Genomic DNA, 72,089 nt, shown 5'->3' with positions numbered 1-72,089 from the left:
AAGTGACACATAAACCCCTCGGTACCTTGCACCGAAATCTCACCAAGGTCAAAGACACTGAAGAACATACACAACTGGCCAGTGTAGCTTACCGCATAGGCTGCACGGATTGTGACACGGAATACGTAGGAGAAACACAAAAGAAATTAGCCACAAGAGTACAAACACACTACGAAACACCAGCACAGGATTGATTGGGATGAAGTGACAACGCTACACAAAGAAAATAACAAAAAGAAAAGAATATTCATGGAAGCATGGGAAACTAACATGAACTGCATAAACATGTGCATTGATCTCAATCCTATTTATCTAAGAACGAGGAGTAACGCAGTCTAATTCCTTCTGTTTTTCCAGTTTCTGCCTACTTCTTTACGATCTGACATTTGTTCCCAAGTGGCTTTTGTCAGACCTCTTAATCGAAGGCGGTCTCCCAGTGCACCTTTTCAGCTCCCCTTCCCTGACTTTTGTCTTCCTTTTTCCAATTTCATTCTACTTCCTTTTTTCTCTTCTGTTCTTTCTTTTTATCTTCTTTGTATCTTTTTTACTTGTCTGTTTGTAATTTAGTCTTTTTGTCTTGAGACCTTTTCCTCCTGTTCCCACATCCTTCATTGTGGACACTTGTTCCACCTCCATTTGCATCTTTGGACTATATTCTGGTGTTTTTTTATGTTTGTATTACTTAATAATGCTTTTTTGCCACACATGTTTTATGTTCACAGCCATTTAACTTATTATTTTGTTTGGTTTTTATTTGTCTGATTTTAATTTAGTCCACCTCCATTTGCGTCTTTGTCCTATGTTCTGGTATTTATGCGTTTGTGTTACGTATTGATGTTTTTTGATACACATATTTTATGTTCACAGCCATATAACTTATTATATTCTATTTGTATATTTTATTCTATTTTATTCTAATTGGTACCAATATTTCATTTCAATTGTAGTGTACTTAATATTGTAAAGAGGTTTGGTTAGTACATGTGATTCAGAGTGTGAACCTTTCCCAGGTTTACCACTTTGACGATTTATATTTGAGTTCACAATCTTGTAACTATTATACCCCCTGAAGACGATTCCTGGACGGTATTCGAAACGTCGGGCAAATAAACCCTTCAATTGAGTCTGGTGTTTACAATTTTCCAATATATATATATATATATATATATATATATATATATATATACATATATATATATATATATATATATATATCACAACTAACACCACAGTCGGACGAAAGAAAAAGTGCCGTAAGCGGAACTATATATTTCGATTGCTACCTGCAATCCTCTTCAGTAGTACAAAGTGGCAGGGAGGAGGCTATCTTAAGTAGCAACCTCTTACAAAAGAAAGGGAACATGAGAAAATACAGAACATCACTGCCCCAACCCTAGTTGACCTGAGGCTGACACGAGGTCGGGTCAGGGGGAGGGGGAGGAAGCTTGTTGACAATATTTTTGGTGATGAATAGTCCTGAAATGATGTCTGGGGTCCATTGACCCTTGGAAATATTCATCGTGGGCAGATAATCAATTAATGTTGATTCCACCATTTTCCTTCTGAACCCACACCCTGATTTATAAATGAGATCAGATTTCTCCCAGTCCATCCGGTGATTAAATTTATCAACGTGTTGAAACACTGCTGAATTTATTTGGCCATATCTAATCGACCTTTTGTGTTCATTTAATCTTGTCGGTAGGTCTCTTCCCGTCTGGCCAATGTATGAAAGGTTACAATCTTTACATGGAAGGGAGTAAACACCTGGGATATGTTCTTCCTTCAACCTCTGGTGAACATTAACAACTTTTTTATTAATAGTATTAGGGTAGTTATGAATTAAATTTACTTTCTCTTTGGGAAGAAACTTGGACAATTGACTGATGGACTCTGAGAAGGGGATGACTAGGGGATTTTGTCTCTCTTTCTTTAACTTAGTGGAAGGGTGTTTGAAAAAACTTGCTCTGGCTTGACTAAGGGCTTTATCCAGAAACCAATGAGGGTAGGCTAATTTTGTTAATTGGGACTTGATGGAAGTTAATTCGTGTTCTAAAAATTGGGGGCTACAAATCCTAAAGGCTCGGAGAAAAAGTCCCGAAGCTACACTCCTTTTAATGTGATCTGGGTGATGACTGAAGAAATGGAGGTAACTACCTGAATGAGTGTTCTTTCTAAAAACAGTAGAGGCAAGCTTATTCCCATTCTTCATGATTAAGATGTCTAAAAAGGGGATTTTGTCATCTTTTTCCCATTCCACTTTGAACTTGATGTTGGTTGTTAAATTATTAAGTTTACCTAGAAAAATATCAAAGGGACCCCAACTCTCATCCCAAAGAGTGAAAATATCATCAACGTATCTTAACCAAATCATACCTGGGGGTTTAATTGTTGGAAGAAGAACACTCTCAAAGTATTCCATGTAAAGATTAGCCAGAACAGGAGAAAGATTCGAACCCATGCTACAACCAAACTTTTGCCTGAAAAACCGATTTTGAAAGGAAAAGACATTAGATGACACGCAGGTGCGTACAAGAGCAATGATTTTGGAAACCGGAAGGGGGAATTTGTCTTGGAATGGTTGTAGCTTAGTTTCTAGAAAGGACAAAACATCATAAACACAAAAGTTAGTAAATAAAGAGATAATATCAAGACTTAATAAGCGACGGCCTACTGTATTAATCTCCTTTATTTTCTGGATGAAATCTTCTGAATGTTTCAGATGGGAATTGGAAAATTTGCCCACAAATGGTGATAATAAACCCGCAAGCCATTTAGAGAGTTTGCTGGAACAAGAACCCCTGTTGGAAATAATGGGCCTTAATGGGGTACCCTCTTTATGTAACTTGGGGAGGCCATAAAAATAAGGGAGCTTGGGAGTAAAAACTTTAAGTTTGGACACTTGTTCACTAGTGGTGATCTTACGAACTTGCTTATTAAAAGGGGCAGCCATGTCTTTTAAGGGGTTTTTGGTGAGTTTCTCGTATGTATTTTGTTGGGGGGGAAGCTCCATAGCTTTTTCAACATACGAGTCTAGGTCTAAAACAACTACTTTACCCCCTTTATCTGCCTTGGTGATAATTATGTTACTTAGTTTTTTTAATTCTTCTATACCCATTTGGTAACGTTTGGGTAGACCATTGTTGTCCTTGAAACAATCTGAAATGCTGTTCAAGAGCACGCCTTTGAGACATAATAGGTCTTTATCATAATTATTATGGGACAAGAACTTATCAAAACCTACCAGGAAGTCCATAGCATTGTGTTTTTCCGGTTTTAAAGCAAAATTCAAACCAAGACCTAACACTTCTAATTGTGATTTTGAAAGTACTGTGCTAGAAAGATTGACGACATTATCAGAAGAAGCAAACTTAGTCCAAATGCTGTTATTACATAACCTAAAAAGTTTCTTATTGAGGATCACAATGTGTTTGTCACTTATATATGTATATATATATATATATATATATGCAGACAAACCACAGGGAAAATGAAAGAGATGAGACCGAGCGCTTTCGTCTATTCAGACATTTTCAAGGTGAATATATATATATATATATATATATATATATATATATATATATATATATATAGATATATATGCTAATAAGAACACGGGTACGTGTGTTCACTTATGCAAAGTAGACCACTTGGAAAAAAGAAACTAACGAAGCAGAGCGCTTTCGTATATTACATCTTCAGTCCAACAAGTACATAGTAATAGAAATGCATAGATAATATGTACATGAAAAAAAGGAACAAGGACAGTTTGAATAAGGGTAGCGGACAATTACCCCCTGGAGGGCGGAAGGTCAATGTCAATGATGGTGGGGCGACATCAGGTCGCAGTCGCCATGGTCAATGCTTCCACTAATGATTGTCGGGCGACATTAGGTCATAGTCGCTGGGTTACATTTTACCTGATATTACCTTACTAATTTCTTGACAAATAAAATTATCAAGTTTATATAACCCCTTGTGTAGGTTGGTATTTTGATCACTGGTGGTATGAATCAAACTACACTCTATTAAGTTTCTTGCTGTTATGTTGTTGGTATGATAGATTGCCTGGGCATTACCCCAATCAATTGGATGATTATTTAATTCGATATGCTTGAATATTCCACTAGAATTATTGCCATCCCTAACATTTTTCTTGTGTTGTTCAATTCTAATGTTTAAGGGTTTGGCAATTTGACCTATGTAAAATTGATTACACATTTTGCAAGGAATTTTATAAATGCATCCTTTTTTAATTTCAATACTATTGTTGATGAGTTCATGTTTTACTGTAAGTTCATATATCCATTATTATTATTCTCATCCAAAGAATATTAAACGTACAGTCTTTTCTTCAATGTTTCTAAGAGCTTTTCGAATTTGTGGTCCTGAATTTATTGATGACGAAATCAGAAATGTTTTTAACAGTGGGCCAGAATTAAGATACCCTAAGCAATTCCTTAAGTGGTTAGAGGTTCTTTTGTGCCCGAGGGTTTATTTTGGTGACAGGGATTTCCTTGGAGGTTCTCCTGAGTTCGAGGGTTTTTTTGGGGAGGGGCTACGGGTTCATTTTTTGTGGAACTGGGATTTCCTTTGTGGTCAGATTCTTTGGTGGGGCGGAGTTTCTTTCGGGTTCCTTTGCTTCCGGGGGGTTCGAGGGTCGGGGGTCTCATAGGGTTTGGTTTCTTTGTGAGAACCAGGGTTGATATTGGGGGTTCCTTTTGGTTCTTTGGGGTTTCTCCTGGGTTCTGGTGGGTTTCTCCTGTGTTCGGGTGGGTTCCTTTGGGTCCTTTAGGGTTTCTCCTGTGTTCAGAAGGGGTTTTTCCTGGGTTCGGGTGAGTTCCTTTGAGTCCTTTGGGTTTTTCTCCTGGGTTCGGGTGGGTTTCTACTGGGTTCAGGTGGGTTCCTTTGGGTCCTTTTGGGTTTCTCCTGGGTTTGGGTGGGTTCCTTCCTGGTCATCCTCACGGCAAGGGTGGGGGTAGGGGGCCTCGGTCCGCTGTCGTTCTGCCCCAATTGAACTCCTCCGGCCAGCGGAGGTCATGGCACCCGATGGACAAGAACGATTTGGGCAGATTGCGTTGTGTAATTACGCACTCGTATACATGCATGTATGTGTGCGTGTGTACATATTTATATAGAGACATATGTGTGTATGAATATTTGTATATACATATATACATGTATGTGTATGTCTCCAGAATAGATTCACACAAGCCAAAGAGATCATCTGTCAGCTAGCCAAACAGGGGTTAGCATACTACGACATGACCCGACCTACCATCGCCATCACGGACTGGTGCAAGGACGGCATCGGGTTCGTGGTGATGCAGCAGTACTGCTCATGCCCGCCAGCCACTGCTCCACACTGCTGCAAGGGAGGCTGGCGCCTGGCATTATGCGGAAGCCGGCACCTTACCCCGGCCGAGTCGGGATATGCACCGGTGGAGGGGGAAGCTTTGGCGGTAGCGTGGTGCCTGCGTAAAGCCCGGCTTTTCCTCCTGGGGTGCCCCAACCTGGTTATCGCCACAGACCACCGGCCCCTAGTTAGGCTCTTTGGCGACAAGGCCCTCAAGGACATCACCAACCCACGGCTGTTTCGTTTGAAGAAGCAGACCCTGCAGTACAGGTTCACCATGCGCTTTCTGCCGGGGAAACACAACGTGGCAGCCAACTTCTTATCCAGGTATCCCGTGGCCAAGTTTAATCCGGACGATATGGATGAAGAACAAGACGTCGCTATCGCCGCAGCCATGTCAGCAGCTACTGTAGCCGCCCTTGACCTGAGTGGGTGCGCCACCATCGACGAAGAGATGGTGCTGCAAACGGCCCTTGAGGACCACACCTACCAGTCACTGGTGTTAAGAGTGAGCAGCGGCGACTGGGAGCCCCACAGATCACGGGAGCCCGCCTGCCTGCGGCCCTTCTACGGTGTACGAGACAGACTGGCAGTGTCCCGTGGCCTAGTCACCTATACCTATGATCAGGGATGTGTGCGGCTCGTCATCCCTGAGGCTCTGTGACAACGAGTGGCAGCTAGCCTTCACGCCAGCCATCAGGGCCTCGACTCCATGCTAAGAAGAGCCAGACAGACGGTGTACTGGCCTGGAATGGAGGGTGACCTGCAGCATTACAGGGCCACATGTAACTCCAGCAATGCTAACGCGCCGTCACAACCACCTGAGCCCCTCATTCTCACCCCACCCCCCGATTACCCCTTTCAGCAGACGGTGGCAGACCTATTCCAGCTGGCAGGTCAAACATACCTAGTCTACGCCGACCGACTCGCTGGCTGGCTAGAAGTTGCGCACCTACCCTTGGGTGCCACGTCCAGCGAAATCATGAAGCACCTAAGGCACTACTTCACCAGATGGGGGGCCCCAGAACAACTCTCTACTGACGGAGGTACGAACCTAGTGAGTGGGGAAATGACCCCTTTCCTCAGGAGATGGGGCGTCACGACCCGCCTCTCCTCCGCTCAGTACCCTCAGTCCAACGGCCGAGCCGAGGCCGCCGTGAAGACAGCCAAGAGGATTCTGCGAGACAACAGGGACCAGCGGCAGCCTGGACAACAAGGTGTCGCTTGCCCTCCTCCAATACCTCAACACCCCGCCACGAGAAGGAAACGCATCCCCCGCACAATTGACAACTGGCAGACAGCTACGTGATGGAGTCCCACGGCCAAACAGAACTACAAAGTCAATTGTGAGTGGCAGCGGACCCTGGAGGAGAGGGAGACTCATATGGCGCAACATCATGCAGAGATAAGACAGAATAGCACGGGCCAGCGACGTCGACGGCGCCGCCTGCAGCCGGGAGCCCGTGTGTGGGTTCAAGACCAGACTTCTAAGGCATGGAGCAAGTCTGGTACCGTAGTCGAAGTCCACCCACACCGCCAGTATGCAGTGAGAATGGACGGAAGCGGTCGCATCTCACTGCGCACCCGCGGCCATTTGAGAATGGCCGCACCACCACGGGGGCCATTATCACCCGGGGGTTCACCCGAGCCGCAACCACCGACCCAGGGGACGCCTCCGCCTGCTTCCCAGAGAAGGGAACGTCCTCAAAGGCACAGGTCTCGGCCGAAATGGCTGGACGACTACATAATCTAGCTGTTCAATTATGTTCATATTGTATGTCATTGGAATTGCCATTTATATTGTCTTGTTCAATGTAATCAGATTGTCAAGGTATTTGTTTTGTTTTTCCCTCACAATCTTGAGGGGGAGATGTAGGAGTTTTTATTGTGAGAGCTGGCAACTGCGAGTCACGCTCGTAGAGACTACCCCAAGCGCGGGTAGTCAGTCACCCGCCAAGAGCCCTATTGTAAGCAAGCTTAAATAAAAACCTAACAGTGGTGTGTGCAAAAACAATACACGAATTTAAAAATAGTTTAGATAAAATGAGATATGAAGACGGGACACCACAAGCTTAGCTCCCCTTCCCGTAAAATACAACTAGGTAAATACACACACACGTCGGTCGAAGTGACAGTGAAGTTTGGAACTCCAGGAAAACTTCATGTTTCATCGATCTCAACAAGGAGGGAGTACTTTTGTTGTTTTAATGGGGAAGGGGAAAGCTCATGGTGTAGTGGGAAGGTGAAGAAAAAGGAGAAAGGGGGATTACCGAGGAAAATGGAAGGAAACGAGGAAGGGGACGAACGGGCCCCGGGTGTTAGATGGGGTGTAAACAAGAGGGGTGCAGAATACACAGACAAGAACAAAGAAGCAGAAGTGTCAAAAGCAGAAATGTAGATAATAGCAACTCAATGGAAAGAACTGTTTTTATGGATTTAATGAGGTGACAACCTCCCCCAACTAGTAAATCTAGAGGAGAAACTAAAAAAAAATGAATGAAGCATGGGAGGTAGGGTTTAACCAATTAACACTAGTTACCCAAAGAATTGATAAACTGGAAGAACTAAAGGAGAATCAAAATCTAATTAAAGAAATAGAATTAAAAACGGTTAAAAGTAAAAGATGAGAATGAGGAATTAAAGAATAATTAAAGAGAAAGAGTCCATAGCAAAAGAAGCACAGGGTTGGAGAAAAGTCCAAGAGAACAAGAAAATTATATTTAGAGATATAGTGACAACAGATGAAAGAAACTAAGGACACAGTTATTAAAGTGACGAAATTAAAGGAGAATATAGTAAGACTTAGTGGACAAAAAAATGTGCAATTATATTAGGGGTGGAAGAGAAGCATAATTCAAATAGGACCACAAGAGTAAAAGACTGGGTAAGAATACACAAGGAGGAAACAACAGAAGAGAAATAAAATATTGACAAAAATTTATAAAGGAGAGGAAGAGCATGTTCCAAGACAAAACCAAGAAAAAGGATATGTAAAGTGTTGGCACAAAAGATTTTAGGGAGTTGTTAATGTGAAGGAGGATAGGGAGGGAAGGGTGGTTGCAGTGGGAAACACTGGGAAAGTGAGAGTGACGAGTGAGGAGAGGTAGGGAAGGATGAAGTGAGGGCGGCTGTTAAGATGGCGAGAGCAGGTAAGGCACCTGGGTTGGATACCATGCAGAATGTCTGAAGAAAGGAGGTACAGTTATGGTGGACTGGCTGGTGAGGTTATTTAATGTTTAAGAGAGGGTAGAGTGCCGGAGGACTGGAGGAGTGCCTGTATAGTTCCGCTTTACAAAGGAAAGGGGGACAAGTGTGAGTAGTGGTTACAGAGGGATCAGCTTGTTGAGTAGTTGGGAAGGCTTATGGGAGGGTCTCGATTGAGAGGATTAGGAGAGGAATGAAGTAATTGGTGAGGAACAGTGTGGTTTTAGGACAGGTAGGGGATGTGTAGATCAGATTTTTGTGGCAAGAGATGTTTGAGCTTTTATGGATCTGGAAAAGGCTTACAACAGGGTAGACAGGAAGGCACTGTGGGAGGTACTGCAGATATATGGGATGGGAGGAAAGCTGTTGGGAGCAGTCAAGAATTTTTATGATAGTAGAGCTTGCATTAAGATTAGAAATGGAGAGTGAATGGTTTGAGGTAAAGGTGGGACTTCGTCAGGGGTGTTATGTCACCCTGGCTGTTCCATCTTTACATGGATGGGGTGGTGCAAGAGGTGAATGCAAGGGTAGTGGGTCAGGGGTTGGAGATGATTGAAGAAAATGGAGAAAAAGTGGGAGGTGAGCCAGCTTTTGTTTGCAGACAAAACTGCTTGTAGCACAAACAGAGGAGAGATTGAAGAAGTTAGTGGCAGAGTTTGAGGTGTGTGAAAGAAGGAAGCTTAAGATAAATGTGGGCAAAAGCAAGGTGATGAGATGTACAAGGGGAGAGAGTGACAGCAAGCTGGAGGTGAACATTAAGGGTGAGAAACTGGAGGAAGTGGATAGTTTCAGATACTTGGGTGTGAATGTGACAGGAAAGGGAGGAGTGGGGGTGGAGGTAAAATGTAGATTGAGAGAAGCAAGTGGATCCCTTGGTGGATTAAAAAGTAACGAGAAATAGACATCTGGGAATGGATGCTAAGAGGAGGTTATATGAAGGAGTGATTGTGCCAACAGCAATATACGGGGCAGAAACAGAGAGGAAGAGAGGAGTCTGAATGTGTTCGAGATGAAATGTCTGAGAAGTATGATAGGGGTTACTAGGCTAGATAGAGTGAGAAATGAGGTGAAGAGTAGAACAGGGGTGGAAAGGGAACTGGGAGATAGAGTTGATGAGAGAGTATTAGGATGGTTTGAACATGTGAAAAGAATGAGAAGAAAGATTAGTAAAAGAAGTGTGGAAGGCGGAGGTGGAAGGAGTGAATACGAGATGGATGGATGGGATGAAAGGGGCTTTACAAAAGAGGAATGTCTGTTGTGGAAGGACGGGAGAGGACAGAAGATAGGGGTGAATGGAGAAGGGTTGTGTATAGACAAGACTGATTCATGAGGGGGAGTGGGTGGGTGAGGAAGTATGTACGAGAAAAACAATTTGACTCGGCCCAAAGGGATTTCTCCTCGTCTTCTTTTCTGCTTGAGGGGACAGAGGGGGGGTCGCCAAATTTATGAAGCGGCCTTGCTGTGAATGTGTTGTGTCTTGCAACACTGCTGACCCAGGGCAGTGGACAGGATGCAGGGATGACCCGTCATCCAGGAGGTGCCAAGATGGGAGGGAAGAGGGTGGAGGGGAGTGGAATATGGGAAATGAAATGGGTGGTAGTGGTTTTTGCCTTTTTCTTTTTGGCTACCCCCTGTGTAACGGGGAAAAAACCTTTGATATATGAATGTACAACAAAAGATGTAGGGATTTAAAGACGAAATGGATAAAGCTTGGATAAAATGGAAAGAAGACAAGACCTGAAAAATGGAAAATATATACTGGTTATAGAAATGAATATGTACAAGTGTGCAGAGCATAAAAGAGAAAATACGAAAAAGACTTCAGAAAAATGTAAAGATCAACCAAAACTATTTTACAGATTTGTAAAAGACTGAAAAACAAAATTAGAAACTACGACGAGGAGTTGAATACACAGGAAATAGGAATGGAAGAAATTATGAACAAGCATTTTAAACGTGTTTATGAGGGAGAACACGAATTATGAAAGGAATGGAAATCTTACAAGAATGATTTATTGAAACGGGACATTGGAAAAACAAGACACGAAAAGAAACTCAAAAGAATTCAGAAGAGATTTGGAAAAAAAAGCTTCCCAGTGTGATACCTAGAACAAATTAGACAAAAACTGTGTGCAAAGATATTAAGAAAAAACTAGATGCTGAAAGATACAAAGACAGGCCACTACGAGCATAGCTCCCTACCTGTATAATACTAGGTAAATAGGTAAATAGACAGGGATTTCTCCCCGTCCTCTCCTTTATATGGGGGGACAGAGGGGGAGGGGCCGGTTTAATGAAGCAGCCTTGCTGTGGATGTGCCGTGTCCTGCGACACTGCTTCTGACCCAGGGCAGTGGACAGGGTGCAGGGATGACCCGTCATCTAGGAGGTGCTAAGATGGGAGGGAGGGTGGAGGGGTGTGGAGTGTTTTCGGGGATGAAATGGGTGGGAATGTTTTTGTGCCTTGTCCTTTTTGGCTACCCCCCTGGTAAGGGGAAAGGAGCCTTGGGAATCGACATCAAAAGTGACCAAATTTTCACATTGAATGAGAATCAGACAAGAAACAATGGTCTCAAACTGTCCGGAAATAGATTCAATTTGGAAGTAGGTAGAAACAACTTTGCCAACCGTGTAGTTAATGAATGGAATAAACTTCCTGCACAGGTAGTGCAATGTAGTTCAGTTCGAAGCTTTAAGAATCATTTAGATAAATACCTAAGTAAGATGCTGTAATGATTATAATTTATGTTATATTATTTGTTTTTGTTTTATTATAATTTGACATTTTCATTTATTATTAGTTATGTCAATTTATCATCATTTACTATTTACCCGTTTGTTATTCAACAATACCTATGCATTTATTTATGTATTTTATTTGTTATTTACATTAGTTTTAATTTATTATTAATACGATTTTTTTTTTTTGCATCCGACCTAGATATGGATCAAAAGGTCTCCTGTCGGCATGCTCCGCCTTTGTAATCCTTTGGTATATGTAAATACTTGCCTCATGACTGTAGGAGTCATCATGCCAAAGTGGTTAATAGCAAGCTGTCACCAAGTCCACTCATCACAAGTGACATCTGGATCAACAAGACCTGGGTCTACATGCGAGACTCGATACCCGACGTAAAAGGTCCTTTCTTCCCAATGTGGGTAGTGGCCATGTCAAGGCATCCCCGCCCCCCCCAAATCTCAGCACCATGGATGTAAATCCTTATTCCACTATATGCAAGTGTCATTTGTTGCTTGAAACCTGCAGCCCCAACCATTTATAAAAATTTGGATATAATAAATGCCATGTTATCAGGTAACCACCTTTATTCTGCACCTTCATAAAAATGGAATGTTACAAGCACTTGTTTACCATTCTTTATATTTTTCATCAACAAAAATCTGGAATTTTTTTCAAAGAAAACAGTTTTCAACAAATCAAAAACAATACTATTCTAGCCAAATGACAAGCTCCACAGACTAATCTTCAACTATGCCTAGACGCTTATATCCCTTGTTTACAGGGGCCACTATGAGGAAACTTACAGGTTCCAGTGAAAGGAGTCTAGTCCTTTAAATGATCTAGAATTGTCATCCGATCCATAAACTGTTCCTGGTCTGACAAATGCAAATCTTGATTTATGCTCTAATCATTAATGCCTTTTTTTCGGCCAGAAAATAGTAAAATAGGAACTCTTGTATACTTTTGATCAGCCTCTTGTTTCTAACTTGTGGTCTTGCTAGTTACATGCATTTACAGGCATGTAGGCAGTGAACAATGACGACTTTGTCAATATTCAATAATGCATTCAAATCTTTACAAAAGGATTTAGACCTCCGATATTTCCTTGCAAGCCTTAACGATGTGACTTGTAGAGATGCCAAACATTTCTAGAAGGTCATCACACTTGCCCGATCGTGGGACCTTTTGTACAGCCAACATCTTGACAACTATTCCACGTTCCAAAGCAACAGCACTCATCACTGCTTCACCCATGCCACCTGGAATTTATGAGATAGCTAGTAAAACTAGAAGACTAGTCTAGACTTGCAAAATTTCCATGCAAATTACCAGACATATCTTGGAAAATCAATTATCAAAATTAGGCATTTCCTATCTTCATCTCCCCAATAACTTTCAGTTTTGTCTTAAATTGAAGTTACATTTTCAGATGGTAATAATTCAAGTTACTACTTTCTAAATGTGTGAACTTACCTTCAGGATAATGATCCTCTACAACCACAATGCGACCCCCACATTCTTTAGCATTCTTGATGATGCCCTCTTTGTCAATGGGCTTGATTGTGAAGAGATCCATTACTCTGACATTCATTCCTCCTTCACCCAACTCCTTGGCAGCCTTTAATGCCTCCCGAAGGGTGATGCAAGCACCAATAACAAGCACCTTGTCTGAGTTTGATTGGCGTATTACATTGGCCTTGCCCAGCTGCAATAATAGACTTTTATGAGCCCACAAACTATTAATCTGAGGATACATACCAATTAGGATAATGATTGGAAGTAATTGAATAATATGGGGATGAGAACAGGCGAGGAAGCTAAAATAAACTTTAGAAAAGTGGAATAAAGATGGCACACATTAGGGGAAGTTAAGATGAGGAAGAGGGGGAAGGGGAGGGCCATGATTTTGAAGGGAGCAAGTGCAGTCTGGGAAGATGAATAAACTGGGAAGCAACAGGGTGGGGAGGTCTTACCTCGAACTTGTGATCATTATCATAGACAACTTCAGTAGCTGGTCGAGATGTGCGGATGAAACAAATTCCTTTAGTTTGAGCCGCTAGCTCACATGCACGTTCTGTGCTGACTGCATCAGAAGGGTAGAACACTGTGGCAGTGGGTAAAGAACGGAACATTGCTAGGTCCTCAAGTGCCATCTGGCTTGGGCCATCTTCACCAATGCTGACGCCTACATGGGACCCAACACAGTTCAAGTTTGTCTGGAGAAAAAAATTAAATCAAATTGTAAAATGCAAAGTCCACAATAGAATGTTGGCAGGGAATGTTGACCTTATTATAGTGTCTCACTAAACAGACAAAAAGTTCTTAAATGCAAGAATCTTCCTTACAAAATCCAATGTCTATCCAACAGATAAACTCACTTGAGAAATGGCACCCATTCGAAGCTGATCAAAAGCACGTGTGAAGAATGCAGCAAATGTGGAGCAGAATGCAATGGTACGGTCACGACAGGCAAGACCGATACCCACGCCAACAAGATTCTGTTCAGCAATAAAGCACTCAATATAACGTTCTGGGAACTTCTTCATGAGAGCAATGGAGAAAGTAGAGTTCTTTGTGTCTCCATCCAGGCCAATGACACGGGGATTATTTTCAGATAGTTTAGTCAGGGCTGTCCCATAGGCTTGACGTGTGGCTACTTTTTGACCTGAAATTTTGTTAAAATTCTGTGAATGTCAAAAACTGCAATATAAGAGGAAGAGGGGAGGGCCAGAGTGAGGGGACGGAGTGGGGGGAGAGGGCCAGAGGGAGGAGACGGAGTGGGGGGAGAGGGCCAGAGGGAGGAGACGGAGTGGGGGGAGAGGGCCAGAGGGAGGAGACGGAGTGGGAGGAGACGGAGTGGGAGGAGACGGAGTGGGAGGAGACGGATTGGGAGGAGACGGAGTGGGAGGAGACGGAGTGGGAGGAGACGGAGTGGGGGGGAGGGCCAGAGGGAGGGGACGGAGTGGGGGGAGAGGGCCAGAGGGAGGGGACAGAGGGGGGGGAGAGGGCCAGAGGGCCAGAGGGAGGGGACAGAGTGGGGGGAGAGGGCCAGAGGGCCAGAGGGAGGGGACAGAGTGGGGGAGAGGGCCAGAGGGCCAGTGGGAGGGGACAGATTGGGGGGAGAGGGCCAGAGGGCCAGAGGGAGGGGACAGAATGGGGGGAGAGGGCCAGAGGGAGAGGGCCAGAGGGAGGGGACGGAATGGGGGGAGAGGGCCAGAGGGAGGGGACAGAATGGGGGGAGAGGGCCAGAGGGAGGGGACAGAATGGGGGGAGAGGGCCAGAGGGAGGGGACAGAATGGGAGGAGGGACAGAATAGTGGGAGGGGACAGGATGGGGGGAGGGCCAGGGGGAGGGCCAGAGGGAGGGGACAGAATGGGGGGAGAGGGCCAGAGGGAGGGGACAGAATGGGGGGAGAGGGCCAGAGGGAGGGGACAGAATGGGGGGAGAGGGCCAGAGGGAGGGGACAGAAGGCCAGAGGGAGGGGACGGGCCAAGAGGGAGGGGACGGGCCAAGAAGGAGGGGACGGGCCAAGAAGGAGGGGACGGGCCAAGAGGGAGGGGACGGGAGTGGGGGGAGGGGACGGGAGTGGGGGGAGGGGACGGGAGTGGGGGGAGGGGACGGGAGTGGGGGGAGGGGACGGGAGTGGGGGGAGGGGACGGGAGTGGGGGGAGGGGACGGGAGTGGGGGGAGGTGACGGGAGTGGGGGGGGGGGGAGGGGACGGGACGGGGGAGGGGACGGGACGGGGGGAGGGGAGGGGACGGGGGGGAGGGGAGGGGACGGGGGGAGGGGAGGGGAGGGGGAGGGGAGGGGACGGGACAGAATGGGGGGAGGGCCAGAGGGAGGGGAGGGGAGGGGACAGGACAGAGTGAGTAGGGGGAGGGCCAGAGGGAGGGGAGGGGAGGGGACAGGACAGAGAGGGGGGAGGGCCAGAGGGAGGGCAGAGAGGGGGGAGGGCCAGAGGGAGGGGAGGGGAGAGGAGGGGAGAGAGGGGAGGGACAGAGGGAGGGGAGAGGGGAGGGACAGAGGGAGGGGAGAGAGGGCCAGAGGGAGGGGTGGGACAGAGTGAGGGAGAGAGGGGAGGGACAGAGGGAGGGGAGAGAGCGGAGGGACAGAGGGAGGGGAGAGAGCGGAGGGACAGAGGGAGGGGAGAGAGCGGAGGGACAGAGGGGAGGGAGAGAGAGGAGGGACAGAGGGAGGGACAGAGAGAGGGGAGGGACAGAGGGAGGGACAGAGAGAGGGGAGGGACAGAGGGAGGGACAGAGAGAGGGGAGGGACAGAGAGAGGGGAGGGACAGAGAGAGGGGAGGGACAGAGAGAGGGGAGGGACAGAGAGAGGGGAGGGACAGAGAGAGGGGAGGGACAGAGAGAGGGGAGGGACAGAGAGAGGGGAGGGACAGAGGGAGGGGAGGGACAGAGAGAGGGGAGGGACAGAGGGAGGGGAGGGACAGAGGGAGGGGAGGGACAGAGGGAGGGGAGGGACAGAGGGAGGGACAGAGAGAGGGGAGGGACAGAGGGAGGGACAGAGAGAGGGGAGGGACAGAGGGAGGGACAGAGAGAGGGGAGGGACAGAGGGGGGCGAGAGAGGGGATGGACAGAGGGAGGGGAGAGAGGGGAGGGACAGAGGGAGGGGAGAGAGGGGAGGGACAGAGGGAGGGGAGAGAAGGGAGGGGAGAGAAGGGAGGGAGTGGAGAGAGGGGAGGGACAGAGGGAGTGGAGAGAGGGGAGGGACAGAGGGAGGGGAGAGAGGGGAGGGAGATGAGGGAGGGGAGAGAGGGGGAGGAAGAGGGAGGGGAGAGAGGGGGAGGAAGAGGGAGGGGAGAGAGGGGGAGGAAGAGGGGGAGGAAGAGGGAGGGGAGAGAGGGAGGGGAGAGAGGGGGAGGAAGAGGGAGGGGGGAGAGGGGAGGGCCAGAGGGAGGGGAGAGCCAGAGGGAGGGGAGAGAGGGAGGGGAGAGAGGGGGGAGGGCCAGAGGGAGGGGAGAGAGGGGGGAGGGCCAGAGGGAGGGCAGGGAGGGGGGAGGGCCAGAGGGATGGGGGAGGGCCAGAGGGAGGGGAGAGAGGGGGGAGGGCCAGAGGGAGGGGAGAGAGGGGGGAGGGCCAGAGGGAGGGGAGAGAGGGGGGAGGGCCAGAGGGTGGGGAGAGAGGGGGGAGGGACAGAGGGAGGGGAGAGAGGGGAGAGAGGGGAGAGGGCCGGAGAGGGGGGGGAGGGCCAGCGGGAGGGGAGAGAGGGCCAGAGGGAGGGGATAGAGGGCCAGAGGGAGGGGAGAGGGCCAGAGGGAGGGGAGAGGGCCAGAGGGAGGGGAGAGGGCCAGAGGGAGGGGAGAGGGCCAGAGGGAGGGGGAGAGGGCCAGAGGGAGGGGAGAGGGCCAAAGGGAGGGGAGAGAGGGGAGAGGGCCAAAGGGAGGGGAGAGAGGGGAGAGGGCCAAAGGGAGGGGAGAGAGGGGAGAGGGCCAAAGGGAGGGGAGAGAGGGGAGAGGGCCAGAGGGAGGGGAGGGCCAGAGGGAGGGGAGAGGGCCAAAGGGAGGGGAGAGAGGGGAGAGGGCCAGAGGGAGGGGAGAGGGAGAGGGGAGAGGGCCAGAGGGAGGGGAGAGGGGAGAGGGCCAGAGGGAGGGAGGGCCAGAGGGAGGGGAGAGAGGGGGGAGGGCCAGAGGGAGGGGGGGAGGGAGGAGGGGAGAGGGCCAGAGGGAGGGGAGAGAGGGGAGAGGGCCAGAGGGAGGGGAGAGAGGATAGAGGGCCAGAGGGAGGGAGAGAGGGCCATAGAGGGGGGAGGGCCAGAGGGAGGGGAGAGAGGGGGGAGGGCCAGAGGGAGGGGAGAGAGGGGGGAGGGCCAGAGGGAGGGGAGAGAGGGGGGAGGGCCAGAGGGAGGGGAGAGAGGGGGGAGGGCCAGAGGGAGGGGAGAGATGGGGGGGGGCCAGAGGGAGGGGAGGGGAGGGGAGAGGGGGAGGGGAGGGAGAGGGGGGAGGGGAGAGGGCCAGAGGGAGGGGAGGGGACGGGCCAGAGGGAGGGGAGGGGACGGGCCAGAGGGAGGGGAGGGGACGGGCCAGAGGGAGGGGAGGGGACGGGCCAGAGGGAGGGGAGAGGAGGGGACGGGCCAGAGGGAGGGGAGAGGAGGGGACGGGCCAGAGGGAGGGGAGAGCAGGGGACGGGACAGAGGGTGGGGAGAGGAGGGGACGAGCCAGAGGGAGAGGAGAGAGGGCCAGAGGGAGGGGAGAGAGGGCCAGAGGGAGGGGAGAGAGGGCCAGAGGGAGGGGAGAGAGGGCCAGAGGGAGGGGAGAGAGGGCCAGAGGGAGGGGAGAGAGGGCCAGAGGGAGGGGAGAGAGGGCCAGAGGGAGGGGAGAGAGGGCCAGAGGGAGAGGAGAGAGGGGGGAGGGCCAGATGGAGGGGAGAGAGGGGAGAGGGCCAGAGGGCCAGAGGGAGGGGAGAGGGCCAGAGGGCCAGAGGGAGGGGAGAGGGCCAGAGGGGAGGGGAGAGGGCCAGAGGGCCAGAGGGAGGGGAGAGGGCCAGAGGGGAGGGGAGAGGGGCAGAGGGACAGAGGGGAGGGGAAGAGAGGGGAGGGGCAGAGGGACAGAGGGGAGGGGAGAGAGGGGAGGGGCAGAGGGACAGAGGGGAGGGGGAGAGAGGGGAGGGGCAGAGGGACAGAGGGGAGGGGAGAGAGGGGAGGGGCAGAGGGACAGAGGGGAGGGGAGAGAGGGGAGAGGGACAGAGGGGAGGGGAGAGAGGGGAGGGGCAGAGGGAGGGGAGAGACAGGGGAGGGGAGAGAGAGGGGAGTGACAGAGGGAGGGGAGGGACAGAGGGAGGGGGGGGACAGAGGGAGGGGAGGGACAGAGGGAGGGGACGGAAAGAGGGAGGGGACGGACAGAGGGAGGGGACGGACAGAGGGAGGGGACGGACAGAGGGAGGGGACGGACAGAGGGAGGGGAGAGGGGAGGGACAGAGGGAGAGGAGAGGGCCAGAGGGAGGGGAGAGGGACAGAGAGGGGAGGGACAGAGGGGAGGGGGAGAGGGGAGGGGAGGGACAGAGGGAGGGGAGAGGAGAGGAGGGAGGGACAGAGGGGAGGGGAGAGAGACAGCGGGGAGGGGAGGGACAGCGGGGAGGGGAGGGACAGCGGGGAGGGGAGGGACAGCGGGGAGGGGAGGGGACAGCGGGGAGGGGAGGGACAGCGGGGAGGGGAGGGACAGAGGGGAGTGGAGAGGAGGGACAGAGGGGAGGGGAGTGGAGAGGAGGGACAGAGGGGAGGGGAGGGGAGGGACAGCGGGGAGGGGAGGGACAGCGGGGAGGGGAGGGACAGCGGGGAGGGGAGGGACAGCGGGGAGGGGAGGGACAGCGGGGAGGGGAGGGACAGCGGGGAGGGAGGGACAGCGGGGAGGGGAGGGACAGCGGGGAGGGGAGGGACAGCGGGGGGGAGGGAGAGAGGGAGGGGAGGGACAGAGGGAGGGGAGGGACAGAGGGAGGGGAGAGAGGGGACAGAGGAGGGGAGAGGAGGGGAGAGAGGGGACAGAGGAGGGGAGAGGAGGGGAGAGAGGGGACAGAGGAGGGGAGAGAGGGGCGAGAGGAGGGGAGAGAGGGGACAGAGGAGGGGAGAGGGGAGAGAGGGGAGGGACAGAGGGAGTGGAGAGAGGGGAGGGACAGAGGGAGTGGAGAGAGGGGAGGGACAGAGGGAGTGGAGAGAGGGGAGGGACAGAGGGAGTGGAGAGAGGGGAGGGACAGAGGGAGTGGAGAGAGGGGAGGGACAGAGGGAGGGGAGGGACAGAGGGAGGGGAGAGAGGGGAGTGGAGAGAGGGGAGGGACAGAGGGAGTGGAGAGAGGGGAGGGACAGAGGGAGTGGAGAGAGGGGGAGAGGAGAAATGAGAGTTAACAATTGTCAAACAAAGCGATACTTTAAAGTTAATTCAAGCCGTTACCAGGTGTCTGGCATCTATCTGGAAGCAGAGGTTAATCAAGAAAATTACCGAAAGTAATCATCGTACCTTTCTCGTAGTTTGGAGGAGAGGAGAGTTCAACATTGCTGATGTCTACTGCAGGAGCATCCGGCTTTAGTGGCTTCTCTGGCACTAACTGATTAGGTCCTGCATTTTTCACCCGTGCTTCAATAGCAGAGATGACATCCTCAGCCTTGCCTCCCAGAGGTTTGCCATGCCAATTATCTTCATCTTCAATCCCAGGAAAACCTCTGCCTTTATAAGTCTTGGCCAAGATGGCAGTGGGCTTGCCTTTTGTCTGTGCCGCTTCGTGGAAAGCCTAAACAAGATTGTATCACTTTAATCAATAGGCCATAAATGTCTAATATATAGTGGCAAAATGTATCCATTAACATTCAGCTTTATGCTCAATACAAATGGTTAGATTTTACATAGAGATGAAACTACTTCCTTCTTATCCAATTGTATGTACTATATACAAGCCATTCTAACATTAAGATGCACATCATGCAAACCTTCCCAATATATTCATCTTTGCTGCAAACTAGTGCATGCAATATTTCTGGTAAACAAGAAAACATTCTACAAAAGGGCCTGACAAGAGCTGGTTTACCCTCAATTTCATTATATGACGATTTCCCATCCCACTTCATCCACTCAAGATATTTACAGATCAGGAGAGTGGGAAATGAGTGTGCATGCGAGTGCGTGTATTTACAGTTGTATTATATGGGAAGTGTGCTCATAGTGACCCGTCTTTGTATGTTTCAGCATCTAGTTCTTAAAGTCTTGTTTTTGCATACTGTTCCCTCATCCAATTTGTTCTAGATATCTACCACTATGTGAGAAACTATTCTTTTTCAGATCTCTGTAACTCAAATTTTTCATGTCCTCATTCTTCTCTTATCCCACTTAAAAATTCCTTTCATAATTCTGTAAATGGCCTGTAGATCTTTGTTCCACAGTTGGTAGTTTGTTTGAACAATCTTTGTTCGTTTGTCAATTTAGAGTGTTGGTACCATTTTTGGATTCTTTCTAATTTGTATTCTTTACTACTGGGTGTCCATAGTGTTGCAGCATACTCCAATCTTTGTCTCATCAGTGTGACTAACATTTTCTTTACCATTTCCTCATCAAGTAGTCAAAGGCCACCTTCATTGATCTTAGTACATTGAAGATTTTTGTTGATAAGCTTATCTGGTGACATATCTTTGCTGGTCATTACTCCTAGGTCCCTTTCCTCGAGCTAACTTTTTACTACCTTTGTTCATACATACCAATAACTTTCCCCCTTACAAGGGAGGTAGCCAAAAACAAAGGCATAGAAACCATTCCCACCCATTCCATTCCATCCCCTACATACTCCATTCCCCTCTACCCTCTTATCTTGGCACCTCCTGGATGATGGGTCATCCCTGCATCTTGTCCACTGCACTGGGTCAGAAGCAGTGCTGCAAGACAGCACATCCACAGCAAGGCTGCTTCATTAAATTTGTGACCCCCCCCTCTCCATCCCCTTGTGCAGAAAAGACGGAGAAATCCCTTCAGGCTCCATCAATTCATTTCTCATACATACTCCCTTACCCCCATACTTCACCCATTTCCTCCCCCATGCATCACGGCATCATCCATACACCCCTATCTTCTGTCCTCTCCCATCCTTCAACTGATGTTCCCCTCTTTCCCAATGCCCCTTTTACCCCATCCATCCATCTCATCCTAGGTCGACCCCTCATGTTCACTCCTTCCACACCTTTAGTCTTTCTTCACTCACTTTCCACATGTCCAAACCATCCTAATACTCTTTCATCAACCCTATCTCCCAACTCCTTTTCCACCCGTTCTCCTCACTTTTTCATTTCTCACTATCCAGCCTAGTAACCCCATCATACTTCTCAGGCACCTGGTCTCAAACATTCAAACTCCTTTCTCCCTCACTTATGCTCCATGTTTCTACCCCGTAAAGTGCTGTTAGCACAATCACTCCTTCATACAATCTCCTCTTAGCATCCATTCCCATATTTCTCATTACACTTTTAAAGTGTAATACTTCCTTTGTACCAATTTTATATTGCCCTAATATTCTATTTTTACTTTTTCCAAACTCCATTATACTACATTTCTTAATGAAGTTCACTTCCCACTTTTGACTCCATTCCCACAATCCAGGTCTTTGTAGTGATTCAATCTACCTCTGTACTTTTAGTTATGCATCATCTGCAAAGTTCATAACATTCCACACCATCCATGTTATTTATATATATGGCAAACATTGGAGCCACTACAGAACTCCACTATCACTTCTTCCCAGGTAGAGTTTTTGTCTCCAAGTACCACCCTCATTTTTCTCCCATTCGGGAAATCTTCCATCCATTTCAAAAACTTTCCTTGTAGACCATCTATTTCAAATTCTTAGATTTTTGTGCAGTGCTTTATCAAATGCTTTATGTCGATCTAGGAAAGCACAATCCACCCATCAGTCCCTTTCTTGCATTATTTCTATTAGCCTCAAGTAAAAGCAAATCAAGTTAGTGGCACATGATTTGTCAAGCCAAATTGGTTTTGGTTTCAGTGTGTGCGCACATGTCAGAGGGGGGTGGGGGACATTTCTTCATCCATTTACAACCACTATTCATTCTTATCTTTTGAACTTTCTTCCTTACACTATGTTGCACCCAATGCCACTTTGACCTATCCAACCACCTTGTACTTTCTTTAAGTTCATTCTGTCCACTTCTGTTTTCACTCACATTTTCCTCGCCCATTCTTTCCACATGCCCAAACCATTTCCACACTTTTGTTTAACTTATCTGCCACCTCTCCATTCTGCTTTACCTCAACACACTTCATACATCCTAATTACTTGTTAAGTTCTCTTCTGCCTCCAAATTCTAAATCTCTCCATATGCTGCTGTGGACATCACTTGTACAAACTTTGTTCATTACCATACACCCATTTCTCATAACACTTCATTTCCACCTGACAATTACATATTCTGGTTCACATCCACCCCTCCATTCCTTGCCAAGTGCAACCGCAAGCACCTTGCTCCACTTCAGCCTCTCTTCTTTTGAACCTTCCCCTAACCCACCACCACCATCACTTTCACCAACTTTTTATGATAAAATAAAGGGGGGGGGATCCTTTTAACAACTATGGTTTCATTGTTTTTCATAACACATGGGAACACTGACAGCATCTTTCCCTCTAACCAGAAGATGCGGAAGCAAAGAAAGGTGTAGAAGAGAAGCAGGCATTCATAGATTGGCTACAAATTAGGACAAGGGAATCATATGAGAAGTACAAAGTAAAGAGAAAGGAAGTTAAGCATAAGATAAAGGAAGCGAAGAAGAGATGTGAAATGGGGAAAGTACAACAGAAAATTTTGAAGTACAGACGCTCCTCTACTTACGTTCATTCGTTTTACGTTTGAACTGATAAAAAAATTAGTTTAGCGCGCTCTCTGTAGTTCAAACGATACTTACGCATGATGCTGCGTCCATTGTTTACATGGCACAAACGAGACTGAACGTGCCTTGCCTCCTCCTCCACCATCTCAATTTATGTTGCTTGAATTTAATTTATTTGAAATTAATATTATTTTATAATGTTATGTTTATAATTAATGATTTAGGGGTGTTTTATAAGATATGGTAATAGAATTTATGGATGTATAGTACAGTAACAACTTACGTTCATTTTCACGTTACGTTCGGCCGTTCGGAACCCAACTAAAACGTAAGTTGAGGAGCGTCTGTAGTAAAAAGATGTTTTGGAAGGAAATTAAAAGAGGAAGAGAAGGCGAATCAAGTAGAGAAGAAAAATTAAAAGGTGCAGATGGAGAGATGATAATGGAAGGCAGTGAGAGGAAGGTGGTCAGTATTTTAGGGAGTTGCTAAATGTGAAGGAGGATAGGGAGGGAAAGGTAGTTGCAGTGGGAAACGCTACAAAAATGAGAGTGATGAGTGAGGAAAATGGAGGAGAAATAGGGAAGGATGAAGTGAAAGCAGCTGTTAAGATGAGAGCAGGTAAGGCACCTGGGTTGGATGGATGCCATGCAGAATGTCTGAAGAAAGGAGGTACAGTTATGGTGGACTGGCTGGTGAGGTTATTTAATGTTTGTTTACGAGAGGGTAGAGTGCCGGAGGACTGGAGGAGTGCCTGTATAGTTCCGCTTTACAAAGGAATGGGGGGCAAATGTGGTGTAGTTATAGAGGGATCAACTTGAGTAGTTGGGAAGGCTTATGGGAGGGTCTTGATTAAGAGGATTAGGAGAAGAACAGAGGGAGTAATTGGTGAGGAACAGTGATTTTAGGACGGGTATGGGATGTGTGGATCAGATTTTTGTGGTAAGAGATGTGAGAAAGCTATAGGAAAAGGTAAGGACTTTTTTGGGCTTTTATGAATCTGGAAAAGGCTTACGACAGGGGAGACAGGAAGGCACTGTGGGACGTACTGCAGATATATGGGATAGGAGGAAAGCTGTTAAGAGCAGTCAAGAGTTTTTATGAGAGTAGTAAAGCTTGCCTTTACTTTATAAGAGGGAGGGTGGAGGGTTGTGGAGTGTATTCAGGGATGGAAGGGGTGGGAATGATTTTATGCCTTTTCCTTTTTTGCTACCTCCCTTGTAAGGGGGAAAAAGCCTTGGTATATGTGTATGTAGCAGAGCTTGCGTTAGGATTAGAAATGGAGAGTGAATGGTTTGAGGTAAAGGTGGGACTTTGTCAGGGGTGTGTTATGTCGCCCTGGCTGTTCAAGCTTTACATGGATGAGTGATGCGAGAGGTGAATGCAAGGGTAGTGGGTCCGGGGTTGGAGATGATTAAAGAAAATGGAGAAAGTGGGAGGTGAGCCAGCTGTTTGCTGACGACACTGCACTTGTAGCAGGATCAGAGGAGGGATTGAGGAAGTTAGCGACAGTTTGAGTTGTGTGAAAGAAGGAAGCTCAAGATAAATCTGGGCAAAAGTAAGCTGAAGAGATGTACAAGGGGGGAGAGTGACATTAGGCTGGAAGTGAGCATTAAGGGCGAGAAACTGGAGGAAGTGGATAGTTTCACATACTTGGGTGTGAATGTGGCAGGAAAGGGAGGAGTGGAGGTGGAGGTAGAATGTAGATTGAGAGAAGCGAGTAAATGCCTTGGTGGATTAAAAAGTGTACCGAGAAATAGACATCTGGGAATGGATGCTAAGGAGGTTATATGAAGGAGCGATTGTGCCAACAGCAATGTACAGGGCAGAAACATGGAACATGAAAGAGGAAGAGAGGAGTTTGAATGTGTTTGAGATGAAATGTCTGAGAAATATGATAGGGGTTACTAGGCTAGAGTGAGAAATGAGGTGAGGAGGAGAACAGGGGTGGAAAGGTAGCCAAGAGATAGGGTGGATGAGAGTATCAGGAAGGTTTGGACACATGGAAAGAATGAGTGAAGAAAGATTAGTAAAAGAAGTGTGGAAGGTGGAGGTGGAAGGAGTGAATATGAGGGGGCATCCTAGGATGAGATGGATGGATGGGGTGAAAGGGGCTTTACAAAAGAGGAATGTCTGTAAAGGAAGGACGGGAGAAGACAGAAGATAGGGGTGAATGGAGAAGGGTTGTGTATAGATGAGGCTGTGATGCATGACAGCCCGAAGGGGTTTCTCCCCGTCTTCTCCTTTCCTGCATGAGGGGACAGAGAGGGGGGGTCGCCGAATTTATGAAGTGGCCTTGCTGTGGATGTGCTGTGTCTTGCGACATTGCTTCTGACCCGGGGCAGTGGACAGGATGCAGGGATGACCCATCATCCAGGAGGTGCTAAGATAGGAGGGAGGGAGGAGGGAGGAGTGTGGAGGAGAGTGGAATATATGGGAAATGAAATGGGTGGGAGTGCCTTTTTCTTTTTGGCTACCCCCCGTGAAAGGGGGAAAAAGCCTTTGGTATATGTATGTATGCATGCATGCATGCATGCATACACACACACACATTCATCCCCCTCCCTCCTCATCTTGGCCCCACTGGATGGGTCATCCTCGCAACTTGCTGCCCTGGGTCAGACACAATGTTGCAAGGCCACCCCATCTAATTGGCAACCCACCCATCCATCCCCTTGTACAGAAAAACATGACAGTAAGAAATCCCTTTGGGCTTTGTTAAATCATTCACACACACTCCCTACCCCCATCCACTCCCTTCCATGCATCACAGCATCCACAAACATTCTCCATTTACCCCAATCTTCCATCATATCCCTTCCTTCCTCAACAGACATTCCCCTCTCCTACCCCATCCATCTTTGTACGTGCATAGACCCCAAGACCCTTTCCCCCTTTTTGGGTGGCCATGTGAAAGCATACACCCACAAAATATACCAAAGGCTTTTCCCACCCATTCCATCCCAACATACTCCACTCCTATTCACCCCCTTCCCCTCCCTCTTATCTTGGCTCCTCCTGGATGATGGGATCCCTGCATCTTGCCCACTGCCCTGGGTCAGAAGCAGTGTCGCAAGACAGCATATCCACAACAATGCCGCTTAATTAAGTTTGTGACCCCCCACCCTACATCCTCTCATGTAGAAAAGGAAGACAGAAAACCCTTCAGGCTGTCAATTTATTTTTCATACCCTCCCTCACCCCCCATCCCTAACCCACTCCCTCATGCAGCACAGCATCATCCACACACAACCATTCTCCATTTACCCCTATCTTGTCCTCTCCCATCCTTTCTGAACAGATTCCCCCCCCTTTTACCCCATCTACCCATGTCATCCTTTGTCATCCCCTTATGGTCTGTATCTTGGGGCGAATTATGACAAGATGGGCAAAAAAAAAAAAATGTATATATGTATGTCTAATTGTATTTAATATTGTTGAATAAACCTATAATAATAATAACATTGGGGAGTCTTTGTAGACCTGCATCGCTGGGGCTACAAAGACTCCCCAATGTGCCCATCTTGTCATAATTCGCCCCAAGATACAGACCATCTCGTACTGCACTGCCCAATCACAGCAGTGCCAGGGGGTTACCAGACTATGAAGCAAATCAAACATTCATAGACTGGCTAGCAAATACAAAGTTGGAGGTGTAAGAAAGCCATACGATACTATTATCCCCTTATGTTCACTCCCACATCTTTTACTAATCTTTCTTCACTCCTTTCCACATATCCAAACCATTCCAATACTTTCAACCCTCTACAACTCTTCCACCCACAAAATACCCAATTAAAATTTACATTAAATTATTAGAACTTCCACAAGTTTTAAATCGACTTTGCTACTTTCATGTATACCACTCCATGAACATACAAATAACATACAAGCCACATCTCAACTATGGATAAATTTTTTCAGTTGTTCCTGTGCATATATAATCAGATGCTGTATCAAAAAACAAGCTTAAATTGGTAGGATGTGTGCATGGAGAACAGGATACCAAAAAAGGTTATGGAAGGTAGAGGAGCAAGTGGAAGCCCTTGAATGAGGTGTGGAGGTGGGGAAAAGAAACCGATCCAGAAAACTGGATGGAAGATGCACAAGATAGAAGACAGAGGCTTGATGCTGGTGGATATGGATCTGCAAAAGGTTGAAGATCCAAAATAAGCAAATACCTGTACATACTAGGTGGGGGATCTCCCAAAACCTACCTTACATAAAGCTTCAACATCATGCCCATCTACAACAAGTGCATTGAACCCAAAGGTCTCCAGCCTTTTCCTGTAGGTGTCCATATCATGCTGGAAGGCAGTTGGTTCAGACTGGCCAAGACGGTTGATGTCAAAAATAACCACCAAGTTGTCCAAGCGTTTGATTCCAGCAAAGCTCAGGGCTTCCCAGATGCTACCTTCAGCACTCTCTCCATCTCCAACCATACAATACGTCCTGTGAGAATGTAGAAAACCACAAACATAAAATGGAGAATTGGGAAGAATATACAGAATGGCACATGAAAGAGGAAAACTGGGAGCAGAGGAAGTACAAGGAAACTAAGAATACAAGGAAGATTATGATAGAGAAAAGAAAACTGACAAGAACACAGGAATGGGAAGAGTTACTTGGAGAAATTACAGAGCAAACAGTTATACAGAGGTGCAGAGGTTGAGAATTGGCTATGAGCAGTAGCTAGAAACTCATGGGGACAAGAAAAGGGGGCCAAAATGGGGAAAAGGGTTGTGCTTATGCCAGGATAGAATATAGATTGAGGGAAGCAAATAAATGCCTTGGGGATTAAGGTGTAATGAGAAATAGGCATTTGAGAATGGAAGCTATTTTGATTGTATCAAGGAGAGATTGTGCCAACAGCACTGTATGGGGCAGAAACTGGGAACACAAGGAAGAGTAAAAGAGATGAAATGCCCGAGAAGTATGGTAGGGGTTATCAGGCTGGATAGTGAGAAACTAGGCGAGGAGGAGAGCAGGGGTGGAAAGGGAGTTGGGAGATACAGAGTCCCTCAAATAACGCGGGGGTTAGGTTCCTGAAATTACCGTGTATGACCAAATCCGCATATGCTGACTTTCCATATTAAATACCAAGAACCGCATGTATGTGTACGTGTACGTGTGTGTGCACGCGTGCGCATGTATGTGGTGTATGTATGTGGCGTTTGTGGCATATGTTTGTGCGTATATACATGTGTATGTGGCGTATATACGTGTATGTGGCGTATATACATGTGTATGTGGTGTATATACATGTGTGTGCGTATGTGGCGTATGTATATGTGTGTATCTGGTAAAATAGAAAGCAGTCCCCACAAATGTTTGCGATGTTATCGCGTGTGTACGTATGCGTGCCCGACTCGGCACGAATTTTAAAACGGTTCTCTACATTTGGGATGGTTTTGAATTAAAATCCGCGTATGATTGAATCCGTGTTATTCGAATCCGCATTATTTGAGGGACTCCTGTAGTGTTGACAAGAGTATTGGGATGGTTTAGACACATTGAACGAGTGAAGAAATATTAGTAAAAGGTGTGTGGAAAGCAGAGGTAGGAGTGAACACAAGGGGATGGCCATGGATGAGATGGACGGGGTAAAAGGAGCATTGGGAGAGAGGGGTCTTGAGGAAGGGAGAAGACAAGAGAGGGGCGAGTGGAGAATGGTTGTGTATGGAAGATGCTTTGATGCATGGAAGGTGTGTGTGTGTGTGTGTGTGTGTGGGGGGGGGGGGGTATGTGTGAGTGATATTTTAACACCCCAAAGGGATTCTACCCATCATATTGTTTTCTGTACAAGTGGATGGAGAGGAGGGGTCACTGATTAGTGAATCAGCCTTGCTGTGGATGTGCTCTGTCTTGCTATGTTGCTTCTGACCCAGGGCAGTGGGCGAAATGCTGGGATAACCAATCATCCGGGAAAAGAAGAGGAGGGGTGGTGAGGAGGGGTGGTGAGGAGGGGTGGTGAGGAGGGGTGGTGAGGAGGGGTGGTGAGGAGGGGTGGTGAGGAGGGGTGGTGAGGAGGGGTGGTGAGGAGGGGTGGTGAGGAGGGGTGGTGAGGAGGGGTGGTGAATAGGGGTGGTGAATTGGGGTGGAGTATTTGTGGTACATGATCCAAACCCACAATTAAGCAATCATGAGGTCAGCACGTTTCTGATCATGTCACCAGCACACATGGGGAGGAAAAGGACAAAGTCCAAGGGACCAATGAGAAGCAGATAAGCAGTGCAGGGCAAAAAAGAAAAGGTTACAGGGTGAAAACAAGCAAGAGGGAAGGTATATGAAGATTGAGAAAGTTTGGCAAGAGGTGAAATATAGGAAGAATCCAAGGTGAAACTGGAGGGCACAAGTCCAAGAATGGTGGTAATAAAATTTGTGAATTCAGATTTGCGAATAAATATTTACACCCAAGGTTGTAGAATAGAATCTAGCATTCACAGACTGGTTAAATAGGATGAGAAATGTACGAGATGTACAAAGAAAAGCAAAACGGGATAAATAAGCAAAAAGGAGAGATGTATAATAGGGGAAGAGTATGACAATTTAGAAATTAATAAAAAAAAAAGAGGTTTTGAAAGGAAATTGAAAAGGGGAAGTGAATCAAGAGAAATGGTAAATGGTGCAGATGGAGTGATAATTGATGAGGCAGTAAGAAGGGAAGATGGACAGTATTTTAGGGAGTTGCTAAATGTGCATGGAGAGGGGGGTCGCCGAATTTATCAAGCAGCCTTGCTGTGGATGTACTGTGTCTTGCAACACTACTTCTGACCCAGAGCAGTGGACAGGATGCAGGGATGACCCATCATCCAGGAGGTGCCAAGATAGGAGGGAGGGAGGAGGGAGGGAGGAGGGTGGGAGCAATTTCTATGCCTTTCTTTTTTGGCTACCCCCCCATGTAAGGGGGGAAAAGCCTTTGGTAAATGTATGCATGTATGTATGTATGTATGCATGCATGCTAAATGTGGAGTAAGATGTATACCAACAGCTTTTTTCCCCTTACAAGGGAGGCAGCCAAAGTCAAAAGGCATAAATCCATTCTCACCCATTTCATCCCCACATTACTCCCATTCACCACCCTTCCCCTCTTTTCTTGGCTCCTAGATGACTGGTCATCCCTGCATCTCACCCACTGCCCTGGGTCAGAAGCAATGTAGCAAGACAACACAACAGCAAGGCAGTTTCACTTAATTTGTGACCCCCATCCTCCTATCTGTCCCCTTCGGACTCAAAATATTCACTCCCTCAACCCCCAATCCCCCACCCACTCTTCCATACACAACCATTCAACTCGGCCCCATCTTGTCTTCTCCCTTCCTTCAACAGACGTTCCACTTTCCCAGTGCCCCATCCATCTATCTCACCCTTGGTCACCCCCTCATGTTCACTCCTTCCACACCTTTTACTCGACCTTCCCACATGTCCAAACCATCCCAACTCATCAACCCTATCTCCCAACTCCCTTTCCACCCACTCTCCTCCTCGCCTCCACTTTTCACTATCCAGTCTAATAAGACCTACCATTTCATCTAACATGTTTAATCCTCTTATGTTCCATGTTTCTGCCCCATGCAGTGTTATCGGCACAATCGCTCCTTTGTACAATCTCTTAGCATCCATTCCCATATGTATTTCTCATTACACTTTTTAATCCCCAAGGCATTTACTTTCTTCTCGATCCATTCTACCTTCACCTACACTCCCTTTCCTGCCACATTTGCACCCAAGTATCAAAAGTTATCCACTTCCTCCAGTCTCTTGCATTTGCTACTCACTTCCACATTTATTTTCAGCTTTCACACACCTTCCCAAAACCTGTCACTAACTTCCATAATCCCTCCTCTGATCCTGCTACAAATGCAGTGTCATCAGCAAACAATTGGCTCATCTTCCATTTTCTTTAACCATCTCCAATCCCCAGCCCCCTTGCGTTTGCCTCTTGCACCATCCCATCCATGTATAAATTGAACAGCCAAGGTGACATACCATCCCTGATGAAGTCTTACCTTTACCTCAAACTCTTGACTGCTCTTAACAGCTTTCCTTCTATCCCATATCTGCAATACCTCCCAGTTCCTTCCTGTCTACCCTGTCACAAGCCTTTTCCAAATCCATAAGGCCTAAAAATCATCTACCTTTTCCTAAAGCTCTCATCTGCCTTACAACAAAAATCTGGACCACACAACCTCTACCTTTCCTAAACCCACAGTTCCTTTCCTAATCCTATCAAAACCCTCACAACACTTCAACTAAAACCGATCCCTCAGAAACTACTCACTTGTCCCCTTTTCCCTTGTTAAGTGGAACTATACAGGCACTCTTCCAGTTCTCCAGCACTCTACCCTCCTTTACACAAACATTCAACCACACCATCAATGTACCACCCTTTATCAGACTTTGCATTACACCCATCCAACTCGGGTGCCTTACCTGCTCTCCTCTAACTTCCACCTCATCTTTCCTCATTTCTCTTCAATTTTCCTCATTCATTGTAATTTTCTAACATTTCCCACTGCAACTACTTTTCCATCCCTCTCCTTCATATTTAGCATCTCTAAAATACTCTGACCATCTCTTCCATTATCATCTCTCCATCTGCACCTTTTACCTTTACTTTATTCACCTCCCCTTCCTCTTAATTTCCTTCCTAAACATCTTTCCATTACTTTGAAAATTTTGTCATTTTACCTCTTGTTCTATATAGCAACCAATCTGAATGCTCATTTCTTTTCTACAACCTTTGATTCATCATCCCACCACTTATTACCCTTCCCTCTATTTCCTCCCGTCATGTTCCACACCATCTTGGCACTGAGACTCTCTCCTTGAAACATCACCATTCCTCCTCCACTCCTAGTTCTACTCTATCCTTCACTCCCTCCCACTCTTCTCAACTTCTTGTACTCTTCTTTCTCATTTAAGCTTTACTCTAAGTACCTCCCTACTTTGGCCTTTTCCTCTCCATCTATCCTCCACACTCAACTTATCTTCCACCAAAAAATTCAGATATTCCTCCACTCCCCCCACCTTAGAACATACATCCAAAATTCTTCCTACTCTTCTCCTGGTTACCACTATATAGTCCATTAAAACCCTATCTTCCACCCAGCCACCACCCTCTCCCATGTGTACTTTTATTCGACTTTCTAAACACTATCATCAACTCTAGACATGATTTTTTCCTGGCTCCACATTTCCTAACCACTCCATTTATTGATTCATCTACCCTACCATGGAGATCTCCCAATACCACTATAATGACATTTCTCCCTAAACCCTGTATGCACTCATTTAAATATATCCATAAATCCTTCCTTTACGCACTACCAGGCCCATATGCACTTACAAAAACCCTCATCTCCCTTCCCAGTTTCACCTTCATCCACATTAACCTTGAAGATAGTGTTAGGATCAGAAATAGAGTGGTCCGAGGTAAAGGTGGGACTTTGTCAAGGATGTATTGTCACCTTGGCTGTTCAATTTATACATGGATGGGGTGGTGTGAGAGGTAAATGCAAGAGTAGTGTTGGGGATTGGAGATGTTAAAGTGGGATACAAGCCAGTTGTGTGCTAATGACACTGCGTTTGTAGCAGGATCAGGGGAGGGATTGAGGAAGTCTGATAGTTTGGGAGGGTGTGTGAAAGAAGGAAGTTGAAAAATGTGGGCAAAAGTAAAGTGATGAGATGTACAAGGGGAGACGGTGGCAGCAGACAGGATATGTGTATTAAGGAAGAGAATGGAAGTTTAGTTTTAGATACTTGGGTGTGAATGTGGTGAGAAAGGAAGGAATGGAGGTAGAATGTAGATTGAGAGAAGTAAATGCCTTGGAGGATTAAGAAGAGAAAGACATTTCGGAATGGATGCAAAGAGGAGATTGTACAGAGTGATTGTACCAACATCACTGTATGGGGCAGAAACCTGGAACGCATGAAGACTTTGAATGCGTTTGTGATTAGATGCCCAAGAAGTATGATGGGGATTGCTAGGCTGGATAGGGTGATAACAGTATTGAGATGGTTTGGACGCATGGAAAGAACAAGTGAAGATTATTAAAAGGTGTGGAAAGCAGGTGGAAGGAGTGAACAAGGACGAGATGGATGGATGGGGTAAAAGGGGCAATGGAAAAGGGGAATGTCTGCTGAGGAAGGACGGGACAGGACAAAATAAGGGCGAATGGAGAATGGTTGTGTATGGATGATGCTATGATACATGAGAATGGATGGGGGATGGGGGATGAGGGAGTACATGAAAAATATATTGACGCAGCCCAAAAGAATTTCTCCCCATCTTCATTTCTGCATGATGGGACTTTCTTTTTTCGCAGATTTAATGCAGCAGCCTTGCTGTGGATATGCTGCATTTTGTGATACTGACCCAGGGCAGTGGGTGGGATGCTAGAATGACCTGTTATCCAGGAGGAGCCAATATAAGAGGGAAGGAGTGAGGTGGATGGGAGTGGAGTATGTGGGGATGGAATGGGTGGGAGTGGATTTTATGCTTTCATTTTTTTTGCTATCTCCCTTGTATGGGGGAAAGCCTTTGGTATATGCAAAAATTTAACCTACAGTATACATACATACATATACCAAGGCTTTTTCCCCCCTACAAGGAAGGTAGCCAAAAAGAAAAAAGGCACAAACAATTCCCACCTATTCCATCCCTAAATACACTCCACCCTCCCTCTTATCTTTGCCTCCTGTACGACGGGTCATCCCTGCACTTGCAGTATGTTAGTTTAAAATTTTTACCAAGGACTTGTCTGACAGCAAATTAGTCCTACGTTGGTTTTCATAATCCTGAAGGAGCCAAGATGAGTGGGAAGGGTGGTGAATGGTAGTGGAATTATGCCTTTTGACTATCTCCCTTGTAAGAGGGAAAAAGCCCTTTGTATATGTATGTACATAAATTACTTATGCCTTTTGACTATCTCCCTTGTAAGAGGGAAAAAGCCCTTTGTATATGCATGTACATAAATTACAAGATTAGAACTACTCACCTGTAAGACGCTTTGTCATAATTCTTGCCCACGTAGGCCATACCACAAGCCACTGACAAGCCTTGACCAAGGGACCCTGTAGCTACATCAACGAAATTCAGCCGAGGGGTTGGGTGGCCCTCTAGGTCGCTGTCAATTTTACGCAGGTTCATCAAGTCTTCAGCTGGGAACAAACCTGCTTCAGCCCAAGCTGTAAAGTGAAACATTCTTATGAGAGCAGTATTCAACATGAAAAATTTGCAAATTGACAAAAAAACAGTATCTAACACTGTTTAGGGTATCCCCAAACTGAACAACTGAATTGAACAAGATTTCACAATATTATTTGCCGTTTCATTGCAACTCAACTTGTTCATTTGTTCCGAGTGCTGTCAAATAACTTGTGCTAATCACAAGTTTTAAAAATTCTTTTGAAAACTGAGAAACCATTCACCTTAGGGTACACAAGTTGAATGAAGGAAAACCACTCTTGGTATTATGTACTTGTAGACAATGGTTCTTGTAAATATCCTGGCAGCTGCACATTTGTTTAGCTCCAGAAAATGCTCCAAAACCTTAAATTTGTCTCTTTCGGAAAATTTCCTACAATATTTGAAGTTCAAATATTGTAGGAAATTTTCCAAAGAAGACAAATTCAAGGTTTTAGGCCATTTTCTGAAGCTAAGTAAACAGGCAGCTGCCAGGAAATTTACAAGAACCATTGTCTACAAGTAAATAATACCAATAGTGGTTTTCTTTCATTCAACTTGTGTACCCTAAGGAGAATGGTTTATCATCTTCAAACCCAAATCTTTGATTTTTTTTTTGTGCATGTTGAGGCAATTATACATACAGTCGCTGCAAAAAAAAAATCTATACATTTTTCCGCAAAAAAATCTATACACGGGATTTTATGAATAGATTTCACTCGATTTCCCGCCACAATAAAAAGTGGGCGGAGTTACTGATGACGTGGGTGTGTACAGCGCGCCTTTTTACACTGTTCGCCAACACATCACGCTTCAGTGCGCTGCCAGTGCTAGATGAGAGAAGTCTATGCATGCTGCTCTTTAGTGCCCTTTTGTTCACTTTTTCACCAACTTTGGTGCCCTCTAACTCTCCTTCTGGTGATCAAAATGGGTCGTTCCAAGCTTTCAATGCAAGAAAAGGCCCGCGCCCTAGCTCTGTTAGAGCAGGGAATGTCTGATATGTGTTGCCGCAGACCTGCAGGTGACAAGAATGGTCATTTACAGCCTGAAGAAAGCAGCCGCCACACCCTCCTGGTACGGTACCACCAAGAAAGCCAGGCTCTGGAGCCCCAAAGAAGACATACTCGCACTGACAAGATCCTTAAACGAGAAGTGATGTCAGATCCATGTATAACAGCTGTTAGTCTGAAGCAAAAACATCCTGCTCTCCTTAAAAACGTTGCTGTAAGAACGATCCAACATCGGCTGCAGAAGGACCTCAAAATGCCAGCTCGACGTGCTGCCAAGAAGCCCCTGCTCACAGAGGCCATGAAGAAGAAACGGATTGATTTCTGTAAGAAATACAAGGACTGGACATCAGAGCAGTGGCAGAAGGTGATGTTCAGTGATGAAAGTACCTTCAGGCTGATCAGGGGCAGCTCCAAGATCGTTCGTCGCCCCAGTGATGTGTCCAGATTCGACCCGCGGTACACAGTTAAAACAGTGAAACACCCAGACAGTGTGATGGTGTGGGGTGCCTTTAGTGGTAACAAGGGCAGGGGTGGACTATATTTCCTCCCCAAGAATGTGACCATGAAAGGGAGCAATTATATCAATGTTTTGAGGGATCACATGCTCGAATTTTGGGACATCCATGAGTGATCATTTCATGCATGACGGTGCCCCTGCCCATAAGTCTAAGGAAGTGATAAAGTTCCTTAATGACAATATCAGTGTTATGGAGTGGCCAGGCAATTCCCCAGACTTGAACCCAATAGAAAATGCCTGGAATCTGATGAAAAACGAACTGGAGAAATCATGACCCACCAGTATTCCAGACCTGAAGGAGGTGCTGAAGAAGATCTGGGTCAATATGGACAGTGCCTACTTCACCAAACTCGCCTCTTCAATGCCCAGAAGGATCCAGATGGTACTCAAGAACAAGGGGAACATGACAAAATACTAAATATAAATCTTGAGTGGAAATAAAGCACATGTTAGTTGTACTTTTGAGTTTTATTGTCCAAAAGTCCTTAGTGTATAGATTTTTTTTGTGGCTACTACAGGGAAATTTCCCTTCAGGAGTTATATCCTTCATTTCAGCGACATCTCCACCCCATTCCCTGGAATTGTTACTTCCACACAATAGTAGGTTGAATAATGTCCACTCACCTGCATATAAAATAGGTGCACCATGTCCTTTGGAGAGGATGAAACGGTCGGAACTGGGGTCCCTGGGTTCCGAGACTTTGTATCTCATTGTATGGAAGAACAAGACTGACATAATCTCTGCCATGGATGCACATGATGTTGGATGTCTGGAAATATGAAGTGGGATTATTAAACCATGGAAATAATTAAGAGCAAGAACATTGCTTAAATATATGGACAAGACAAAAAAAAAAAAAAAAAATCATCAAAACCCTGATACAATTTCAACATGTAGCATGGTACCTACACAGTGAAGGTTATAAGCAAGATAGAGAATACAAAAGGTAGCAACAAACTAGTACCCAGCCTGGCAGATAAACCATACAAGGAAAGACTAAGTGTACTGGGTCTGCCAACTTTGAGAGATCAAAGAGACCGGCAACATTATTACATTATTCATGTCACTAGGGTGTAAGAGGCTATTAGACAAGTGGGTAGAAAGGGGTAGATAGTGAGGGTTTCATTCTTATGGACCAGTTGTTTGTAAACAGCACAGTTCATAGGTGAAGGTTTGCACAAGCTTGCTCTCTGCTTAGTCAAAAATGGCCAAGGGCCCAAATGTTTTGCTTACTACATGCAAGCTAAGTTATGCAAAGATTCAAGATTCCTTAAGTAAACAATATTGCATATAGACTTGTAACAACAAATCTGATTGGAGAAAGGTTGGAGAAAATTCAATTTTTTTCACAATTGTAAGATCACACCCTTAGGGGAGGATCTTATATGAAGTTAAAAGATTATTGGACTAAAATCACGTCACTGCAGAACTAACCTGGGACTAAATGTGTTCTCACAGGTTTCAGAGATTGTACCTGAAGAAGCACAGTGTAGCTGGTATTCAAGAAAAAATCTTGAAACCTCTCATTCATCTGAAGTAAACTATATGGAAATTGAAAAAGGAATACTTGTAGGCAGAGCCTACCGTCTAGAAATCTAATACAGAGAATCGACATAAGGTGGGTGTAAGTGAAGACAGGGGAAGTGCCTAAAGATTGGTGAAAATTTAAGATGTACAAAACTAAACCATGTGAAAGTGGCAGCTTGATAGCTCCTCCTGATTAAAGATGGGAGGCTCTTTCTTTCAGTTGAGGGATACCTACTTCCAGATTCTGTTGGTCCTTACCAGACATTTTCTCTTGCTGCAATCTGGCAGCTCTATTTAAAGGGAAGCCCTTCTGTCATTTAAGAGAAGACATGTACAATACTGTAAGTGTTTTGGCTGGTTACTGTAATGTTTTTATTCAGCCTTTGTCAAGCAAGAACCTATGCATCACTCCGTCATGGCCACTCCTGCTAGCTCAATCGAGTTGACAAGAGTTCATACCCAACATCATCTAGATTACTGAAGCAGCATCCCTACATCTGGAACATCAAGAGCAAGGAATACAAGGAACATAAGGAGTGCAAGCCTTGAAATGAGGAAAGTTATATTTAACTGACATTGAAAACAAGTTTATAGGTTAGGTGTGGTTTGCTGTTCACCACAGAACATTGAGAAAAAAAATATATATGTATATATATATACACAATACAATAAAAAAAACTAAAAGATTGCTACCGACATTAATTTGTAGTATTTATTCATGGGGTTCAAAATCAGAATTATAGCTATCCAATGATGAATTGCATCCAAGACTGGCAACTTTATATTTACAGTTCTTAAATATGCCAGTATAAAAGATTGTAGCCACCAGACTGATGCATCCCCCACAGTGCTGGCAACACATTTGCAAAAACTTATGTTAGGTATGATTGTGCCATTCTCCACCACATCCATGCCAAACTTTTTTTCATAAGCACTACTGATGTTACTACCAATTTGCAGCACTTGTACTTGGTGTTCAAAATACTCATTGATACAAGAATTGCATCCGAGTGGCATTATTTCCTCATGTACGAGTGGACATAGCTCAGCATTCAACACCACCTGTTACATGCATGTCTGCATGAGGTACAGTGTGGACCCTATTTAAGAAAAGTATTGAAGCCTACTGAACCATTTTAATTTTTTACAAGCACAACCATTCTTAGGAATATGCAGCATTTCACAAGTTGCACCTTCCCCTTCTTTGTTTTAGGGTCCAGCTCAGTCTCCACTGGATAGACATGACTAATGGAAGGTAATACTATTAATTCATACAGTACCTATTCCATAACTACAAATATTTAAACACTGTGGGTTCAAATAATCAAGGTTGTTTTTCATTATCTATACTGACAAAACTTATACGGACGAGACCGAAATACACAATAACCCATCTAAGACAGGAATGTGCATCAGGCGTGATCCCCACATAGGGAGAACTAACCAAGCAAGAGGAAGTGAATAAAAAGGGCAGCAACCAAAATGGTTCCCAGTTTGGCCAAGCCATGAGATCTGTCAACACCGAAAGTTCAAAGTAAAGAGTTTGTTACTAAAGAGACTGATCACTGATCTGACTACTTATACAATACAGCACAAGCTAGAGCATTGTGCATATGAAATAAACAAAGTTGCAAACACGTGAATTTTAAATTATGATTAGAGAGTAAGATACAGGACCCCACGAGCGTTGTTCCTTTCCTATATACTATACTACAATAAGATTAAAAAATAAACATGGCCTTGACGGTGCATGGCTTTGCTGTGGAACTACCGAGCGCCGGTTACTCTGGGAAAATTCCCGACTTTGTATTGTTGCAGGAAAAACTTGCGGTTGCGACGAATGTTTGAATTTCAAATTATATGAAGGCTAACGTCCACATTACATTTATCGTCGCACGACGATGTAAACAGCTATCGTACATCCCGTACAGATAACAATCTACCGCAAAAGTGTTTGGGGGAAAAGGTGGTATGATGGAGGTTGGTGTCGCTGAGGACGTGGATGTAGACAGGCGAGGGAGAGGGGGAGGGAGAGGAGGATGAGTTGCACCATGGTACGTGACCATGTCTATTCTCACATGACAAATCCATTGGACCAGGCTTCCCTCGCGCAGCATCGGTTTCAACCAACACTTTTAATAAACTTATTGTGGCAGAGGGACGAAGTTTCAAACCAAGAAATTGGGGATAGTCAGAAAATACCATGGTGGACGAGAAACAAATTCGACAACCTACGTTATCACAATTTATGACATCTCCGGTCTTGCTACCTTAATTAAACGTGTTTGTAATGGAGAGCGAGAGGGGGAAATTAGTCCTGCAGTTTAATTCATTCTCAAATGAACGTGTCGCAAAACTGTCAGCGATTTGTGGAATACAGCAGTACAATGTAGGTGTACATTTGTGTACACAGCCCTCATAGGCATGAATGGATCGAGTGCTTTCTTTTTTCACGTTCTTGTGGTCAACCACGATACTGCCTGAAGTACTCCGCGTCCCTCGTTACCTCGTTCTGCACCGTGACTAACAGTCTTGCCGTAGGTAACGTAGGTTCCGTCTGCTGGTCTCCACCAGCAGGCAAAACCTCAGGCAGCTGCCGTGGGCCACAAGCCTGAGCATGTCAAAAATTCCGATATACAATTTTTTTCTTTTCCACGCCTTGTATATATATATTTTTTTTAGTTCTGTACTTATGAGATTGGAGGGGATAGCCCTTTATCACGATTCACTTCAACTAGTTTGTTCTGGTTATCGCCAGAATATATTAGAGGAACTCCCGGGTATTAAATGGTTATCGTACGTATATACACCCCACCCCCAACACTATTCCAGAGCTCGTTTCGTTTACGAACTGCTCGTTACGAATAATTCAATCAAAAACTGCAACAAAAGAAAATTTACAAATTAGTTAGCAAATATATAAAAAAATATAATACTGCGACAGTGGGTTCCGGTAGTCTTCTAATGCGTATGCTCGGTCTCCTCAGTACTAAATTTGGAGAGAAAAAAAAATCCATTAGTTCATACTGCGAACTACTTATATGGACACCTCCCCCTGTATAATAACTTTTTACAACTATTATGAAATGATCATTTACCCTTATCGTAATTGTCAGCGACGACATGCAACCCTGTACAGTTGAAATTACCTAACGGTGTCTCCATGCCTTGTTCAGCCAATTTTATTCAGCAAATCGATAGAGACGCTGTTTTATCTATAGTCCGCCTCTTCGCTGAAATTATCTTCTGTTGTCTGGCACATTCTGCACTGTAAACATGGCTTCACTTTTCAATTACTATAGTAGCCAGCGTCTACTGCAAAGGTGTAGCAAACTAATTTCTTTAACAAGGGTTTACACAATCAAGACCGCATTCGTGGCATCGTTTATGCCTGTTTTCATCGAAGACCACGAATCTATGAGAAGTACTCGCGACAAAGCCACGATGACAGGATAATGTAAGCTTTCCCAGTTCCCTAAGACAGCCACCGTGGAGGAAACTCAGCCTAAAGTCCAGTTACAATTCCAGACCTTGCTACGCTAACGTAGAGAAATACATTGCATATAAACGAAGGACGTTGTATTTGCATCACTAAATTCAGAAGGGCCGGTAGTACTTTTGGAGAAGACTATGCTGAAAGGTAGTCTCCGAAATGCCGGCGATGGTGAAGCACGAGGTGATACTCGTGTGCGTGTGCATTTGTTGAGCACCAAGCTTATGCGTGTGTAGCAACAGGTGCATGGGATTGTGCACCGAATGTGCTCAATACAAAGTTCATGAACAAGATCAAACTCGTGAACACGAATTAAACAACTTACGCACCACAGTCTGGCAATCAGGATTTTTTTGGAGGGGGGGGGGCTCCCTACAATTGTATAAATCGTTCTTGAGTACTGCAAAGGAAAGGGACAAGTTTCCCTTCCTAGATAATGTTACTGATGCAAGCTGAACTGCGCATCCCGTGATCTCGGGCGCCAAACACCCCCACCTCCCCAGAATGTTTGTATTCACACTTATACAGCCGAGAAATGAGTTCTCATCTCCCCTTTGGAAGCGTTGGGTGGGTTTCCTACGTGTACAATTTGGTATTTTAGTTGTGCATACCTACGCGATATAGCATTCACGTTGTGGACCGGGTGTTCAACTCCAGGTGACGTTAATAAGCGCTGTTACAAAGACAATAGGGCTTCCTTAGACTTTGAGAGAACACGGGGTTCTGCCGTCGTCTGTTAATTGCCCGAAGTACAATAATTAATCAGGCCGTCAACATCCGTGACGACGACCGGGATGATCTTTAGAATTTGAGGTACCGAATTACTTAATATAGGTTAGGTTACATAGGTTACAATAGACTAATTTATCATCCTTTCATTTCTTCGACCTCGGCATCAATCAAAATCATTACGCTCAGCCGCCGCGACTTTGTTAGTAAATGGGTGTTAGCAACTTTGTGATCTAATTTAGCTAAGAAAATAGAACACGTTAATCTATTACAATTTACAAAATTACTTTTTTATTGCTATATCGCGTAGGTGTGCACAACTAAAAAAATTACCAGAAATTGTTGAAGATTACATGCATTGTCTGTACAACCCGTCTTTCATGCTACTGGGCGATGGCTGCTGGAATCGGACAAGCTTGTACGATCATTGTCTCGTCTTTAACCTTCTGACTACATAACTATTGATTATACCGTGTCGCCAGGCGATTTTACCTCCCCGCGCGCGCATGATTAACAACTGTCTTGGATCACGTGTATGACACGTGATCGAGAACAATTACCCTCCCCAATGAGTACTCCAAGAGGCCAAATCTATGAGTAATGTTGCGACCTTGCACAAGTCCTTGCCCACTTGAATTGCAGTGTCGGCTCGCGATGCAGTTTTTATTCAGCCGTGTACGCACTGTGTGCTCACGAGTGCGTGTGCGCACCTGCATGCATGCTCTTGAGTGCGTGTACGTGCATGTGTGCTCGTGAGTGCGTGTGTGCACCTGCATGCGTGCTCGTGAGTGCGTGTGTGCACCTGCATGCGTGCTCTTGAGTGCGTGTGCGCACCTGCATGTGTGCTCTCGAGTGCGTGTGCGCACCTGCATGTGTGCTCGTGAGTGCGTGTGCGTACGTGCATGTGTGCTCGTGAGTGCGTGTGCGTACGTGCATGTGTGCTCGTGAGTGCGTGTGCGTACGTGCATGTGTGCTCGTGAGTGCGTGTGCGTACGTGCATGTGTGCTCGTGAGTGCGTGTGCGTACGTGCATGTGTGCTCGTGAGTGCGTGTGTGCTCGTGAGTGCATGTGTGCTCGTGAGTGCGTGTGTGCTCGTGAGTGCGTGTGTGCTCGTGAGTGCGTGTGCGTACGTGCATGTGTGCTCGTGAGTGCGTGTGCGTACGTGCATGTGTGCTCGTGAGTGCGTGTGCGTACGTGCATTGTGCTCGTGAGTGCGTGTGCGTACGTGCATGTGTGCTCGTGAGTGCGTGTGCGTACGTGCATGTGTGCTCGTGAGTGCGTGTGCGTACGTGCATGTGTGCTCGTGAGTGCGTGTGCGTACGTGCATGTGTGCTCGTGAGTGCGTGTGCGTACGTGCATGTGTGCTCGTGAGTGCGTGTGCGTACGTGCATGTGTGCTCGTGAGTGCGTGTGCGTACGTGCATGTGTGCTCGTGAGTGCGTGTGCGTACGTGCATGTGTGCTCGTGAGTGCGTGTGCGTACGTGCATGTGTGCTCGCGAGTGCATATGCGTATGTTCTGCGTGCGCGTGCGCTAAGCCTGAAATGTTAACTATCCTCTGGTTTCCACCGAAATATTCAGTTTAGTGACTAGTGCTTTATCTTATCGTGTTTTATTTCACTTTTTTCCGTTTTACAGAAAATATACAATGCCCAATTTGTGTATAATGGAATCTACTTGTAATTCCAAGTATGTTACAACGAGTCCTATGGTGGGTAGACGATCATTCTGCAGCGACAATTGCTCTGGATCGATTAATTCACACCAGTTCGTATTTCTAAAGATATGGAAACGTCATTAGGTCTTAATTAATAGACCCATCGTTAATGTACGACTTACTTGCTATCTCTACTAAAAATACATCAGCCGCAGCCATTTCTGTGAGCACAGCAGTTTGGACACATTCAAGCTGTGCTTCAGTCTCCACCGATCAATACCAAATAAACTATTTCCATACTGTATTCACATTCTCTGGACGTTGTACCTACCCGGACTTTGAAGCCTCTGTGCTCTTGATGGAGAGGATCCGGAGACGGTTGGCTATGTCCTCCAGTTTGGTCTTTCGGTCCTGGTCAATCATCTTGCTGCCGCTCCCAACGAAACCTCCAGACAGAGTGCAACCCATAGAGCCGACGCTGCGCGGTTCCCGTCCCTGCACGACTCAACACACCTACCCTCCGCCACCACCACCTCAGGCAATTCTCACGTCAGCTAGAGCCTCTAGTCGCCTGACGATGGAGAGGGCTAGGTCTTACAACGTGGCAATTTCGATGTACAGTACTGTCCTGTTCAGCACACAGGTAATTGGTCGTTTGTGGGATCATGCGAAAATGACGAGCCCAAAGACACTGGCTCCGCACGCAAAGTTGGTAGTTCTCCGACGATGGCCTATCAACGTTCCCCTTGCCTGTCAATCACAGTGACAGAAAAATGAAATAACCACGGCAAACCTACGTACAATGTAACTAAATTAAAATACTAACACTCGGGGCAACTTAGTACACAATTAGCATTCGAAGACAACCTGGAGTACGCCGATTCCGTACGGTACCAACTCGTATTAAAGGACTGATAGTTTATGATAGATCAACTACTAAATGCCAAATATCTGAAACATACAAAAACACAGCTTTCCAAACTTGTACATTTTATACACAGCGAAGACTGTGTGAGGAGTAGGGGTGGGAGTGGGAGACATGTAGAAAACTCCCAGTCCATGAGCTAAATGTAATTCAGATTTCCCGCCAAGAACTTTGCATGCCAATCCCAAGTTTCAAGATTCAGTGAAAGACTAAGTGATACGTTGCCAGGACTATTTACCGTGTGTATTCGTCTGTAACTCCGTATTGGATTCTTGGCTGTAGTTATTTAGTCCATATTTGAGGGACTTCAATGGCACTCCTTTGAACCCGAGTCATGCAACATTCTTCCATGTTAAGAGAAATACCTACCCAGGAGTGCCAAACCACTTAAAACTATTGCTAGCTCACACCTCTGGTTTCATTAAATCTCTCTTGCACGGGTCCTGCGGCAGCGGTTAAGAACATTGTCAAAGTGTCCCCGTGCCTGTTGTAAAAGGCGTTAAATTGGTGGATTGAAGGGGGACAAGGCTCCCCATTTCTGTATATGTCACCCGTGAGGAGACAACATGTTTTGACTCGGCCATTCCCCCTCCCAATTTGCTTGGCAGTTTACAAGCCTCATAATGGTTTCCCGTCTTGATCCTGTTCCATTACAAATGAATGGCGCCCGCAAAAGCAAGCAAGCGCACACACACACACGAAAGAGAAAAACTTAATGGTGTGAATCAGAAAGGTAATGAGAAAAAATAATAAATAAATTTATAGAAAAGAGAATTCCTAGTACACAGCTAATGAGAAAAACAGACCGAAAAACAGATTGAAATATGAGGAAAGAAAATTGAATATGACGATCCCAGAGCGGTTTTGTTAAGTTCAATGAGCAGCTTCCCTCCAATGCACGCGCGCATGTCGGACAAACATGCAAAGGGACCTAACACTTCCTCCTCTGTCCTTTGGCTATCTCTTGCTTAAGTCATCACTTACGATATTCCTTCCCGGCCGAAAGCTTGCTCAGGCATTTTCATCTGCTGTCAGTTTGCGCTAACGTCTCTTAAGTTCCCTTCTCGTTTATTTACCTCGTTGTAGTATACGAGGTTAGGAATAGTGTTCGGTTCCGTATTGTACTCGTATGTCTCCTCTCATCAATCATTGCCTTAAATTTATTCACGTTGCTGGCCTCGGTGTCTTCATCCAACTTATTACAGAAGTTTGCTTAGCTTGCAATATTTTTTCAGTCTTTAACTATGACTTCTGTATGTGTGTATTTTGTGCTTGTGTGTGTGTGTGTGTGTGTGTGTGTGTGTGTGTGTGTGTGTGTGTGTGTGTGTGTGTGTGTGTGTGTGTGTGTGTGTGTGTGTGTGGCGTAATGCTTACCAATTTCTCTTGACGGAACATTTGAAGATTTAAATTATTGCTCTGAGAGTGTGTGTGCGTGTGTGTGTGTGCACGCGCGCGCGAATCTTGCCGCGACGGTGTCTGAGAGTAAACAAGGAGAGCGGTTTTGCCGAAGCTGCAAAGCTTTAATTGGTCACTTCCTTGCAAGATGGCCACGCAATGGGGGAGGGGGACCCACGCCCCCAACACTTAGTCCAACTACTGTTTTTTCCGTCAAACTACTCCCAGTTCCAACTCGATAACAACCAGATAACTTTTCCTCATAACCTTTTGCTGAGAGTGTGAGAAAGGTGTGTGTGTGTGGGTGGGGGGGGGGGTTTGACACCCCTCCAAAGAAGCCATTTCGATAGCCGCGTCTGGGGTTAAGGCACTGTGCAGGAACACTCGACACTAGGGATGGGGGTCATCGTGGCTTCCTCCTAGCTAAATAAAATTGCCCAGATTTTATCAATGAAAACAATCTGTCACCTAGTTGATAAGATTGACACCTTCCATTCTGGATGTCAGTTTCTCTTTTGTTCTGGCTGTCATGTGGTTTGGGGGAGGAGTTACGTGTTCCTACTGTTTAACCAAATTGTCTAGCCAACAATATATTCACCGTTGTAGTAATTGCTTGCGAAATACACCAAATAAAAAATAATAACGAAAGATCTTTCACTCTCAACTGAATTAGCCATCCTGTCAGCCTGACCACCTGAGTTGGGCATCACCAGCGCCGACAGCGAGAGTTCATTTAAATAAAAAAACTTCGGTTACAATAATCTATTTTTTTCAGGCCTCAAATTTTCAGGTATCAAATTATCTTTCCGTCATATATACCCAAACTGTTATGATCTAAGATACCTATACGAATGTTTGACATACTGTTGAAATGGTCTTAGGCAAGTCTATATTTCTGGAAGTGAAATCATATTCTAGTAATCCAAATGGAGGTTGGAGGTAGAATGTGGGAGGAAAAATAGCCCAGTGTAACCCCTTAAGGAGGTTTCAGCCTCTTCAGCCAAAGAGAACTCCCCGATGTCAGGAAGAACAAACTCTGTAAAGGGTGTTGTCATCTTAGCAAAGGCAAACACATGTCCTTGACGTCGGTGAAGAAACTTCGCGAAGGAGAGAGACAGAGGAGTGTAGGGAAGTTTTCCATGACTTCCACGATCAATTGACCGACACTCTCAAGGTGCCCTTACGAACGATTTCTTGGCGCGCGCGCGCGCAATGGTAGCGAGAGTGGGCGGCGGCAAGCTACCATAGATGAGGCAGAGTTTCCAGTTTATCTGGCTCACCCTTGGAGACTGAACAATTCAAACTTCAAGGATCAAATAGGCTAACCTTCATGAAGAATGAAACTCGAAGCACGACCCAAGTGATTGCTACACGTGTGTGCAATCTCGCGCCAACTGCTTCACCACAATCGACCACAAAGACCGCGAAGCGTGGCAGGGTGAGGCCAAAGAAACTTTGGAATGACAAACAGTTTTACCTCGTTAAGGAACAGAATTAAGACACTGTGACAGAATTTCTACCAATTTTAACAAAAGAAACGCAAATGCCAATATGTATGACAGCAGTATGACATTTATGACGGAATTTTTACCACGATCCAAGAAACACGAATGCCAGTATGCATGAAGGCGATGAGGTAGTGGGAGAAACGAGGTAGAGGGATAAACCGAGGGGAGATAGAAACGGACGGAGCGAATATAAAAAACTAGGGGGTGCAGAGGGGGGATGGAAGGGGGAGGTACCTGGCAAGCGATAGGGAAATGAGAAAGTGACCGCAAGTCATCCCTGCAACCAATCGTGAAACCACATCCTCAAACAGAAGATTTCTGCACTGACCTCATTACATGTCATGAATTTCAGGCTAACGCCAGATTTTTCTTCTTCATTTTAGAGCACCACTGGGCCCATAGATTTGAACTAACATCTTCATTAATTCACCAATTTAAAGCAAATAATTTTCTTTAGCAGAGTACATCAGGATACTTGAGAATTAACGGATCAAAACAAACGGTTCCGAGCCACCGACATGACGTCATCGCCTACGTCAAACCCGAGAATTATTGATGCCCTAGGAATGTGGAGGTGAGTGGAATGTGTGGGAAAAGGTACGTGCCTCTGATCTGCCTACCTCCCTTATATGGGGGAAATAACTATTGGTATATAGATAGAAACGTGGCTGCCATGGCAACAAAAGGTATAAGTTTTGTCATCTACATTTTTTGTATATAAAAAAAGAATAAATAAAAGTTTAATTGCGTCTCTAACACACCAACAGTGACCTTGGTCAAGGTTACCAACGTTGCTACTGTCCCAAGGATGGCAGCCAATCATGGTACGGCTGTGCCAACCCCTTGCTTGGGTTCTACTACGTTTGTACATCGATGACGAAAGCCCTCATTTCAGCCACTAACTTTTGATCATGCCTTCGTGTCCGAACGAAATCCTAAGAGACATGTAAGGTCCTTGCGGTGCATTCAACTAAAGTAAATTTCCGGTACCTTGCGTCCAACGCAGATTTAAGGACTTAAAAGCTAAACAATCTTCCTCTCTCCCGACATAAAAAATCGACAAGGATCCAAGGGCCGACTGGAAACTCGCAGTCCTCACGATAGTAAGCAAATATGGACTTGTGTCTATATCACCAACTGGTAGGAATACTGTAGAGGACCAAACGCTAGTCCTTAAGTTAGTGAAGGATACCTGGGCTGAATTGGGTCTTGCCCAGAGATCGAATGCCATCCCTGTGGGACTGCGTCTCCAGATAGAGACGATCGTGTGGGATTTGAAGCAGCAGCAGGGACTCTTCGACTCTTTGGACTACCAAGTCTCCCCCCACCCCCACCCCTCTTCATTGGTTAAGCCGAGACTTACCAGACACGCACTTTAGGAAGTTATTGTACGCTCATTCCCTTCGCTTTTGGAGCTCTTTGCTCTGGGCATTGCCAGCAGAATACATTCAGTTTTGGGAAAAGCCAGGACAACGGTGCTGCATACTTGGTTTTAAGCTACTAAATATAAATTTATATATACAAAAATATAGAACTATATATACAAACAGTTCACTATTTTCTACTCTTTCCCCTACGTACCAGTGTGTGGCCGTTCGCATGGTCTACACACACTATTAGCTCGTTTATTCGTGCACTGAAGTATAGATCGAAACAGTACCAGGGTCATCTTCCCCAAAGCCAATCGGAGGGAAGCTCACTGAGCAGTTTTTCCATTCTCTCTCCCTCCTTTTCCTTCCACTAGGAGCTGCAATTCATCAGCCATTTCTATTACATTCTAAAAGCTGACGATACTAGCTTCTTAGCACCGTTGTATTCATTTTCCGCCTTCCATCACGGAAAAAGCGCGTACGTGCATGCATGAAGACGTACACTTAAATAATTCAAGCTGTTTTCCAAGACGCATTCGCACATTCAGTCCAACTGAAATTCAATGGACCAAGAGTAGTATCATCATGTACTGGAGATAACGCCAAGATAACTAGTTAGCAAGTCATTGTACCCAGACTTAAATTTAAACTATGTGGCCGAATCGAAATGACCGTTACAACTTTTAAAATTGTAAATATTTTCTGACAGCTGCCAGAGGACTGTAATGCTTAAGGAAATGTGTGAGGGTGATTGATTGCTCTGCACGGCCGAGTGTTATCTTTCGTTTTTACATGGGCAGGAAATTTGAACTTATGACTCATTCTACCCGGTAACAGCTCTCAACGGACGCAAGGGAAAGGGACAGATAGGGTCGGGAGCGTGGGCATGTACGAGATGGAAAACAGGAAGAAAGGAATGAGTATGAAATAATAAGAAAGGGGGGCAAGAATAGATAAATTTGTACTTTATATTTCCTTGACTATTTATCTTAACGCCTAACCCCCAGTCTTCTAAACATCATGCGAAAGCTGAACACATGCATCTCCATGGAAAAAAGAATGAGTATCCTTCAAACATGTTTATTTCCATAGGTTTTTTTCTCCGAATTACACAGAAGTCTGAGTACACTTCCCGCCCTTCCCTTCTAGGTGGCGCCTCATTTGACTGCCGCCAGGCTATTTTTCATCTGCACAGCTCACCTCCCCCTCCCCACCGCCTCTTCATCAGGGAATGGGGCTTGTCCCTGCCTATCGGTGACATTCCATTATCGAATAAAATCGCTTGGCGCAACACTGTTGTGGCATCGGTTCTAAGGTGTGAACACCTATTTCTCCTGTAACTTGAAGTGTATCCCTGGTGGGGAAATCCAAGAATTGGTAAGAACTAGTACGGGAAGAGATAAGCCTAAGCATTTAACCCTAAAAACAGGTAACCTATGTCCTACGGAGAGACAACGGGACGGACACAGCCGAGCATGATCACGTGATCCTGGCACTAACAAGTTAATTACAAATCACGTTTGTTTGTTTCTTCTGCAAAGTATTGGTTTTTCGCTGCAAGGCATCTTCGCTTAAAAGGGGCATCAAATGAGTAACTCACGTCACGTGTTCTGTAAAAACTAGTAAGTGGTGCACAATTTCCGACTCCGAAAACACGAGTAAGTCCCGCGACACGATCCAGACTGAGCCCTGGAAGCAATCGCCAATGCTACCTGAATCTCGCGAAAGCAATTTCCACCACTCCCCACACCTTCACTTGCTCCACCCCGCTAACAGCTCAAGCCAATCGGTGATGTGCCTTGGTGACTGCCTGGAATTTCTGAAGGACTGAACTGACGCGAAACGGTCACCCTGTATATTTTTCCCTTTCACAGACAACCCCAATGCCATGTGATGTAATGATGAGCTAAAAACAGACACGAGACATGTAAATTCATAATGTATCAGATATCACAAAAAGGGGGTTAGGGAGGCAGGTAAAGGAAGAAAGAGTATGGAGCGAGGGACGGCGGATATTGGGAGAGATAGAGAAGGGTGAGAGAGAATGGGTCGGAAGGAAGGAGAAATGTGGGAGAGGGAAAAAGAGAGGACAGGAAAGGAGTGGTGAAAGAGAGGAACGGGGAGAGGGGGGAAGGTGTAGTGAGGGAATACGAGAGAAAGGGGCGTAGAAAACGTGGGAAGGGAGAAGGACAAGAAGAGAACGTGGGGGGACTGGCGAGATAGGGAGACCGAGGCAAGGAGGAAAAAAGGAAGAATTCGGAAGGAGGGTGGGGAGAACGAGAGGGAGGGAGAGATAGATGGCCTGAATGAGTGAGGGAGGAAGAGAGAGAAGGAGTGTGGGAGAGTTTGTGGAATGAAGAGTAGGAGGGAAGGAGAGAGGGAGGTAGAGGGAGAGGGTGCGGGTTGAAAAGTCGGACAGGAGGGAGAGGTAGGAAGAGGAGGGGAGGGGGGTAAAGGGAGAGAGATGTGGAAACACGGGGAGAGAGGAAGAAAAATCAGATCCGTTCAGGTGTCGGGACTTACAGTAAAGTTTCCGGTGTTACTTCAAGAGATAACTCGTTGGCTGATAATAACGATTTTTTTTTTTAGCTTATCACTGGGTAAACCCTACAACCCGGGTAGTCCTATAGTCAAGGCCGGATTTGTTCGCCTTAATCCCTTCTGTGATTGGTGGTGCTTTTCCTTCTACTCTGCCAGCCGTCAGATTGGGCTTTGTGTATAACACCTGCTCTATAAGGTCAGTAATTCTCTTCGTGAAGTTATCTTTTTTGAACCATGAGCCGGGGCCTGAGGGGAGGAAAAATACAATGGCGCCTATCTCCACATGGCAGCCCTGCCTTACAACGATTTGTCCATATATAAACTAATTTATCTTGTACTAGGTAAGCTAGAAACAAATAAATAAATTTCATTATTTAGGAGGCAATTGAGGGCACATAATTCACACACACATCCAACGTGAACTTGTTACTGAAGTCACCTGATTAAAAACAGTGGGATTACATAACAAGTTGAGGGCGCGGGAGTTGGGGAGGGCAGAGCATGCGTGAGAGTACGGCAGATGCTAGGGATAAACGAATGTTGCAGGACGCAACAAAATGTGGTTTTATTTTAGTTGTGCACACCGACGCGACATAGCATTAGAAAATTAAATATTAACTTTGTAAATTATATACATGAACGTAGAATTCTATTTCCATGGTGGAAAAAAAACTTGCTACAAGCAAATCTACTAACGAACGATGCCATTAGGATACGATTCAGACACCATGCTGTCGTCTGTCTAGTCCAGACACTGTCAATACGATGATGGCTTTCAAGTTATGGACCAGGTGTTCTCCAATTCCAGGTGACGTTAATAAGCATTGTTACGAAGATAACAGGGCTTCCTTGGACTTTATGAGAGAATACGGGGTTCTACCGTCGTCTGTTAATTGCCCGAGGTACAAAAATAATCAGGCCGTCAGCATCCGTGACGAAGACGACGACCCGGATGATCTTAACAATTTGAGATGTATCAAACAACTTCCCTTGATGAACTTTAAGGAACATTAGTCATTCAAATGAGATCTCTCAGTAGACACCTGTTGGTTGTTAAAAAATATATAATTCACGGGCAATAATAATTATGCCGAGTTTGATCTAGAACAAAACTGTAGGTACTATTCTACAAATACCCCACGGACACCTGTCGGTGCACTTCAGTACCTAGTGTCTCTCCTATACTGCCCTGAACATACTATCCTTAGTCCGTGTGTAACATCATATGACTGATGACAGACCTCATGCTAGGTTTACATCAATATGTGTTGTATACAACATTCACGCATATATTTGGGTACAATTTCTGTTATGTAGCATGACTTGAATCACAAGCATTCTAATTCAACGTACGAGTACTGTTGAAATTATAATCAAACACCACCTTCCTGACGCAACACCAGGTTAAGGGAAGGTCATTTTGTTGCAGTGTAGTATATATGTATTTTTATATATTAAACAATCTATTCTGTTCACTTAGACTGCACCTATATGTTAAAACTGAAAACTATTATACTTTTATTTTCCAAACTTCTCGTCTTTTTCTATCATGTTAAATAAATTAATAAGAAATCAACAATAGGCACCTCACCCTTCATGAAGCCGGCAAACAATTAATCTTTATTATTCACATTGGTTAATGCACGACACTTACCCAGAGTTGCTTGCTGAGGTCTGCTTAATAGAATGTATCCTTAGCTTATTAGCAATATCCTTGAGTTCTTGAAGAACATTGGTGTCGGGCTTGTGGTACGCCATTGTTTAAGAAGATGTTCTCCCTCTCTCCGGTGGATCGACACTGGGAGAAGCTTTGTGGGTACGAGAGTTTGGGCTGCTTCGCTGTAGATGCCTGGAAACTGCTCGCTGCCGACTAAGGTTCCTGATAACTTCCCCCCAGAAGTTTCTAAGTTGTAAAACGATATTAAATTTTTACCATGAATTGATTTTACTGTGAAATAGATAACGTCTACGCATATGTAATGTTTGGATCACCATTTGTTCCGTGGACTGGGATAAGTCTTTTCTATCCCAGGGAAATCTCTTTTTATCCATTTTTATCTATTTTTATATCTTTTTTCATCGTCCTGTATTCGTTTATTCATGTAATGTGTAACAACCTTTCTTTAATAGTAAATATGCCATCACCTTCCTATGATATAATATGAACGCACCCAACATGCCTCCTTGTTATCTTATCGTCAAGATGCAGCCCATATAGAGTACATTTATTGATACTATTCTGGCCAAATGCAGGATAATTTATTCAGTTGGGGTGTAATACTTAAGAGGGGGTTTCACGGTCTAACGGTTTTACAGACATGTTTTTAAAGTGATGTGTGAACGTGTGAACGGAGTACATGGGGTTTAACCAACGTGTTCGACAACCAAATAACCCGTTCACACGTTCACACATCACTTAAACACGTACAACAGGAGGCGTTGACAGCAAGATCAAAACGAATCTATACGGTGATACGAGTCACGAGTGTGTATTTGAACGTATCAACGATGAACGCGTGTTCACAGTTATCATGTGGGACATACATCGGAAAGGATCATCTCCCTGCCAACCGCTTCTAAAGCCTACCAACGCTTACTTTCACTCGGAGGCATACCCTTGAAGGGCTGGCAATCGGTCTCTCTCTCTCTCTCTCTCTCTCTCTCTCTCTCTCTCTCTCTCTCTCTCTCTCTCTCTCTCTCTCTCTCTCTCTCTCTCTCACACACACACACACACACTTTTTCTGTAAATTTATACTAATTTTTCGTCACCAACTGTGATCACTACATTAATTTTTCAAAGAATAAGTTCTTCCTCACAAATAATTACCACGTAGATAAAAGGGTAGGGATCACATGAAGAATTGTCACCCTAGAACGCCCACATGAACAATCGTCACCCCGTGAGTTCCCAGCTGAAGAATTGTCACCTCAGTACGCCGAATATCAACGGTGGAATAAAGATTAGGTTAGGTTGAATGAGGGTTATGCTTATCGTCATCAAATTATACAATAGAAGAATCGTAAACCTAGGATGGCCCACATTAAGAATTGTCACCCTAGGATAGCCCATATGAAAAATTGTCACCCTGTCGAAGTCTGGGGTGGGGATTCTTCTTGTGTCTCGCCAGAATATTTTATTCAAGTAAGAGATACTGTCCGCCGTTTAGGTGACTTGTCTTGATTATCCCAAAGATGGCATAGATCCTTATATTTTCTGATAGCCTCCATATGAGGTAAACACACACACATAACACACACACACACACACATTTCAGCCGTCAGCCACTTTGCGAGGTGGATAGATATATATGTCACCTTTGGGATGAACGCCTTATGCTTTTACTGCCGCCACGCGCCGACTCTGGCGGACTCGAACCCTTCCTCTAGCTTCTTGCGGTCAGAAATTGATCCCTTAGATTGCTCGGTTTCCACGCTTCCCACGCTTTGTGTTGACAAAGAAAAAAGTTTACTGTTTAATCGACTGGAACTTAATTATTAAAAGTGAAATTCTGTGATTATGAATAACGAGATGCGACTCTTGCGCGACATGCACAAATCGTTCGGTCGACTTTTACGTCATTTTCTCGACATTGTACAACTCGTTCTATTGTGTAGATACTATTGAGCAAACTTTCACTTTTGACACCAGGCGTTTCACAACAATAGCGACATTCAATCCGTGCGCAGAAAAAAAAAAAACGTTGAAGGCCTTATGAAAATGCAATGATAGAAATAATTCAAGTATAATGGTGGGACTACACCTGCCAGTCTTGTATGTACAACTTTGTTTCCTAAGAATAGAGTTAACTCAGTGTTGCTTCTACTTATTTCAGCTCACGTGCTGCAATCAGGGGACATGTCCCATAAAATTCCAGATCGCCAATACAAATATTAGGTTTACTCAGGGATTTGAACCCACATTTTATCAGTCCCCGGCCGCGAATTTTTTCGACCCCACCAACGATAAGAGTACAAGTTTTGTCTTAGTGAACCACTGCAGGACCGATGCCTACCCCCTGGGAGAAGATACGGGTTTTGTACCTCACCACGGTGACATCCAACTTGGTATGATTGTATGAGGAGTGGAACATATGGCGCGTTTTTGTGTATATTTACAAATTCATGGATTTACAGGACTGGCAAATCTAATTCGGTGTCACTCATCTCATTTTTTAACACATTCACTTTCCTCAAGGCACACATTTCAGCAAAATGATATTGTTTTGAATTCGTCAAAGATTAAATCGATAATGATAATAAAAAAGGCGAATCGAAACAGTGAGTTGATGGCGTGCGCTTTTCCTTTGCCACCGAGTGGATCGCTTCAAGGACTTTGTACTGGCTAGCGCCAGGTAATTCTATTCAGCTCCCTGACCCTCAACAGAGTTGACCTCTTCAGCCAGGAGGTCCTATGGCCGTTGCCCAAGCCGATACCTTACCAACGAATTAGGATTGCAGGGACAAATGACAGTCACTAGTACCCGATAGGGTGTCGAAGCATACAGTAGCACACGTTAGATAGAATAACATCTGTCAAAGAACCGGGTTGGAGAGCATAACGAAATTAACAACAATAACAACAACAACAACAACAGCAATAATAATAATAATAATAATAATAATAATAATAATAATAATAATAATAATAATAATAATAATAATAATAATAATAATAATAATAATAATAATAATAATAATAATAATAATAATAATAGTAATAATAATAATAATAATAATAATAATAATAATAATAATAATAATAATAACAATAATAATAATAATAATAATAATAATAATGATAATAATAATAATAATCGATGATAATTGTAACTCGTAATGATGACATGATTATGGTAATTATAACATTGATACTAATATTGATAGTTATGATCAATGTTGATAACTGATAATGATAACCAAAACGATCTTGATGGATGTAATGGTGATGTAGAATTGTAGATAAAGACAATAATGGTGATGATAATGGTATATCATAGTGGTAGTGATAATAGTAGGAACTGATATTGGGAGTGATAACGATAATCAGTAATTAATATATATATATATATATATATATATATATATATATATATATATATATATATATATATATATATATATATATAAAACAACAAAACATAATTTCCCCTAATAAGAGGAGTGACCGAGTCAAAACACACTCCCTCCCTACACTCACCCCCAAAGAATGTCCCTCTGATCTTAGCACTTCGTAGATGAAGAATCATCCCTAACTCCTACCACACTGTTCAGGTCAGAGGCAACGCATCGAAACACATTACAATAATAGTGATAATGCATACATGCATATACCAAGGGCCTTTTCCCTATTACAAGGAAAGTAGCCAAAGTCAAAAGACATAATTCCACTCCCACCCATTTCATTCTCACCCACTCCAATTCTCCGCCCTCCCTTTTTTCTTGGCTCCTACTGGATGAAGGGTCATCCCTGCATTTCGTCCATTACCCTGGCTCAGAAGCAATGTAGCAAGACACAGCGTATTCACAGCAAAACAGCTTTATTTAACTGGTGACCTCTTCTCTCTGTCTCCTCATAAAAAAGAGAGAGAGAGAGAAGACGGGGAGAAATCCTTTCGCGCTGCGTCAAAATATCATTCACACATAACCACTCCCCAACCCCCATCCCTCACCCACTCCCTTCCATGCATCACATCATCCATATACAACCATTCTCCACTCACCCCTATCTTCTCCCTTCCTCAATAGACACTCCCCTCTTTCTCAACGCCCTTTTTACCCTATCCATTCATCCATCTCATCCTCGGTCGCCCCCTCCTGTTCACTCCAATCACCTGCCTTCCACACTTCTTTTACTTATCTTTCTTTACTCATTCTCTCCATGTGCCCAAACTATCCCAAAACTCTTTCACTAACCCTATCTCCTAAATCCTTTTCCACCCACGCTCCCCTCGTTTCTCACTCTATTCAGCCTAGTAATCCCTACAATACTTCTCAGACACTTAATCTCAAATACATATACATTTTTCCTCTAATGATAGTGTTAAATCGAATAACACAGCTCAACAAAAAATTGTTACATTGATATCAACCACTGGAATTACCTATTCTAAATGTACTGATTTCAAATACGAAGTCGTTGTTTTCCCCTGAGAGCTCTTTTTTTTGTGTAATCGAGGTATTTCAAAATATAATTTTTTTGTCTTTGTCTCACTGGCATCGTCGTCTATCAGAAGAAACACGTGATTAAACTCTTAATGAATTAGCTGGTGAATAAAAGAATGTTACATAGTCTAAATTTATTCACAACAGTTTGAAACATGTTCCATCAACTCAAAGGTTATTTTTTATATGAAACTCATTGTTAGGTAAGAAATTGGTTGCTATGAAGATACAAAGCTCAATTACATTTTAGTCAGGCAGAAATTTGCGCTTGAAGTTCTTTCGTTTGTGGACTGTCTCTGAGCAATTTCATTTAATGTTCCAGCAGTAGTCTGCCATCATATGTTTGTCCCATCTCCCTTGGTAGCGCTCCTCCATGGTCTTGAGGTAATGATGGAACCGCTCGCCTTTCTCGTCACTTACTACCCCTAAATTCTCAGGAAATCTATCAAGATGACTGTAGGAAATGGAGTTTGACACTCCTGTTGCATCCAAGGTCATGAAAAGCTGACAACAAGGTTGTTACAAGGGTTTATAGTTGTCAGCCTTTTCATTACCGAGAAAATTTTCCATTACCACCACAAATGAAAACCACGCTATCCTTTCCTTATCATTCATCTTACTGACAGTTTTGATCACGTACAAGTGCACGAATCTGTGGTCCATCAAACACACCTGCCTTGATCTTCTCGAATGACAAAACAGGGAGAACCGAAACTATGTGTTGAAAGCATTCACCATCAGTAAATAATGCTCTGACAAACTGTTTCATGAGGCCCAGTTTGATGTGAAGAGGAGGAAATATGGTCTTTTCTCGACTGACGATTGGATCATAGACAATATTTGGCATACCAGCTTCCAGAGTCTCATATAAGGTTCTTTCTGGTTCCTATGCTTGTTTCTAGTTCGGCTGTTCCACATGCAAAGAAAGCAGGGATACTCTGTAAATCCGTCTCTTAATAAGTTCCCTTCTTGTTTATTAACCTCGTTGTAGGAGGAAGTTCACCATTTTGAGGTCTACGCAAATTGTCCAGTTGTGCTCGTGGTATTTTAGTATGTCTATTACAGCTTTAATGTCATTATGCTTCTCTCGTAAACACACAGAATGACCTACTGAAACAGCTGCATAGACATTACCATTAGGTAGTAGAACAAACTGCAGGCTGCGTTTAGAACTATCTAGAGATAATATCTAATAATTTGGATTATACGGTAGAATTCCTAATTCCTGGAGAAGACCCGAGATATCATGGTAACAAACAAACTTATTCTCTTTAAAAAAAATCCTTATCTTGGAAGTATTAAACTTTTGTGGTTTGGTTCAGTATAGCCTTTTCTTGCAACCTAGAAAATAAAATTTCTGCTGCATTTTTGGAGAAACCCAAATCACGCACAAGGTCATTCATCTCTGGCTGGCTAAACTGCTGAGGGGTTGATGACTGATGTAGCATAAGAATAACCGTCGGAATTTGCCAATATTTCTTGAGTTTCATCGTCAGTCTCTAGCATCTCGTCGCTACCCTCTTCTTCAGATGGAAACCTATTAAGAACTGGAATTAATAGCTCATCGGAGTACAGAGTAGGTCGAATTGCTGAGGCCATAAGTGATAAGTGATTTTTTCTTTTTCTTTTGCCAACGACCAGACAAAAATAACAGTTGTGTGGTCCTTTGATTCCAGTTAGGTTATGAGAATTCCAATTGGTAAGCCCTTACGTTTCCCTTTCGTCCACCACGCAGCATTTCTTTGCAATTATGACACACAGTATGTGAGGCCCATTTCTTGGCCTGAGAAACGATGTTATATTGCTCCTCTGACGAATAAGCGTGAATTATCCACAAATATAGCAGATAGCATCAGGTTTGTTCACACATTTATGTCTTGTTGTGATCAAATCTGAAAAATAGAAACAAAATCTTATATCTTTATTGATACCATAAACGCGTAATCTATTTGTCCGCAAAAGGCTAAAATGCAAGGAAATCTAAAGAGTCATGTGATATACCAACACGACTGTGCAGATTGAGTAAATCATAGGTGGTGCAGTAAATTGTAACACTGGGCTCCATAGTCAGCTGAAAACACTATGCCCTTATAGACGATTTAGGACTCTAAGACGTCGTGGGGTCAGAGAGACAAGCATTGTCGTTAGAATGCATCTCTAAGTTTCCGCTATATTAGTCCTCGGTAGTGGTGGGCAGCTACCGGTAAAGTTACCGGTTTTATCGGTAACAACCTTAACGGTAGCTTACCGGCAAAAATTCTGCTACCGTTAAGGTTCCGTTAACCGATAAGCTATACCATAACACTCGGAGAGCGGTAAGCACGTCTCGGCTTGGTGGTACTGAGTGACGGTACTGACGGTAGTGGTGGGCAGCTACCGATAGTTACGGGTTTTATCGGTAACAACCTTGACGGTAGCTTACCAGCAAAAATTCTGCTACCGTTAAGGCTACGTTAACCGATAAGCTATACCATAACACTCAGAGAGCGGTAAGCACGTCTCGGCTTGATGGTACTGAGTGAGAATACTGACGGCCCACTGTACCGCTAATTTTACCGGTTAAACTTTTACCATTAAGCAAGTATGTACCGCTAAGGTCTCGGTAATTATTTTACCATTAAAACCGTTTTTTTTTTGTGTGGCATTTTTGTCAATTTCTCAATAGAATTAATTTTATTTCTGTGATCAGCATACGAAATTATATTAATTGTGAAAGTTTCATCGATAAATTCCGCGTGTCGCCAAATGAAGACTCATATATGTATATAAATATATACATATATGCTAGTGATGAAAATGCCAATATGCTTCTGTTTCTAAATAAGAATATGAACTAATTTGTATGAAAAGATAATTGAGGAAATAAATAAAAAAATATGCTAACAATGAAATCTAATATATCCTTGAGTATTCACCTTGGTCTTTGGATCACGTGCTGGGCTAATTTGTATGAAATAAGTATTAAAACAAGGGAACATTAAAAGCAGTTTTTAGGAAAACATCTATTACAAATTAGTAAATTTAGGTTAGTTTTTAAGAAAACATTTATTACAATTTAGTCAAAGCTTTATATGTGTGTGTGTATTAACAAAACTCCCACTCCCACATGCACCCTCCAAACATAGACCCATGCATGCAGAGGCGGACAAAAGTTTATACACCACACCCACCCTCAGACACCCTCCTTTCACTCACTTGCGCGGTAGATAGCATACTAAAGTAGCACCAATTAAAGTATGACTTTTTCCCTTTACAATGACATAACAATCAAAATAATATGTAAAATAGAACCAGACATATAGCTTATTAAATGACAAAAACATTGATTTTTCAGGAGAGACAGTTAAACTGGGAGGCTGGATACTGTAGATAGGCGGCATGCTTCTACCTCTAACTTTGATAACGCACTGATATCTATAAAATTCAAAATCATGTGTTTACTGTTGAGAATCATAGCTTGCTTCCGATTGGTGGGAGGAGTTGCCAGATATCTCCATAAACACAATATCGTAAACAAAATAGAACTGGCTATCGAAATTTTTACTTTATTTCAATATACAGAATATGCAATGGGGTTGTGACTACACACCATAGTAGGATGGAATTTGTTTAAAGATTTAAGTCATAAAGGCGACTACTACATCAAGAGTCCTTTACCGGTAAAATACCGGTAATTCCGGTATCAGCATTGTTGTTTACCGGTAATTCCGGTACTGAGATTAGCGGTATTTGCCCAGCACTAGTGGTGGGCAGCTACCGGTAAAGTTACCGGTTTTATCGGTAACAGCCTTGACGGTAGCTTACCGGCAATAATTCTACTACCGTTAAGGTTCCGTTAACCGATAAGCTATACCAAACACTCGTGGAGCGGTAAGCACGTCTCGGCTTGGTGGTACTGAGTGACGGTAGTGGTGGGCAGCTACCGGTAGTTACGGGTTTTATCGGTAACAACCTTGACGGTAGCTTACCAGCAAAAAATCTGCTACCGTTTAGGCTCCGTTAACCGATAAGCTATCCCATAATACTCAGAGAGCGGGAAGCACGTTTCGGCTTGGTGGTACTGAGTGACAGTACTGACGGCCCTACGTAGGATGAAAATTAACAGGAACGTATTCAACGTGCTAGATCGTCCTGCTCCCTTCTCGGCCCACAGATGCACAGTACGAAATGTACGTATTCGAATATGAAAATTAACAGTCGTGCTAGATCGTTTTGTTCGCATCTCGGCCCGCAGGGGTTCAGTGCAAAATGTACGTATTCGATTAGTCAGCCTATGTTCCGGTGGGCATGTATCCAAATGGATGCACATAATAAAAAATTAAAATAAAACATATGCGTGTGTTTTTTGTCCATTTAAAGGTACTATAATATAAATATAGGGATCGTAGAGTCCTGCTATTACAAAATTAACGTAATTCCAATAAAATAAATGACAACTATGAACAATTGAAAAAAATATATAAGAGGAACTTGGTAAAAAAAAAAACATTATGAAAATGACCTACATATGTCAATTCATCTCGCACAAAACCTTTAAAACCTCAATTGTACAAAAAAAACCTTTGTCCTGACTAAATGAAAAATGGGTGATTTTGGAAATGAATTTTTATGTGTAATGTGTAAAAATGATGCATGTAATTATTTTTCTTTTATGAAATTGTGTTTCTATGTGAAAAATATATTCTTTGTATGAAATTGCACTTACATAGAGACGGAAGTGGAGTGTGAGAGGGGGAGGGGGGGATTGGTGAGTAGGCCTATGCACTGAGGGAGAGTAGGTAATGCTGTGACCTTACACGCACCCCCTCCCTACTCCCCGCCCACGAGAGTTGGAGTAACGACTCGGAGCGCAGGATTTTTATAGTGACGACGTTACAAAATTTGTGACTACACACCATAGTAGGATGAAATTTGTTTAGATTTAAGTCATAAAGGCGACTCGAACTTGGGACGTCACTACTACCTCACGAGTCTTTTACCGGTAAAATACCGGTAATTCCGGTAACGGCATTGTTGTTTACCGGTAATTCCGGTACTGAGATTAGCGGTATTTGCCCAGCACTAGTCCTCGGATAGCTTGTTCCATCCCTATGCGTTAATGTACGACCAGTTAAACTTGTATTTACTTTTACCTGTTTCGTTTTCCCTTCCTTACTTCACCTATCTGAATTCTAAGGATGTTGACGAATACCAAGGAAGAAAGAGAATTTGTTTTTATCAATAAAACAGTATACACTGGTTTTTGCCGTGAACGTTAACGGTTTTCAAACTGCTTTGCTTGCAACCACGGGCGTTTTAAGTTAAAATATAGTGCCAGACGTACGAAAATAGCCACACGAAATTCAAACATGGATGATTTACCGTGTATCAAAATAGAGATATCACAGTAGCTGTTCATCTATACAAGTTATGTGGACGGAGAAGATATTTATTGAATGATCTTTTCGGTTAGCTCTGTTATCTAATCGACAACATATGCAGACCGCCTACGATATTCTGTGGGTAGAACAAACCAATCAGACGTACGATAACAGTAACAGTTGCAAACCTATATGTCACATGACTTTATATATATTAGTGATTGTATGTCAGTCTGAATCAATTGAACCATACACATCCTGCATGAGATTCTCAGTCAAATTCAGTAGATTAAATCAGGATGTATACCAACGTTTTTTTTTTGTGTTTTTTTTTGTACACCGTAATCATGAATCTAATGAATCCCATGAAAACAAAAATCCTCAAATGATAGATTAGAATATACAACCAGGTAGATTACCGGCTCAGAGGACCTGATAAGTGAATTTTGTTGAGAATAGCTAGGGTTGGTTAAAAAAAGTGTAAATCGATTGATCATGCTGTGAGAACTTCTGACGTAACCTTGAAAGGCGCGCGCATACCATCACAATTTGAAAATCGTGAACATATAGATAAGATAACTCAATCTAACATTGTTAAGGGATTGTGCAGATTTGGTGCGTGTGAAGGGGATACTTTGGGAGAGATGGTTATGTATATACTGCTATAGTCGTGATGATTAATCACATTCTTTGTCGGAATATTCGTGATTGATAGGTACCTTCTCCACCCTCCCGCCACCTATCCCCGTCGGAATAACGAAAGAGCCAAGCGAAGTCTATTCCCTGCATCCGATTCCGGTTTGCCCTTATGAGAGTAAAATATTGTGATTAAAATGTGAAACAGGAGTGATTTTTTATGTAGTGTAGTATATAGGTCGCAAGAGTAACTTTGAGAGGGGTGTAGCTATGGCTACCAAATAAAGATGGTATCCGTATTTTGCCATAAGTAAAATGTTCATTCGAACGTGTGGCTCGTGGACGGATACGAGATTAGTATTGGAGGAAAGGACAGAGAAGAGGTGGAATGATTAAGACTCGCTTACCTATTTTTTCACGAATGGGGACGTTTATTATGGTTTCAGAGCAATTGTCCTGAGTAGTTTTCAATCAATCAATCATTCAATGCTGAACATCAACTTCTCCCAAACATTTCCATGACTCGCATGACCACGCCAACTACTACGTCAAGTCCTACAGACTTAGCTTTGTCTCTATTGCTTTCGGCAATTTACAGTTCTCACAGGTTACGACTGTAATATAGCTGGCATTATATACTGGTTGTAAATTTTGCTGAATTTCAAATACAGAGATAGAGAACCTCCCATGTTGTCCTTATATCAACCATTTTCCATCCAATTTTGCCTTTTCATTTAATTTTCATTATCTATAGTTTTAGCAACTGACCTAAATAGGTATACTATTCTACTTCTTCAATATCATCACCATCAATTATAATTTATTCATTTTACTTTCGAGATGAACATTACTTTGGTTTTACTCTTATTCACCTTCAAACCTACTTTGAGACCTTCCTTGTTTAGATAACTCAGCATATCTTGCAAGTCTGCAGCTGGTGAAGTGAGATTAATGTCATACGCAAATCTAAGGTGATTGAAATATTCTCAATTAATATTAAAACATTCTCTTATCGTGCCTCCCTCCTCTCATGTATGGTAGCGTCTCATTTTGGATGCGTGCGAGCAAGGAAATGGAAATAAACAACTCCAACTCCCTTCCCACTATGAGTTATCTTAGCCAGGCCGACTTAGAATAACTTATGATACATACTCTCCCCTATATAAAACATAAATATGCATTACTTCTTAGGCAGGTCGAATTAATATAATTATAATACCCTTCCTTAAATAAAACATAAACATTTATAATTTTTTAGCCAGGCCGAATTAAATAATCTACTGTATAATACACACCCTTCCCTATATATAAGTGGATAAAAAACAAAGGTATTATCTTATGCGATTAACAAAGAGATTTATTGTTAGTCTGCGGTAACCGGCGATTGTCGGAAAAAAAAAAAAAAAACCGCACCCTGGATGAAATAGAATGCAAGGGTGGTAGATGGTTAGTGAGAGTGGAGGGAAGTGAGAGGTGACCCAGTCGTTGTTTGCTGATGGCGTTGCACTTGTGCACTTGTAGCTGGGTGAGAGGATTTAGAGCCGCTAGTGATGGAGAGTACTTGAGAGGAGAATGCTGAAAGTAAGTACGGACAAAGGTGAGGTGATGAAATGCACATAGGGAAAGGATGGTATTGGATTGGAGATAAGTCTTATAGGAAAGAGGCTGAAGGAAGTAAGTTTAAGTATTTAAGGTCACATGTAACAGGGAATGGAGTAGGGGTGGAAGTAACTTATAAAGGAAAGTAAGTAATTGCCTGGAAGGAATGAAAAGTGTCATGAGAAATAGAGATGGACACAAATATAAGGCTGTATGAAAGGGTGATTTTACCCGCGACACTGTATGGGGGATATATTTGGATTTAAAGGGAAACAGAAAGGAGTTTAAATGCAATTAAGATTAAGTGTGTAAGAAGCATAGTGAGGGTTATAAGGGTGGATAGACTGAGAAATGAGGAAGTAAGGCAGAGAGTAGGGATGGTAGGAAAATTTGGAAGTAGGGTTGATCAAAGGATATTGGGATTATTTGGGCATATAGAAAGAATCGGTGAAGAAAGACCTGCAAAAAAGGACGTAGAAGGCAAAAGTGGATGGAGTGCACCTGTGGGAAAGACAGAAAATGAGATGGATGGGGTGAAGATAGCCAAGGGTAAAAGGGAATGTCTATTGAACAGGGAAGGAGAGGGTAAAAGACAGGTGTAAGTGGTTGTGAATGGATGATAAATTGACGCAGTCCAAAGGGGTTTCTTCTTGTCTGCTATGTATTCTTAAGTGGATGAGGGGATAAGGTCACTGTGTAATGCACTGGTGGGACAGCTTCGGTTGTCAGGCCTATGGTATAGTGTAATTGGCATAGGATACTAGCATAGTGTGCAATGGTGTAGAGGTGTGCCCAAACCAGCGGTGACGATCCCCGTACGAGAGCCTCTTCATACAGCTAAACAAGGCCCCTTCTTATAGTTGTCCACCAGTGACGCTTCCAGTACAAGGACTCTTTGTTACAGCCGACAAGGCCGCATTCATATGTTTACTAGGTGTAGCATCGTCTCGCTCTGCGTAGTGAGCCTCAAGCCAGTATACACCCGTCTGTCATATTGTGAGCACATATCACTCCCTGTACGCATAAGCCGCAATGAAGCCACGAATCGTCCACCCACCGTGTTTCAGTTGCAAACATATCATGACGCAGTGAGTAGGATTCTTGCAATTGCTGCAACTTGCAATAGTAAAACACAAGCGACGATTCGTTAGTCGGTGGCGTGCGCGCGAACGAGCGACAGTAACGCAACAATACACGATCCAGCGGCGCTTACATGAACGAGGTGTTGAAGGAATCGTGCAACAGTGTGCATGCCGGACCGTGAGTGCAGTGCAGTGCCATTCAATAGTGACGCGCTTTCGTGGGCCCGTCGAGGTGCGAACAAATAGGACCTTCATCCCCCCTCCCGGAAAACAGTGCCTCTCGGTAGAGCAAATCTGACGCGACCGCAACCAATATAGGAAGCGACATTGACGTCACGCGATACCCCAGCTGACTCACACAGGCCACACCCCCAACTCGGACCATGGCACAACGGAGTGATTCATCTTCATTGCTAGAGGACGACGACGAATTACTCGCTCCGTCCGCGTTCACGCCGAATTTGACGCTTCCACGGGATGGTGGCGGAGACGTCGGGCAACGCCTAGCGGTGATGCAAGACGAACTGAGAGAAGACCGTACGAAAATCGACACAATGGCGGAGACCCTGCAACAACTCGTAGCCCTCGTCACCCGCACGACGTCCCCACCATCGAGCCCCCCGCCGATTTACTCCGCCCCGGCCCAGTCTGTTACCGGAGTGCCTCCCGCCCCTCAGCCGCCGGGCAACCTGACGGTCCCGCACCCGCTGCTTTTGCAAGGTGACGCCCACCTCCAGTCGTTCCTGTCGTGGCGCCGTGTCTGGGCGAACTACGCCGCTATAACCGGCGTTAACGGGATGCCACACCATATACAGCTCAAGGTAAAACGAATACTATAAGGTACGTTGAGCACCCCCTCTCCGCGCACCTCCACCGTGACGTCATAGGAAATTCAGAGGGGGAGAGAGTGAGAGGTGAAAGAAAATGTAAACTTTAAAGAAAACCATCTGTAAACTTTAGAATTACACTATGATGTTCACATAATACTGAAATTACTCAGTTTCACTTTCTTATCCTCAAATTATCAGTATCTGAGATATGACCGCCAGAAAAGTTATAAAAATGTTTTCCATGCTTTCACATTAGGTGGATTATATTAATATGACGAGTTATTAGATGGGATGACATGTCAATTCATATGTTTATCAGGTAGATGAGGAAGATATTATACTGTTGATACACACCAACTAGCTGAATATAAACCCAGTAGTAATGACACATAAAAGCATCATATGATTTTTATCATATTACATTTTGGATTTGCGTGGATTTCCATATTTCCTCAAGCGTGGATTTTATATGTAGACCTTTATCTCCACCAAGCTCAGTTATGTTTTAACCGGATTCTTTAGTCTGTTTATTTGCAATTAAATGAAAATTTTAGGAAATGTTGCTAACAAATAGTTACTTTCAAAATGACGGCTGCATACATATCCAGATGACCGAGTATTGTGTGTGCCACATAATTCAATCCATTTCTTTCTAAGCTCTTTATCTTTGGATAGTGAAAAGAAATGTATATTCTTATCACCTTTCAGTCTAACAGCATTGCACTTTTCCACTATACAAGCTGTTGGCATTTTTATATGTTATTTGTCTGCCTTAGCTACCCCTTTATTCAAAAGATGGAGCTTCGCTCCACACACTGGTGTGTGAATGACTGACAGCTCTCGACTCGCGGAACCCTGGTCTCGATATTTCCGTTGACGTCATCATCTACCTACGCAGTGGAAAGGTTTTCTGGCTCTCCCTCACCCCCCCGCTAACGTACCTTATAGTATTCGTTTTACCTTGATACAGCTTATACAGTTTGGGTCGTGCTTGTCCCTCGGCATACAGGCGATTTTGCGGAATTTTCTGGACATTCCCCACGATACCCGCTCTCGGCCAACGAGGTATTCGACCGGCTGCAATCCCACCTCCGAGGCGCGCGAGTCGAAGCTCTCCGCCGCCGCGACCTGTTCCAATGTAGACAGGCACAAGGCGACTCTAACGACTTCTACGACCGCGTGAGGGACACAGCTAGGGAGTTAGACCTGTGCACCGGAAAACCCGCTACTTGTGCGGAGGCCCACCTGAAAATGGTGATACTCATGGGGGTAAGGGACGAGGAACTCGTACAACGCAACAGCTTCTACAATCTAGATACGCGCACGAGTTGGTGAGGGTGACAATTTCGGACGTCCAGGACGACCCAAACGTGTGCGCCGTGTCGGCATATAAAAGGGCCCAACGTCAAGCACACGCACCCCCGCCTCAGCAGCCGCCCACATCCTCCTCGCGACCCAGCGACACCTGCCAATCCTGCCAGGCGCATGTACCCCTACCTCAGCCCCTCCCACACCCTCCTCGCATCCCGGCGACCCCTGCCAATCCGGCGGCCATCGGCACGACCCCGGTAAAGGCTGAGTGGCTAACAACACCTGCCACAGCTGCGGGAATAAGGGACACCGCCCTCGCACCCCCCCCTCCTCCCGGTGCCCTGCCAGGAACGCCCGCTGCCGCGCCTGCAACAAAAAGGGGTACTGGAAGAAGTATTGCAAGTCGACCAGGGATCGGGGCGAGAATCGCCACGAGTCGCTAAGTTCCGACGCCGCCCCGCCCCCCTCATCCGGGAAAGCTGGCATCTGCCGCCATGTGTTTGACGGCTCCAATCCCTGTCATCATCATCCGTATCCGCTTCAGGAACATGTCCTCGAGCTTGCTTATGCTGCCTGACACAAGTGCGGACGTTACGGTGATAGGCGCCTGGCACCTGGGCAAGCTGGGGATATCTAGAGCCAGCTTACATCCGCCACTCGCATCGCCGACATACACGGCCGACGGATCCCAGGTGCCCCCCACCGTGGGACGCTTCCGGGCTACTTTGATGCTCGGCGACAGAAACTGCGCCGCCGACATACGGGTTTACGAGGGGGTCCAAACTCCACTCCTCTCCTTCGGCCACTGTCGGGAGTTGGCCATAATTCCGCCTGACTTCCCGAAGTCTATCCTGGAGGTGACGTACGCGAACAAGTGCGCCGAGCTAACACTTCCTATTAACAGCTCACCAGCCGCCGCTCGCGACTACTTCCTACGGGAATTCAGCGAAGTGCTGGTCTCCGCGCCGCCCACCTAGAAAAAATGGTGGGTCCCCCATGAGAATCCACCTGAAAGACGCGGTGCCCTTCGCCATTCACACGCCCAGGCCGATACCGTTCGCATTTCAGGATCAAGTGAGGGAAGAACTTGACTTAATGGTGCAGCAAAGTATCATCACGCCTGTCGGTGAGGAACCTTCGGAGTGGTGCCACCCGATGGTCCTCGGGGCCAAGAATAAGGGCGTACGCATTACGGTGGGCCTGACTAAACCCAACTCTCAGGTGTTGCGCCCCACTCATCCTTCACCCACACCATTTGCGGCAGTCCGCAGCATCATCCCCACCATGAGGTTCTTTACGACGGCGGACGCCCTTCACGGTTACTAGCAGATAGACCTCGCAGAAGAGGACCAGCACCTGACCATGTCTATCATCCCTTACGGGCGGTACAAGCACTGCCGGGGATCAATAGGCTTTGCGGCTACCGGCAACGCCTACTGCCTCCGTGGGGATGCGGCTCTGCAAGGCATGGTCAACTGCGTTAAAGTGGTGAATGACATCCCCATGTTCGACGAGGACCTCCCTTCCCACTTCAGGAGGATCCACCACATGCTCACCAGGTGTCACAGCCACGGCATTACCCTTAACAAGGATAAATTCACGGTCGCCGCCCCTAGTCAACTTCTGTGGCTACTCCCTCTCCACCGACGGTATCTCCGCCGACGAGGACAAGGTCTGGGCCATACGGGACTTACCCACACCCGCCATATTGATCGATCTACGCTCCTTCATGGATTTGGTTAACTAACTGGCGGACTTCACCCCGGCCATAGCGGCGGCGGCTCAACCTTTACGGCTTTTAATGAACCCCAAGAGCTCATTCATTTGGATACCGGATCACGGTAAGGCATTCGCCAACGTCAAGCGAGTCCTGTCGTCACCGCCCGTACTGGCGCCCTTTGACCCCGCCCTGCCAGTGGTACTGCAGACGGATGTGTCGCGCCTCTACGACATCGGGTACGCCCTCCTCCAGGACCACGGTCAGGGGCACTTGCGCCTCGTCCAGTGTGGCTTGCGGTTCCTAACGGACGCCGAAACCCGATACGCCACGATCGAACTGGAGATACTTGCTGCCACGTGGGCCGCGTCCAAATGCAAGCTGTATCTGTTCAGATTGCCCCACTTCACGTTGATGACGGACCATCGTCCGCTCATCCCCATCCTCAACTCCTACACCATGGACGCCGTCGAGAACCCCCGCCTACAGCGGATTAAAGAGAGGTTCTCGCCCTTCGTCTTCACGATGAAGTGGTGAGCCGGGAAGCAGCTCTGCATCCCAGACGCCCTCTCACGAGTCCCGGTCTCCCACCTTACGCCGGAGGACGAGACCGACTGCGACAAGGACGCCGCGCACGTCAGGAACATCGTTACCGGCAACACCGGCGCTCGCGGGGACCGCCCGTCGCCCGACACCGACAGGACGCTCTAAGAACTCCGAGCCGCGACACGGGTGGACCCCGCCTACGGCCACCTGCTTACCTGCGCGTCTTCCGGGTTCTCGTCCAACCGCCTCGTCCTACCCAGCTCCGTTCTCCTGTACTGGAGGCTCCGGGACGCCCTCTCCGCCGGCGGAGAACTGGTGCTATACGGCCAGCGTATCGTCGTCCCCGCCGCTCTACGGAAGCGCATGCTGGTCAGCCTCCACGACAGCCATTGCAGTGCGGAAACCACCAAGCAACGAGCTAAACAAACCGTCTTCTGGTCCGGCATCGACTCCGACAGCAAGAGCACGGTGGAGGCCCGCGAGCCATGCCAGATGCTGCGCCCCAGCCAGCAGCTAAAACCCCTGCTGTGCGACGACCACCACAACCGGACCTACGAGTCCGTGTCAGCAGACTTCCTCCACGTCGCGGAAAAGCCATTCCTGGTTATAGTGGACATTGTATCCTCAATCGGTGTTGAGTGATTACATAAGACAGAACTTAAGGCGGGAACACCAAACTCAATGCAACACCTTTTTCGTTTATTAAATAAGTTCACTTCTTCACAATTTCTTCTATATTTTACACAATGTCAATCACTTCTTCAAATATGGGTAAATATTTAATAACTTAAACACTATCATTTTGTTTGTGTCTATCTGTCAAGATATTAGTTCCAAGCTATCTGAATATCACTCTGTTTCTATACCACAGACATTTTAATGTCTCTGTACGTATCATCGGACCGACCGCTCCGGGTCTCGAGCATCGACTATTTGTTCGTCGGAAGTCCTGACACAGCAAAATAGGAGGTGCTGGTAAATGTTTTAACAAGATTTTTTAATAGGAATGTTTGGTTTCCCGCAAATAAACTATCATGTTCTTAATTACTAGCTATGTGTTATTTACAGTATATAATATTTCCAGGGGGGAAGGGTTCATTATTATTTGGTTGTCGTGTGTTTTGTGAGTTAGAGGTTGACTGCACTTATGAGTATGTTCGTGTGTGCGTGTGTATGGTTGCTTCTTGATAGTGCTGGTCCCACGGGCATGAAGTGCTGAGTCGGCAACCGCACAGTCAGCAAGATTGGGAGGATGCGCTTGGTGGTGGACCAGTGAGTGAGTGAGAGAGTGAGTGGGGTGAGTGAGTGTGTGAGTGATATTACTCATCATGTATATGGTGGCGTATACATATCGCCCCCCCCCTGGGGTTAGGTGGCTCCCGGCACCTAATGTTACATTGTTAAGAAAATATCTATACATATATATGGTTATATAGTTATATAGTCAGAGACACAAAATCTTGGGTGGATATATGTGGAGATGGGGTGTGTGATGTTGAAGTGATTGTGGGGTCCCAAGAGGGCATTTTGAGCTAGAAGGATGGGTATGCGATGTTGTGTCTCTGAAAAAAGAATATGGTTGTGTCTCACCAACATTACATATATTCAACTTTTATCTAAGAGTTTTTGTGACACTTTCTTATTATTTCTGACAAACTCTTATCTGTGAGTTTGTATGTCAGTATCTGTCTTTTCTGAAACTCTTATCTATGAGTTTGTTTGGCACAATCTGTCTTTTCTGAGGAACTCTTATCTATGAGTATGTATGTCACTATAGTAAGGTAAGATATTGGTGAGATACAAAGTTCAACTTAATCTAGGTTTACAATAATTTGGGAAAGGGGGTTGAAACTGTTTGATGGTCTTATTTCGTGCAAAGGAATTTGGTTAGTACCACTAATATAAAAAGGATGATTAAGATTGAGAGGGCAGTGGATGCATAAGGTAATATTTTATAATGTAGGTCTAAGGAGTCCATATCAAGGGTAGTTGATCTATTTAGGTGTACCATGTCTATCTTACTTGGGAGGATGGTATCGGGGATCTTAGGGAGGGGTGGGAGTGTTAGTTGGGTTATGGGACCTAGATCGTGGGTCATGTTGAGAGTGCCTTGTTGGTGGAGTTTGTTTGGGAGGATCATTGAGTCCATCATGTAGATGTGGCAGGTGTCTGGTAGAGTGATAGAGCCGTTGATCCTATGATGGGAGGGTGGTTTGTGTAGGCATATCACTGACACTAATGTGGGGTGGGGAAGAAATATGAAGTGTTTATGTCCTACGTGGGTGTGGTGTATTTGAGTGTTGTCTGAGAAGCGAAAGTCACACGTCTCGAAAAAATTGACTTTGGGTGTTGTGAGTTCTGAGA

General features: G+C 45.1%; 3 protein-coding genes across 4 annotated transcripts in view; 2 read left to right on the top strand and 1 right to left on the bottom strand.

Annotated features, from left to right (window-relative positions):
- Positions 1–194, top strand: part of LOC143026742 (uncharacterized) — a 1,384-nt gene extending 1,190 nt beyond the window's left edge. The window contains exon 4 of the mRNA XM_076187512.1: positions 48–194. Coding sequence (XP_076043627.1) covers positions 48–194 — 147 coding nt within the window. The remainder of the gene's footprint in view (positions 1–47) is intronic.
- A 5,070-nt stretch (positions 195–5,264) lies between these two features.
- On the top strand, positions 5,265–6,020 carry LOC143026741 (uncharacterized). The gene has a single exon (XM_076187510.1). It carries the CDS (start codon positions 5,265–5,267, stop codon positions 6,018–6,020), a length of 756 nt encoding a protein of 251 aa, XP_076043625.1.
- A 5,845-nt stretch (positions 6,021–11,865) lies between these two features.
- LOC143026989 (transketolase-like protein 2) lies at positions 11,866–52,357 on the bottom strand. 2 transcript variants are annotated; one of them, XM_076187797.1, is made up of 9 exons: positions 52,137–52,357; positions 35,963–36,108; positions 33,624–33,813; positions 26,841–27,075; positions 19,264–19,534; positions 13,678–13,964; positions 13,273–13,515; positions 12,773–13,004; positions 11,866–12,558 (listed from the first exon to the last, which is right to left on the bottom strand). In XM_076187797.1, the coding sequence occupies exons 1-9, from the start codon at positions 52,238–52,240 to the stop codon at positions 12,386–12,388; spliced, it is 1,881 nt and encodes a 626-aa protein (XP_076043912.1). In that variant the 5' UTR covers positions 52,241–52,357; the 3' UTR covers positions 11,866–12,385. The 2 variants fall into 2 exon arrangements, with proteins under 2 accessions (XP_076043912.1, XP_076043911.1); XM_076187796.1 differs by lacking the exon at positions 52,137–52,357 and adding an exon at positions 43,075–43,255.
- Positions 52,358–72,089: the final 19,732 nt, after the last annotated feature.

The sequence above is a fragment of the Oratosquilla oratoria genome, chromosome 7, assembly GCF_046742065.1.
Source record: "Oratosquilla oratoria isolate Oo_2021 chromosome 7, ASM4674206v1, whole genome shotgun sequence".
NCBI lineage: Eukaryota > Metazoa > Arthropoda > Malacostraca > Stomatopoda > Squillidae > Oratosquilla > Oratosquilla oratoria.
The sequence above is the reverse complement of the archived record's forward strand: the minus strand, read 5'-3'. Positions and strand labels throughout refer to the sequence as shown.

Coding starts and splice junctions, on each gene's coding strand:
- LOC143026989 (XM_076187796.1), bottom strand. CDS start 43,211: ATGGGTTGCACTCTGTCTGGAGGTTTCGTTGGGAGCGGCAGCAAGATG. Junction 13,965..19,263: donor TCCTCCAAACTACGAGAAAG/GTACGATGATTA, acceptor ACAAAATTTCAG/GTCAAAAAGTAGCCACACGT. Junction 13,005..13,272: donor ATAATGATCACAAGTTCGAG/GTAAGACCTCCC, acceptor CTATTATTGCAG/CTGGGCAAGGCCAATGTAAT.
- LOC143026741 (XM_076187510.1), top strand. CDS start 5,265: ATGACCCGACCTACCATCGCCATCACGGACTGGTGCAAGGACGGCATC.